Genomic DNA, 51,470 nt, shown 5'->3' on the forward strand with positions numbered 1-51,470 from the left:
CATATAGCGCCACCTTGTGGACATAATATAAAACGACCCTTTAAGGCAAACCTGCAGGTGTTAATTGAATACATTTGAATTTGGGGGTGGAGTTGGGGGTAGATTATATAAGTGGCTGTTTTCCTGGGCTCAGTTTATTTGGTTGTGTGTCTGTGTGTGGCTGGGCTTTAGAAGTCTGTTGCTTTCTGGCTTTTCTGTTTTGCTTTCTGGCTTTTCTGTTTTGCTTTCTGGCTTTTCTGTTTTGCTTTCTGGCTTTTCTGTTTTGCTTTCTGGCTTTTCTGTTTTGCTTTCTGGCTTTTCTGTTTTGCTTTCTGGCTTTGCTTCTCCCCCACCCCTGCTGTCTTTTTACCGCCCCTGCAGGTTGGTGGGTTGACCGGGACATGGAGGAGCTGCTCGCTGGTGTGTGGAAGGCTGCGTTAGAGCATGGCTCTGCGTGGCTGAGGGAGCAGCTGGGCTCTGCACTGGAGCTGGTTCGAGGGTCTTGAAGGCCGGTGAGGAGGACTCGTCCGCCGCGTCGGTTGAGTCCTGGAGAGGAGGAGAGGCCCGGTGAGGATCGTGGTGCGTCCTCCGGAGCCGGACCAGGCCGGAGCACCGGTATTTCCCAGGGAGGCGGCCAGGATTCAGAGTGGAGGAGGCGGCGGCGGCGGAGGAGGAGGCGGCGGACGTCAGGCGACGGTGGGACGTTCCCGAGCTGGTGGAGACCCCGGCCGGAGCCCGGGCAGGGAGCCAGCTCTCTCCCCAGAGGATCCAGCGTCTGGAGCTGCAGGAGAAGGAGCAGTCGTGCTAGACCTCCGGGGCCTAGCGGAGGCCCGGATCAGGTGTCGTCTGGAGCAGAGTCCCTGGATCTGGAGACAGGGAGGAAGAGGAGCCGGATGGACGGCCGGGTGCTGGGAGGCGTGGATCAGCGTCGGCCAGACAAGTACGCGGGGCAGCAGGAGGTGCTGGGCTGTACTCCGCTGTGGGGGGTATTGTTGCAGGTGGGGGTCCCGTGAGGGGTCCCCCTTTTCCATTTGGGTGATAAGGGGGGGGGTTCAGGTAGGGGGTCGGTGGGTATGTCTGTTTCCCCTGTGGGTAGCGTGTTTGGGCCTTGTGGTAGGTCGGGTTCTTCTGCTGATTTAGTGGGGGCTGGGGGTGCTGGGCCAGTGGGTGGTTCTCCCGGGTCTGGTGGGATGTTGGGGGGGTGAGCGGTGCATCTGGCCGTTCTCGGCGGGGGGTAGGTGTCCTCGTTCCCTGTCCCGGCATAGTTGGTTGGTGCGTCCTTCTCGTGATAGGGGGGTTTGCAGTGTTAGGGTCGGGATGTTCAGATGGTGCGGGGTCGTTCTCCTGTGCCCCGGCGGGGGGGGGGGGGGCGGCAGGAGTCTCGGGACAGGGCTACGGGGGTGCAGGCTTGGGGGGGTTGTTTTGTTGAGGCGGCGGGAGAGGACATCGGGTTTGCGGTCTTTGGCAGCACATTCCAGGTGTCTTTCTGTTTCCAGGAGTCAGCGGGATGCTGAGGATCGACGGCAGCCGGCCTTACAGCCTGTGAGCGCGACTTCGGTGGCAGCCACTCCACAGGTTCCCTCGACGTCCGTGCAGGATTCTACGGCCCATCGGTTTGGTGCAGCCTGGGGATCGGTCGGTGAGTGTCTATTGCAGTTGATTAGCGCGTTGCCCGGGGCACCAGTGGGTCGGTTCAGGGTTTGTTGCAGGGGCTTCGGGTTTTTGTGGAGGCTTGTGGGCAAGGGGCCAGTTCGGCCTCTGGGGTTAGGGGTGCGTGGGAGCCAGGGGCTCCGGTGGCAGGTGGTGCTGGGGAGCATTTGGCGGGTGAGGTACCCCCATCAGTAGGGCCAGACGTAGGGGGCGCAGGGGCGTCTGCTGAGGTTGAGGTCGGCTAGGGTGTGGGTGATAAGGGGTCGCTGGCCGGTGCGGTGTCGGATGTGGCGCGGCAGACAGTGTATGTCTCTTGGGTCCATTGGGGGTGCATTTAAAGTCTGACAAGAGGTGGAGGAAAATTCCGAAGACTTTCGGAAATTGGCTGCGGGCTTTTTGTATTTTGGCGAGCGTTATCGGGGAAAACGTGGGGGTAGTCACAGCCTGTCCAAGTGCTTTAAGCGTGTGAGGGTGATTCTGTGGTTATCTGGTTGAGGTCTTCTAAGACGGATGTGTTGGGACGAGGCAAGCCGGTACGGTTGTATGCTTTGCCTTGTGCAGTGCGTGCGGCGTTATTGGGGTGTTCGGCCGGCAAGTGGGGTGTCATTCGTGGTTCATCGGGATTTATCACCAGTATCTCCGTTTCAGTTTTTGCGTGGGATGAGGCTGGGGCTTGATAATTTGGGTTGGCGTTGGCTGAATTTGGGATGCATTTATTCCAGATCGGGGCGGCTATGGAGGCGGCACGTTTGGGGTTGGATGGTGGAGTCATCCAGAGAATCAGTCGGTGGGAGTTGGCTTGTTTTTGGATGTTATCAGGCCGTTGCGGTTGTTGAGTCGATTGTGGTTTGTTTTGGTTGTTTCTTTCCTCTGCTCGTTATGTGTTTTTCGGTTTTGCTTTGCAGGGTCTCGTTTCATCGTTTGGATCATCGGCCACTCTTTTGTGTACTGGGCCCGACGGAGAGACGCGTTTAGGCGCAACGGCCTCCACGCTGGGGATAATATGGGCAGGCCCGGACTGGGACAAAAAATAGGCCCGGACACTTCAGACTGAGCAGCCCATTTTTATGAAAAAACATATATGTACATACATACATAATACTTGGTCATTCAACATGGGAAGCCTGAAGCCACAATTTAGTGCGACTAATCCTTGAAATAAATATTAACGAGTAAATAACGCAATACCTTATCTTTTCCACTAAATGATTTCGGGGCCTTGAATGTTTTGTCCCCTGAAGTCACTACAAATTCAGGAAGGCATTTAATCTCTGGATAAGTAAAAATGAAATGGTTCCTACTGTAAATTAAGTGCCAGGAAACAGAGCCTGTGTTGGTGTGTGGGTTTGGTTATCTGTCACACAGACACCCAGACACACACACCAGGATAGGCTCTGCCACACCAACACCACACACACCAGGACAGTTAAAAAAGAAAAATGGTTCAGCACTCAACTCCCAGGAAGCTGGGTGCTAGCAGGAAAAAAGGGACAGCATAAACCCTCTTGAAGTATACGAATACAAAAAAGAATCCCAGCACTCCAATCGGCTTCCAGCCCTTAGGTTACTTTATTCAGAGAATGCAAAACAAAAAAAAAGCAACATTTTGGCCAAACAGGGCCTTTTGAGCTTGACAAAGGCCCTGTTTGGCCGAAACGTTGCTTTTTTTTTGTTTTTGTTTTGCTTTCTCTGAATAAATAAACCTAAGGATTGTAAGCTGATTGGACAGGCTCTGCCACACCAACACCCAAACACACACACCAAGACAGGCTCACACTGACACACTCATTCGGAGGGCTTCCATGGACGGTTTCACTTTGGTATTGATTTATGTGATGGTCGCTGCCCCCAAAACAGCCTGCCTGTGGCATCTTTGCCCCCTAAAACAGCCTGCTTGTTGCATCTTTGCCCCCCCCCCTACACATCCATATTACACACACATTCATTCACTCCTTCACAAATATTTATTCACTAATTCACAGATAATCATTCACTCCTTCAGATAATCATTCACTCCTTCAGATATTCATTCATACATTGATACTCATTAATTCCCTCATTCATTCATTCACTCACTCCTTCACAGATGCTGATTAATTTACTCACTCACTCAATCTCACATTCTCCTTCATACAGCCTCCCTCACCTGAACTGATGATGTCCACGGAAGTCTGAGCGGAGCGTACAACCTGTTCTACTCCACAGGGGAAGCAGACGTGCAGCAGGGTCATGTGACGATGGCCAGTCCGGGCCTGGATATGGGGGTCTCAGTGTGAGCTTGTGTGGAAGATGAGGCGTTTGTTGGAGCTGGTTTGTTTGGTCGGAGATGATTCCGAGACGCAACTGGCGTCATGCGAGGGATAGTGCAGCTATGGAGCGTAGCCGTGGTAAGGTTAATAAGCTAATGGCGAGTTTTGTGCATTGACGTCGCGAGGTGGTGGTAAGACATGTTGCATTGGAGGAGTTTTGCCCTAGTTTTAGTGGTGATGGGGTACATCTGTCGGACTTGATTTCTTTAACTTGGCTACTACGGAGGGGATAGAAAAGGCCTTGTTTTTTTCTTTAGGGGGGAGTCCATCTGGCTTAAGGTGTCAAGGGGTGGGCTCTTGGCGGCAGCTTGCCAGGTATCCAGGGGGTTAATTTGGTGGTAAGTGAATTGTTGGTAACATCTGGTGGGAGGTTCTTGGCTGTTGGTGCTGGGAACCTCAGGTCAGGGTGGGGGCATCTGGGTATGTCCCTTAAGTGGTATTTGGTTATGGTACCTGGATTACTTGGCAAGCTTGGTATGTGCATTGTGTTTATTGTATATATTTACATGTTTGTGTCTCGAGTCATTGTCCTTGTTAACGCACGTATGTTTATTGTTTCAGGTTTTGGCGTGACAATGACTCAAATAAAATTGGCTGTGGTCTTTTCTCATCCATATTCAATGGTGTGTGGTGTCATTATTGGGGTTAATGGGGGGTTAAGCCTAGCCCGGAGAATCGAAGCTACAACTTCAACTACAACTTGAAATAATAGGCAAGGTGCGCGGTTCCATCCATTCTTACTGTAGGAACAAAGAAAAAGTATCTCTCACACAGCTCACAAAAGTATTTTGTCTTACATATTTAGAGCAAATACTTTTACATAGCGGCATAAAAGTCAGATTTCTTATCGACCCTTTAAACTTTCCATGATTCCTGACCTACACAGGAACTCTCACACATACATACACACCAACACCACAATGTTTATTTGAGCTATCCCTGAACTACAGGGAGAAATGTAAAAGAGGTACAGCTTAGTGAATGAGGCGACAAAGGGACTCTGGGGATGATTACGGGGGACAGGACCTCCCAACGTTACAGTATGGTCAGAACGGGGGAAGAATGCATTAAATCTCAGTCTTCTCCTAGCCAGCGTGGCAAATATTTAATTGTTTTTGGTGTGGGAGCAGAGGGAGTGATTGCATGCTAGGGAGTGTGGAAGGCCCAAGTTTTGTTACAAACATTGCACTGTTACCAGTGTTTAATATATTACTGCACTTGTTTGCACTTGCACATAAACAATCTCTAATTAAAACTATCGGTAGTTTGATACAAGACTTTTTCCTTACTTTTTTGTGGGACGGCAGAGCCAGAGTAATCGTCTGCACGGGGAGCCTGAGCATTCTAAACTTAACCTTCAAACAGGGCTGAACCCAGTGGCGACTCTAGAAACAATATATAGGGGGGGGGCCCCCCACAAGATACCACAGTCAAACGGGGGGGGGGGGGCATTCATAATTTCCAAAAGTAATGTGCTGTGGAATTATACTTTTGTTATTGGGCTAAAATAATACTTTACCATTCAACATGGGAAGCCTGAAGCCACAATTGAGTGTGACTAATCCTTTAAATAAATATTATAACACAATAAATAACTTTTCCACTAAATTATTTCAGGGCCTTTAACGTTTTGTCCCCTGAAGTCACTACAACTTCAGGAGGGCATTTTATCTCTGGATAAATATAAATTAAATAATTCCTACTGTAAGTTAAGTGCCAGGAAACAGATGCACACACACACCCCCCCCCCCACACACCGACACCCAGACACACATACCAACACAGGCTCTGTCACACCGACAACCAAATACACACACACACACACACACACCAGGACAGGCTCTGTCACACCCACATCCAAACACACACCAGGACAGGCTCTGCCACACCAACACCAACACCTATACACACACACCCGAGGACAGGCTCTGCTACACTGATAACCAAAAACACACAAACAGCAGGACACAATCTACGTCACAGATGTCTACATCAGGATGGATTTTTCACAGTGCATTGTTGTTTTTTACCCCCCTTAGTGTTTTTGCCCCTTGTGTATTGATGCCCCTGCAGCCCATATATATTAATATTGGCCCCAGTTGCCGATAGCAGGTATAGATCAACACATTAACACACAAACCAAGCTTTGCATGTATAGATCAACTGAAATTCACTTGTGATCTCAGCACTGCAGGTATATATCAAATAAACAGAATCAGACACACAAATCGTGTATTTGCAGGTATACAATAGTATATGAAATGTAGCATTGCAGGTATAGATCAAATAAATACATGGAAACAGCATTGCAGGTATTAATCAACTGAATAAGACATACAAACACTGTATTTGCAGGTATACATAAATAATGTATGGAAATATATAGATATGGATCTACAGAATAATGCAAAAACCCAGCTTTGCAGGTATAGATCAATTGGAATTCACATAAAAACACGGCATTAAAATGTATATTTAAAACCCCCTAACTTACAGGCATAGATCACAGGTTGCACACCCAAAAACCAGCCCTGGCGTCCACACTGCCCACACAGCAATCACACTCCTATCATACCCAGGCATTTGCTCTGGAAAAAACCTTATAATCGAGTAAATACGGTATATCTTACAATACGATGTGTTTTTACAGTGGAAATGTAAAGATATAGCGCCCCAGATATCTGCCTAGTAGTTAGCAACTTGCATTTTTCAACATTCTACATGGGGTTAAAAAATTTCCCCCATCGTACCAAAATGTTAACAGTTCAGTCGTGTCACATATACCCCCCCTTTATAATATCTTACGATATGGAAAAGCTTACTGTGGCAATTTAAAAATATAGAGCACTAAATTTTAACCCATTGGTTAACAACTGACTTTTTTCTATATCAGAAAAGGGGTGAAAAAATTTCCTTCATTGGACCAATACATTTACACTACATGTACCTCATACACCCCCCCCTCTATAATATCTTACACATAGGGGAAACTCCATATGTACAATACTAATGGAAACGACAGTGAATTCCATGCATGTTTGCATCAATATAGAACAAATAAAAATCATAGATGTCAACATGCAAGAAAAAAAATATTCTTAGCCCTGGTGGAAGAAATATCCTGAGCAAGAACCTTGATTTATATGTAGTTGCGCTTCTTCTCCAGCAGAGGGCGACCTAACACTGCCTGCTTTTGGACATAGAACTGCTTCATTATTATTATTATTAATTATTATTATTGTTATTATTTCTGCAGCACCTCATACAGTCCATACAGTCAAAGGCTGTGACAAATTTAGAATTGACAGACCAAGAGAAACAGATACATTTGAAAAAGAGGGACCGTCATTTCCCTGCATATAAATCACTTTAAAACTGATATTCCTAAAATGGCCCATTGTATAATCTCCAATCACCTTTCCCTTACTTCTGTATTCATTTTCCCTGGATGCATTGTTACAAATTGTATTGTATATACAGAATGATACACTCTGCAATCTGCGCATTTGTATAGCAAAGGCATTTCTGGAGGCAGAGTGGCATTATGGGGGTAAAAAGGCATTTCACAGAGCTCTAGAAATGCCTTATGCCCCCCGTTTAACACTCCCTCCCTCCTCCTCCAAACTTACCGGTGCTTCTGAGTCCCCGGTGCTTAGTCCGGGCAGCGTGTAGAGCGCTACGCGATTCGCGTACACAAGTTCCGCTGCAGCGGAAGTTGTCTTCGGGTAGAGCTCTACACGCTGCCCAGACTAAGCACCGGGGACTCAGATGCACCGGTAAGTTAGGGGGGGGGGGGGGCATAACACAGGAGGATTCAGGTCCCCTGCATCGCTGCGGGGGATCTGGATCTTAGTCTCATAGTCAGACCTATTTGAGGTCTGATTATAAGACGACCCCGATTATAAGACGAGGGGTATTTTTCATAGCATTTGCACTGGAAAAAACCTCGTCTTATAATTGAGCAAATACGGTACTGTTATTATTGTTATTAATAATATTATTACTACTATTAATAATATTATTACTATTAGTATTGGTATGTTCTATGATTATTATTATTAGTATTGCTATTATTGTTATTAATAATATTATTATTATTGTTATCGATACAATCATTTATTTTTAAAAAATGTTGCATCATTGAATATGTTGGTTGACAATGAACCCCATGAATTTTCCGGTACCCCCTGAGGCTGGGGTGAGGATGAACAGACGCCATGTCTGAAACCTTATATAGCACATACTATAGTCCAATCTTATAGCATAAAGTGCAGATATTGCCCCGTTATACATCGTTCACATAATAATGATTATTATTGCCCCTCTCCATGCGGTAGGTGCCCTGTTACAGCTCCTGTAGCTGTCCTCCGACGAATATCACAGTTTATTCACGTATTGTTACTGCGAGGTCTGCCCCCCGCAGGCTGTCAGGATCTCCTGGTAGGAATGGAGGTGGATCTTGCAGGTAGAGGACGGCCCTGATTGATCCACCTGGGTCAGGACTGCTGGGCTGTTCAGTGATTTCCAAAGAGCTGCTTTGATGTTGTCGCTTAATCCACTCTTTCTATTAGGAAATGGAAACCCAAAAGACCCCACAAGTTTGCGTGGGGGGCTGCTGCCAACTTTCTGCCCCCCCGAAAAGTCTGTTTGGGGTGAAGTGGGGAATTACCTGCTCAATCAAGCAGCAGGCCAAGGCCCTGGAATATAATATTGGTTGCAGATCGGCGGAGCTCTGGGGTCTGGATTATTACACCAAAATCTACCCCATGGAGGGATTGTTTGAACTATTACAGTAAGGACACGGAGGGCCGGTGAGTGGCTTGTTTACAAGACACGCATGTGGTTTTATTTATCAATAAATAGTTTTTTTTTAAAAAAATACAAACTGGGACGAAAGGGTTAATGCTGTTGTGATGTAGCATCTGAAATGTTTGCCGCTCGCTTATATGTCTTTAACAATACGATTGTGTTTGCCTGGCGATGGGCCGCACGCTGCTGTGGCACACAGAGGGTTAATATTGTAGCGCTGTTTACTCTTTGTGCAGAGTTTATGTCCATGTTCTGGGGTTTGATTCGCTCGCTGGGCTGCGGCGTGCCGGTTACCCTCTCATGTGTGTAAAGCTGATCGTTCCAAGTTCTTGGTGCTGATACGTTGTATATATTGTGTATATAAGTAATAGTAATAATGCCGTCTGCCATTTTTGTTTGCTATGTGTTATTTAAAGCCTCCCGCACGCCCTTAGATGCCCCTCGGTTCTCTGCCATGTTCTGGACGTTCCGTGTTTAATTGCCCGGATAATTCTGACTTCGTGCAACAAATGTGATATTAATGGCTTTGGGTAGTTGGCTCGGCCACGCGTTACTTTCACTGGATTTGGCTCTTTATATCGTAACCTTATGTCTGCAGATCTGCGTCTTTATATTATAAATTTATATCTGCATTTTTATATTCTAACTTTATATCTGCAGATCTGCGTCTTTATATTATAAAGACCTGCTGCCCGGGCCTGCGCGGGTACCTGCTGCCCGCGGACCTGCTGCCTGTGCGCGTACTCAGTGCCGTGGAACGTCCATATACCCGGTCGTCCGAGGAGCCTACAGCTGCTGCAGAGCTGCTTTGGAAGCTAAGGGGTTGATGGCAGCAATGGGCTACAAGTTTGGGTTCTTAAAGGTTCCTATTGTTCTACCGCATACATGTTGGGTTCTAAAGCATTTATCCTGCTGGCTGTTGAGTTTGTAATTTTGTACCAGACAAACCCTACAGCTGCTGCAGATCTTCTTTGGAAGCTAAGATGTTGATGGCGGCTGTGGACTACAAGTTGGGTTTCTCTGGATCTGCAGCAGTTATGAGCTTTACAAAGAGGATGGTTGATGACGGACAGTTCTGCTTGAGTTTGCATGAGCTCTGAGGTCTTTATGGACACCCCACGTTGACCTCGCCGAGTGGGATTGTAGATTTCATTGCCGTAGATATCATCGGATCTATTTGCACGCAGAGGAAAGATGAGGGTTATCTAAAGCCTGATTTGTGGTCCAAAAGCTGGCAGCCAATCTCAATGTGTAGCCCATTCGGAGAGGTAATAAACTGTGATGCACCTCAATAAATAGTATTTGAGAATAACTCCCCGGGGTATCATACACCAAAGACTGCATTGTACAAATGACATTGTAAGCGGCTTTACGAGTAATTACGTTTGCCACACATTATAGAAACAGATGGGCTATGTCACTCTTCCTCGGAATCTGTCACACTGACAGCCTGCCTCCAGATCTTTCCTTTGATAATTTTAATGGAAAAAATGTTGTGTCCATTAGGTTTCTGCATAGAAATATCTACTAATGTTTCCAAAGGTCACTTGAAGAATAAAAAGGTTACGGGGGGGGGGGGGGGGGGGGGGAATGGTCTTAAGGAAAAAGGTCTCAAATTCACTTTTTCACTTTTTGCCTACGGGCAGAAAAAAAATATATTTTTTTGGATGGGTGTTTTTTTAGGACTCCCCCTCAAATTTTTTATGTCTTTCTGGTTTGAGGATGTGCGATAATATCAGATAATATCACTGATACACGTAAATATAGAGAAAGGGGGACATCCTCCGACCGGCAATTTGTCTGTCATCATTATGACCTTGTTGACCTTCAAGTGGCAAAAAGACCGGCGCTGGCACACCGAGAGTTAACACATCATATATTGTTCCCAATGGAAAGCTCACTGATTTAATTACAGGATGAATCTCAATTCCGCCGTACTTTGTCTTATTCTAGGGTAATTCTGAATGTTCTTCGTGCCCCGTCTCACGCATCGCTTAGTATATCAAAGGCTTGTTTTGGTAAATGAAATGCCCCCCTCCTCTCCCTTCCCATCACATCACATCCTAGCAGACCCCTTGATGTCTCTGCCACACACAGAGAGCAGGCTGAAGGTCTCCTTCTCCACCCATAGGGGGTGCCCTAAACCCACCAACTTGACCAAATCTCTGGCTTTCTGCATCAAGCTGCCGTCAGCTCCAGGAGGATCGCAGATGTTGTTGGGTTTTGATACATTGTATCTTCTCGTTTCCATTGAATCCCCTTTTCCTAGCCTGCTGGGGGTGATGAGGACCCGGCTCAGGGCCTGCCTGCTCTGCATCCTCCTTTCCAGGTCAGCTCTGGTGTCTCTGGCCACCTGGACTGATGAAGGACCTAAAAGACCCAAAGTCTTCTCCGGGTCAGTGCAGGAGAACTGGCCCATAAGGACTAAAGTGAATGGGTTAAACATCCCCCTGAACAGGATCAGCCCCCAGCCTTGGTGCTTCGGGGTAACAGGTCCCGGCTGCATCTGGAGCTGCTCGGGGACAGGGGGTCTCTGTTTGAGGTCTATTTCCACCACAGGTATGCCCAGCTGTCTCTGAAGACCACCCAGGTGCTGGACAGGGAGGAGAACTCCCGGTATGTGTTCAGGCTGGGACTGTGCTGCCAGCGGTGCTCCTCTCCGGGGCATACCGCCAGCGAGCTGGCCGTGCTCACCGTGCACGTGTTGGATTAGAAGGATAATGCCCCCCGGATTGCCCCCGCGAACTGTTCCACAATCAGCCTGGATGAGACGGCGGGGCTGAGGTTCGTGGTGTTCAGATCCACGATCCGGATCAAGGGACTAACGCCGAGCTGGTGTACTTCGCCAAGCCCATCAACGACTACTTCTTCATCGTCCCGAAGACCGGCCAGGTTGTCCTGGTGGGGTCCCTTCTGAACGTCAAGAAGCTCCTTAACCTGACTGTGTATGTCCGGGACCACGGCCAGCCACCGTTGCGCAGCGCCCCCCTCTACAGCTGTGGATTTGCCCCAGGGCCAAGGCGTTTTCGGTGCCCAGTAAAGAGGAGGCTTCTCCAGGCGTCTTCAGGCGGAAGAGGGCATCCCCCGTGCCACAGGCGTTCTATGCCATCTCCATAGCAGAAAACGCCCCCCCCCCCGGGCTCTGCTGTGAGCGCCCTGGAACCTGGAGAACTCAATGTCTCCTCATTCCAGCCCCAGGGACTGTCCCGTTGGGGTGAACTGGGAGACTGGCGCCATGACCCTCTTCAGGACCCTGGACAGAGAGTCCGTTGCCAAACACCGCTGTCTCTTCAGAGTGCTGGACGGCACCGGTAAGGGGTCCATTCGGAACTCTGGGCCAAAGTGCTACATGGCAAACTTCACACTGGTCTCCATGGTGACTGCACTACATTTAACACCCCACTGGTCTCCATGGTGACTGCCCCACATGTAAAATCTTGCTGTGTGTTCTGCTTTTAAACAATTAATAGAGAAATCTGTGGGAGTCTATGGAGCGATCCCTGTTATAACCTGCGGTGATGAGAGCCCACGGATATGTATTGCCATGCTCTCTCTCTCTGTGAAGCTCTGTGAATCTGATTTAGGGGCAATGCAGGGACCTCAAAGCAGAACTCCACGATATTCTGTGATCTGAACAACATCATAAGAAACCGTCTGGATTTAAGGAGTTCCCACAGGCCGGCTTATTGGAGAAACTCGTGAGTGAGGGTCCGGCGTATTGGAGAAACTCGTGAGTGAGGGTCCTGCGTATTGGAGAAACGAGGGATTCCCCAATAATCTCCTCTCCGGTCTCCTTGGAATTGCAGCCGTGTGATCCGGACAGAGCAGACGTCTCCGCGTAATGGCCGTTGGTAACCTTTTTTTCTCATGGTTTTCTCATTTCATATTTCTTCCGCTTGCACAAATTCATTTATCATAAAGTCATGCAATTTTTTTTTCTTTTTTAACCTATTATCATCGATGACATGTCTGTAATTCACTCGATTCTTTGGAGACGAGAGCGCAATACGTTTTAAAGCCGGGCATAGAACGTCTATTACGTCTCTGCCAGGGAGAAGATCACGGTTCGGTCTTTTTTTTTTCATGGCGTAAAATATTATAGCCGGCGTAACAGCTTCACTCCCATAACCTAATGCGTTGTAATAAATTGCGGTTCATCAGGTCTCTCCCAACGAAGGCTCGAGAGTTTGTCCCAATACGATCCATAAATGAAAGGCGACTGCATAGACTGTATTCTATAATGTCTCACAAGTGGTTTGCCGGGGGCGGTCAGGCTGGGATGAGTTTTAGGCACAGAAGACCTATAGGTTTGGTGTTGCACGAGCCTCGGGGTAGGAGGTAGCACTGAATGGTTCTATGGCAGCGTTTCTCTGCGGAGGAACTTGATTATGTACTCCGGGGACTGTTTTCCAGATACAGAACGTTTGTATCGGAGGAAGCGGCTCCCAACACCCTGGTTGCCACCGTACATGCCTTTGATCCAGATGGAGATCATGTAACTTACAACATTTTGGAAGGAAATAGAGAAGGAAACGTTATTATTGACTCCGAGAAAGGTACGTGGAGCTCTCTTTTGTAAAATACCACCGATGCTTTTTACAGATACCTGACGATTTCTTGCATATTCTGCTACCTTAAGAAGAAAATTCAGATAAAATCAAGTTCCTCACCAGAATTCCATCACAGTAACTATAACTTGACATTCCTAAGTAGTTGAGTAGGGGGTATCGCTTACCCTGGGTTAAGGGTTTGTAACAATGGGACTGATTTATCCTCAAACCATTTAACAGGAATAATCCATCTGGGTTCTAACCTGCTTCCAAAGCATCATGGAGCCGAGTATGTTCTATACGTGACCGCCACAGATGACAACGCTTCGGGGGGTCCTCACAGCCTCACCAGCACGACTACGGTCGTCATGAGAGTCGATGACGTCAACCGGAACAAGCCCGTCTTCCATCGGGGGGTACCTCATACATTAAGTCAAACTCCAGAAAACCGCTTAGGAGAATAATCCCTTACTGAACACCAATGAACTAAAGCCGCGTTAGAACTGTGCTTGGCTCCAAGATGCAGCCGGATCCTAACACAAATGTGTGGATTTAACGTTATTTCCGGTGTGCCCAGTACCGTCACCGCGCCGTAGTCCTGGAGAACCAGCCCCCAGGAACGTTTGTGCTGCAGGTGGAGGCGAAAGACGCAGACGTTGGCGTCAACGGTCAAGTGAAGTAAGAGATCGTTCATCGCGAGGGCTCTCTTCCTGTATTCCGCATCCATTCGGACACAGGTGCCACCGCCTCCTATACCTTAAAACCCTTTAAACATTGTATGGAGAGAAGGGCTGCGGCACGTTGACCGAGGACACACTTTCCTCCCCAGTGTATTTGTGTTCTAGGTTTTTTAATATGCTTTTTGCTGGATTGGTGTATACGCTTCTACCCTTCTACCCCAGGGTCAACAGCCAGAGGTGACATCATGGAGCTTCATTTGATTCTGTTAAAACCAGTGGGTCAGATAGGCTCGGCGATGCAGGTTTTAACCATGGTTGTAGGTCATGTTAATCAGCCAAGCTTTTTTTCTCAAAAGCTTATGAGAAAATGTTTTTTACGTGTTATTGCAGGAATTGTCAGTCACATCGCCTCCGTGCTTTCTTTAACACGTTTCCCACGCAGGAGTCCTGACAACCCTTCAGAGCTTTGATCGGGAGAAGCAGAAAGAGTTCCCTGTCACCATCAAAGCCACAGACCAGGCGGCCGAGCCTCTCATAGGGCTGTGCCAGATGAACATACAGATCCAGGACCAAAATAAACAACGACCCCAGCTTTGAGAACAACCGCTACGAATGTAATTGAGCCTCTGTGGGTAGAGTATGAGATGTCTACAAGCACCAAGTCCCCATCATGTTCCTCTGTTCTCCTCTAATTATAGCGTTAAGTGGAATTCTGCGTTAAAAGTCTTCCTAGATCTGCTGGTCCACAAGAGCTTGGCCAGCTCGCCCATGGGGTATTTGGGACCCAAGTGGACAGCAAAGAATGAAAAAAATTTCCATTCTTGTCCCAGATTTCCTGAGAGAAGATGATGCCGTGGGAACCAGCTTCCTCCGCGTTGCGGCCCGTGATGACTATTATGGCGTGAATGGAACGATCACGTACTCAGTGTCTGGAGAGGAACCAGTGGCCTTCAGCATTAACACCTCTACGGGGTGGCTTTATGTTCGTCAGCCAATACCTCGGGTAACGTAGCAAGCGTTTACATGCCGTGTTTAGACATACAACTTACATTTCAACAAGTGAAATTAAAATATCGCGGGGTCGCCTTCTGACCTCAGACCCCTTTATACAATATGATTGCTGGGAATGGTCCACTGTCTTTTTTTCTTGTTTGTTTGTTTTTTTTGATACGTGCCTCTGGGTAGCTCTGCAATTGGAAATTGGTTGGGCGATAGAATGAAAAACCCTCTAGGACAAGTACCATACAACTAATTAACACTTTGAGTACCAGAGTATGTGAGTGGTGCATGAAACTCCTCAACCATCTGTCGCTTAAAGCTTTTAAATCAATTGGGAGAGCATTTTTTTTTTGTCTTTTCTTTGTGCGAGACCTTCAGAATGTGACTGGCCTCTATAAACACACGGTTGGGCAGGTTGCTGAATGCAGAAGGTTTAAGTGAATGTAATTAATTTCTCACGTTCGTGTAATTTTTTGTCCTTTTTTTTCCACCCCATCAGAAATCATTAATAACACTAGAGGTCACCGCCACAGACAGAGGCAATAGAAGCACGCAGGTGGAAGTAGCCGTTCGAATCACAGATGCTCAGAATCAGCCTCCGGTCTGGGGAAAAGAAGGATATGACCTGGTGATTCCAGAAAATACCATTAGAGACACGCCTGTTGTGGTAAGACGTGACCTCTGACCTGGAAACCAGTGGAATTTTTCCACCCGTCGGTGGGAACTGTAAAATGCTTCCAGCCATTGGTTGGGCAACTTACAATGCTTCCAGCCATTGGTAGGAGTCATAGAAGGATTCCGCCCATTGGTGTATGATCTCATTTGAATATGGATTTCTCCCTCATGCCCGGCTACCAGGGATCGTACCCATCTAGACATCTGCTTCCCGTTAGGCCTGATATGAAGCTAGTGAGAGGGAACGGGGTATGGAGACATCACCTCTAAGGAGCCTTAATCACCCTTCTAATGTCTGTCATTTCCGAGTGGACTTCCTGCTGTTGAGGGCTTCTGTTTACTGTATTTTACTGTTAATTACACAATGTTCTGCCATTCCTACAGACCGTTAAAGCTTCCTCACTGCTGGGAGACCCTCGTGTGACGTACAATTTAGAGGAAGGATTGGTCCCGGAGACTAACATGCCCGTTCGTTTCTACCTGACGGTAAATCGAGAAGAAGGCTCTGCCTCCGTTCTTGTAGCTGAACCTTTAGATCATGAAACAACCAGGACTTTTATCCTGAGTATCCAAGCTCAGACCGTTGCTGCTGTGCCATTGGCTGCCTTCACATTAACATTACAGGTAGAATCTCCGGATATTCTGTGCCTGCGCTGCTAGAAGAGCAAATGTGAAGCCGGACTTGTTTATATTGCAGATGTGAATGACAATGTGCCCTTCTTTACGTCGTCCATATATGAGGCCACCGTTAAAGAAGGCCTTGAATTGGGAACATTTGTGCTCCGGGTGTCTGCATCTGACCAAGATCTCGGACTGAATGGAGAGGTGAGTTCATACGTGAAACCTCATCACACGCACACTCTGACTCCTATAGCTCTGTGTTCCTGGGTATACTAAATGCGGTACCAATTTATAAAATCTGCACCCATTGACGCATGTTCTTCAGATATCCCTGGTCCTTCTAGCCATAGCATATATTCCTGTAATTTGCACATGTAAAACAATGTGCTTTATGGCCATACCAATCCGTAGGACAGGGCCATACCAATCCGTAGGACAGGGCCATACCAATCCGTAGGAGAGGGGCATATCAATCTGTAGGAGAGGGGCATACCAATCCGTAGGACAGGGGCATATCAATCTGTAAGACAGGGCCATACCAATCTGTAAAACAGGACCATACCAGTCTGTAAGACAGGGCCATACCAATCTGTAGGGCAGGGGCATACCAAGCTGTAAGACAGGGCCATACCAATCAGCAGGACAGGGTCATACCAATCAGCAGGACAGGGCCATACCAATCAGCAGGACAGGGCCATACCGATCCATGGGACAAGGCCATAACATTTCATAGCATAGTGCCATACCTATCAAGAGGACAGGGGTGCATACCAGTTTATAGCACAGGGCCATTACGATTCATGGGACAGGGCAATACTGATTCATAGGATCAGGCCATACTGGTTCAAAGGACAGGGGTGTATAATAATTCATAGCACAGGACCATACCGATCCATAGGAGAGGGGTGTATACCAGTTCATAGTACAGGGCCATACTGATCCGTGGGACACGGCCATACCAATATCTACACTAGATCAGGGGGTCAGCACGTTAATTAGAGTTACTGATGCCACATAGGGGGGTTTTCTCGCCTGATAACACTGTCTGGTATTAGGGCCAGATTGTTGATTGTCGAGGGGTCACGTGTCAGTTAAAGCCACAAATAAATAATAAAGAGAAATTAAATTGGTTTGCGGCAGAGCAGACAGACCTTCTGCTCATCGGATCGCAGCATTTCCTGCGCACCAGCATTACTGTTACGTTAATAATATATGTAGTCCTGGCAGAACATGTTCAGTAAAAGCTTCCAAGCCTTTGCAACAAAAAGAGCATTAGTGGTTTTCCATCAGTTCCACCTTATATCAGCAAAGTGTTTTCAGGCCAGCCTGCGCTAACTGTGGTCTGATTGTCTTGCTCCAGATCACCTATTCTATTTTAGAAGATCGCAGCGGAGACCATGCTCTGTTCCACATCGATCCCCAGACGGGAGTAATTTACACAGCTGCCGTGTTTGACCGGGAGACCAAGGCCTCGTATCTCCTAAAAGTTATGTCGTCAGATGGATCAGAGTCTGCTCGACCTGGAAAACATGGGCAACCCAATTCTGGTGAGGATAATATGGGGTTTATTTTGGCACAGTGGCCTTACTGCTCAACCGAAATGCAGCATACATCCCAAGATCTATTCCTAAATAGTTGCCCACAACCATCCCCACCCCAAGGTCCTGCCGAGATACCCATAGCCCTCCCTACCCCAAGGTCTGATCCTGCGAAGTTGCCCACAAACCACTCCAATGTATGTTTACAAAGCAGTGCCCATAGCCCATAGCCCATAAAACCTCAATGCCTCATCCTGCTGAGGTGCTCATAGCCCTTCATACCCCAACGTCTGATCCTGCTGAGATGCCCATAGCCCTTCATACCCCAACGTCTGATCCTGCTGAGATGCCCATACCCCTCCATACCCCAAGGTCTGATCCTGCTGAGATATCCATGCCCCTCTTTTACCCCAACATCTGATCCTGCTGAGATACCCCAAAGTCTGATCCTGCTGCAGTGCCAGAGGGATGGTCAATTGTTACGTTGGTAACTCTCAGCCCTGTTACCTCCTCACCTTTTAAATATTTAGGGTTGGGCACACCTTTCAACATGTAAAGAAACCCCGGGATTAACTCATGCAGTTCTGTTCGTATAAAATGACTTTAAGATGCCAGAAGCTTATGCAAATCATGTAACTTTTTGTGTATTTAAATTAAGTTATGCGCAAAAAATGAAATGTATTCTTTTATGCAATGCTAATGAAATTCACTAATATCATGAATTTATAATGGTGTTCAGAAGGATCTACGTCCTAACGCTCCTCTGAAGAGCAGCACGGTTTGCAAATGAGAACAAATTAACCCCAATAAAATGCGTTATTGGGGCGATTGGGCCAGAAATAATTTTTTTTTTTAAAAGAGCCATTGACATGGGGCATCAGTTATACTCGTGTTATCCATTGAAACAAATTCCCGTCCACATTCATCTCATCTTCAAGAGCTTTGGAATAACGCGGCTGTATAAGTTGTTTCCGAGCCGCAGGGTCTGTCCGCGGATTGTCTGCATGTTAGTTTATATTTAACGTGCGGGCGGACAGTTTAAGGAATTGCGGCTGACAGAAGTGCCTCTGTGAAGTATTTTAATCTCCTGCCTCTCGTCTCTGCAGACTCGGCGTACGTGCGCGTTTTCATCAGCGATGTTAATGATAACCAGCCGGCCTTCGCTCAGCGTGCTTACCACGTTAACGTGCAGGAAGACCAGGACGTGGGATCCATTGCTGCCCTTGTCAGTGCCACTGATCCAGACGAAGGTGAAATAAGTGTGACCGAGTTGTAAGAGAGTTACAGAGCTCTGCCCCCAAAGAGTTATAAATGTAGGAATGTGACCAAGGATAGTTCAGCTGGGTCTAGGAATGTGACCAAGGATAGTTCAACTGATACCCCTAGACCAGGGGTTTCCACCCCTAGTTCTCAAAAGAGTAAAGAATGGTAATAAACTGATTTTTTGTACCAAGAAGAAATTGCTAATCTACATAAAGTCCATGTTACGGAAGTTTGGTGAGCAAAGGAATTATCAGTAACTAGTAATATCTCATTCCTGTGCTTATCAGTAATGCGGATCATTCATTTGACTCGACATACAAGTCATTCCGTTTAAAGGGAAGCTGTTTGGTTTGGAAGAAGCTCTTGGAATGTTTGTTTATGTTACAGGGATGAATGCAAAGATCCGCTATCAGATCACAGCTGGGAATAACGGGGGAGCCCTGGATGTAGACCCAGAAACCGGCGCTGTCTTCATTTTCCAGCCACTGAATTACGAGGAGGTGCCGGTCTATAAACTCACTGCGCTGGCGTCGGACGGGAAGTGGGAAGATTATACCACGGTCATGATCAACGTGTTGAACAAAAATGATGAGGCTCCGGTTTTCTCGCAGAACGAGTACCAAGGTCACATAATGGAAGAACTGTCACACTTACCGGTTTTGGTACTGGTACTTTGAACATGTTTCCAGAATTTGTTTGACTTCATCTTCCTTATAACTCTCAGAACAAGGGGGTTAGGGGTATTCTTCAAATGTTCTTGGCCAATAATAACAATACTACTGTGTTTACTCTTTGACGTATGTCAAGGTTTCTGCTGTAGACCCAGATGACCGAGAACAAGGAACCATGAAGTATTCTCTGCATGGAAGCGGAGCAGGTAATGTTTTTACCATAAATGAAAGGACAGGAGGAATATTTGCCCAAAAGCCTCTGGATCGCGAGGAACACGCTCTGGAGGTTTGTGGTTCTTGCCACAGATGAAGAAGGAGATAGCCTCACAGGATTTGCCGATGTGATCATTTATGTAGATGATGTGAATGACCACGTACCGCATTTCATCTGCGAGAGAAACACCTGCAGTGGAGATGTGCTGGAAAACGCTCCTGTCAACGCGTCCGTCATGGAGATGAGTGCAGTTGAACCAAGGGTTCCAATGCTATTCTGACTTACTCCATCGTTAACAATCCACTGGATTTGCTTAACCGAAGCATCTTCGGCATAGACTCCACCACCGGTGTTATTTTTACAGCCCTCGGGAACCTAGACCGTGAAGAGACAGATACTTACTTTCTTCTTATTGAAGTTGAAGATGGCGGAGGAATGAGTTCCACCGGTACGGCAACTATTCATGTTCTAGCTATAAACGATCACGCACCGGTGTTCACCCAGGATACGTGGCATGCTACCGTCTGGGAGACAAGTGAAATCAACTCTAACGTCCTTCAGGTGGTGGCAGTAGATGAAGATGACGGAGAAAACGCTTTATTGTCATTTAGCATCGTTGGAGGAGACCCAGGCCACGCATTCACTATTGAAAGCAACCAAAAGGAGAAACACGCGATAATTAAACTTAATAAGAAGCTGGATTATGAGATCCCTGAGGAACGGAGATTTAACCTTACCATCGAGGTCCGGGACTGTGATTTTTCTTCAGTTTCCCACTGCCTGATCCGAATTAAATGGACAGTTTGTTTATGGCATTCACGCGGAGTCTGATGTCTTCGGTCAGTTTTATGTTGACCAAAGTGGGGCTGTCAAAGTGGTGAAAGCCCTAGACCGGGAGGTGACTTCCCAATACCTCCTGGTCATTGTAGCTTCAGACCGGGGTATCCCAGTTCAAACAGGAAGCGCAACTGTCATTCTAGACCTTCTGGATGTTAACGACAACGGGCCAGCATTGGCTGCTCTGTACAAACCTATTGTTTGGGAAAACATTGTAAGTGAGTAGCCTCAATAGTCTCTTCTCTGCTGTTGTGACCAGTATTGTAGCTATTAATTATATCTTTACGTTCTCTGTCCCAGATGCATTATTTTACATGTTTTGGCTCCAAGTCTTTAATAACCCTTCCTACCCCCCCCGAACATCAGTTTGGTTATACGTACGTTCTCTTGATAAAGAGGCAGGAATAATGTTTGTTTTTAAATTGATTATAGAGACCCACGGCGAATGGTGGCTGTAAGATAAAGGTCGTTCTAGACACGTCATTTTTTGCTAGAAGATTTATAAATATGAATTTTATATTTGTACATAAAATGAATGAATAATTTAAGCATACGAGAGATCGAAACAAAGGAAAAAATAATTAATCTCCTTGTCAAGGACAGACACGCAGGCCCACTCTTATTTTTTATTTTTTTTACATTTTTTAAGTAGGCTAATGACATGTAAAAAATAAGAGTTGATATTTATTAGATCGCTTTAAATCTGCACAATGAGTTTACATCCAAAAATCCCTCCTGGCAAACACCGCCAAGTGAAAGTGAGCAGCAACAGTGAACGAATGATCTTTAGCCAACGTTAATGGCTGTCAGTTATTTTCATTCCGCGGTTAACTGAGCTAAACAGGAGGGACGTATTGGAAATTAGTCCTCGTTAATTCTCCGGCAGGGCATGCTGATCGTATATTGTACAGTTCCTGACAGCAGAATGTAGGACAAATGATAAAAAATACAGATGGGCACGAATGCAGACATACTTATGAATGTCTTACCATTTTTTCTTGTTTAAAACAGCCGGGTGGTCATCAGCAGAGATTGGGAAGGTCGCTGTGCTGGATGAAGATGAATGGGATACAAAACACTATTCCGCCGTCTCTCAAATACCCAGGTGAGTTCCATTGCTCGAATAACACACGCATTTCATGGTCATTAATGCACTTCACTATTGACACGCAATGGGTTATAGGTTGACCATGTCGGCCGGTGGCTGACCAGTTGCTTAAAGAGGTCTCAGAGAAGTTCACGGATATTTATTCATCAATCCAGAGGTAAATTGGAATACTCTATGTCATGACAAGCGTTTGAGATGTCAGACTTTGATCATTCAGGTGGATCACTGCTAAGGCAGGACGATCTTTAGTGGCGGTCTATAAGGTGTATGAAGGAACTGGATGACAAGTCTGGTGTATGAAGGGATGAGCAGATGTGTCTGGTGTATGAGGGAGATAGATGTGTCTGATAAATGACGGAGTGAGAGGACATGTTGTATAAGAGAGGAAGTAGACATGTCTGGTGTATAAGAGAGGGAGAAGACGTGTCTGGTGTATGAGGGAGAGAAAAGATGTGTTTGGTGTATGAGGGAGAGAGAAGACGTGTCTGGTGTATGACGGAGCAAGAAGACGTGTCTGCTGTATGAGGGAGAGAGATGATGTGTCTGGTGTATGAGGAAGCGAGAAGACATCTCTGGTGTATGAGGGAATGGGATGACATGTCTGGTGTATGACGGAGCAAGAAGACATGTCTAGTGTATGAGGGAGAGAGAAGACACGTCTGGTGTATGAGGGAACGGGATGGCACGTCTGGTGTATGAGGGAGTGGGATGACGTGTTGTATAAGAGAGGGAGAAGGGATGTCTGGTGTATGAGGGAGCGAGATTACGTGACTGATGTATGAGGGTGTGAGATTACGAGTCTATTGTATAAGGGAGGGAGAAGACATGTCTGCTGTACGAGGGGGAGAGAAGACGTGTCTGGTGTACGAGGGGGACAGGAGACGTGTCTGGTGTATGAAGGACTGAGAAGCCGTGTCTGGTGTATGAGGGAGAGGGAAGACGTGTCTGGTGTATGAGGGAGAGGGAAGACGTGTCTGGTGTATAAGGGAGAGGGAAGATGTGTCTGGTGTATGAGGGAGCGAGAAGACATGTCTGGTGTATGAGGAAGCAAGAAGAAGTGTGTCTGGTGTATCAGGCAGAGAGAAGACATGTCTGGTGTATGAGGGAGAGAGAAGATGTGTATGACGGAGAGAGAAGGTGTGTCTGGTGTATGAGGGAGAGAGAAGATGTGTCTGGTGTATGAGGGAGAGAGAAGACGTGTCTGATGTATGAGGGTATGAGAAGACATGTCTGATGTATGAGGGAGCAAGATAAAGTCTTTGGTGTACGAGGGAGCGAAAAGACATGTCTGATGTATGATGGAGCAAGAATACATGTCTGATGTATGAGGGAGTGAGCTGAAGTATCTGGTGTATGAGCGAAAGAGAAGACTTGTCTGATGTATGAGGGAGCGAGAAGACGTGTCTGGTTTATGAGGGAGCAAGAAGACATGTCTGGTATATGAGGGAGCAAGATGACATGTCTGTTGTATAAGAAAGGGAGAAGACATAGATGATGTATGAGGTAGCAAGCAGATGTGTCTGGTGGATGAGGGAGAGAGAAGACATCTGGTGTGTGAGGGTGCGACATTATGTGCCTGGTGTATGAGGGTGCGAGATTACGTGCCTATTGTATAAGAGAGGGAGAAAGCATGTCTGCTGTATGAGGTAGAGAAAAGACGTGTCTGGTGTATGAGGGTGAGAGAAGACGTGTATGAGGGGGAGAGAATATGTGTCTGCTGTATGAGGGAGAGGGAAGACGTGTCTCGTGTATGAGGGAGAGGGAAGACGTGTCTCGTGTATGAGGGAGAGGGAAGACGTGTCTCGTGTATGAGGGAGAGAGAAGACGTGTCTGGTGTATGAGGGAGTGAGATGACGTGTCTGGTGTATGAGGGTCAGAGAAGACATGTCTGGTGTATGAGGGAGAGAGAAGACATGTCTGGTGGATGAGGGAGAGAAGAGGACGTAACTGGTGTATGAGGGAGAGACAAAACGTGTCTGGTGTATGAGGGAGAGAAAATACGTGACTGGTGTAAGAGGGAGAGAGAAGACGTGTCTGGTGAATGAGGGAGAAAGAAGACGTGTCTGGTGTAAGAGGGAGAGAGAAGACGTGTCTGGTGAATGAGGGAGAAAGAAGACGTGTCTGGTATATGAGGCAGTGAGAAGACGTGACTGGTATATGAGGGAGAGAGAAGACGTGTCTTGTGTATGAGGGAGAGAGAAGACGTGTCTGGTGTATGAGGGAGTGATCTGAAGTGTCTGGTGTATAAAGGAGAGAGAAGACAAGTCTGGTGTATGAGAGAGGGAGAATTCATGTTTCGTATATGAGGGAGAGAGCAGACGTGTCTGTTGTATGAGGGAGCGAGAAGACGTGTTTGGTTTATGAGGGAGCAAGAAGACATGTCTGGTGTATGAGGGAGCAAGATGACATGTCTGTTGTATAAGAAAGGGAGAAGACATATCTGGCGTATGAGGTAGCAAGCAGATGTGTCTGGTGGATGAGGGAGAGAGAAGACATGTCTGGTATATGAGGGAGCGAGAAGACATGTCTGGTGTATGAGGGAGGGAGAAGACATGTCTGGTGTAAGAGGGAGAGAGAAGACATGTCTAGTATATGAGGGAGAGAGAAGACGTGTCTGGTGTATGAGGGAGAGAGAAGACGTGTCTGGTGTATGAGGGAGTGATCTGAAGTGTCTGGTGTATAAAGGAGAGAGAAGACAAGTCTGGTGTATGAGAGAGGGAGAATTTATGTTTCGTATATGAGGGAGAGAGCAGACGTGTCTGTTGTATGAGGGAGCGAGAAGACGTGTCTGGTTTATGAGTGAGTGAGAAGACGTGTCTGGTTTATGAGGGAGCGAGAAGACGTGTCTGGTTTATGAGGGAGCGAGAAGACATGTCTGGTGTATGAGGGAGCAAGATGACATGTCTGTTGTATATGAAAGGGAGAAGACATATCTGGCGTATGAGGTAGCAAGCAGATGTGTCTGGTGTATGAGGGAGGGAGAAGACATGTCTGGTGTATGAGGGAGGGAGAAGACATGTCTGCTGTATGAGGGAGAGAGAAGACATGTCTGGTTTATAAGGGAGAGAGAAGACGTGACTGGTTTATGAGGGAGCAAGGAGACATGTCTGGTATATGAGGGAGCAAGGAGAAATGTCTGGTATATGAGGGAGCAAGGAGACATGTCTGGTATATGAGGGAACCGGATGACGTGTTTGTTGTAAAGGGGGGGTGAAGAGATGTCTGGTGTATGGGGGAAGCAAGAAGATGTATCTGGTGCATGAGGAAGCGGGAAGGTGTGTCTGTTGTATTAGAGAGGAAGAAGTCCTCTGGTGTATGTACATGTCTGGTGTATGAGGGTGCGAGATTACGTACCTGGTGTATGAGGGTGCAAGATTACGTGCCTATTGTATAAGAGAGGAAGAAGACATGTCTGCTGTATGAGGGAGAGGGTTGAAGTGTCTGGTGTATGAGGGAGAGAGAAGACGTATCTGGTGTATGAGGGTGAGAACAGATGTGTCTGGTATATGAGGGAGAGAGAAGACGTGTCTGGTGTATCAGGGAGCGAGGAAACGTGTCTGGTATATGAGGGAGCGAGGAGACATGTCTGGTATATGAGGGAGCAATCAGACGTGAATGAGGGAACGAGATGACGTGTTTGTTGTATAAAAGAGGGTGAAAAGATGACTGGTGTATGAGGGAAACGAGAAGATGTATCCGGTGTATGATGGAACGGGATGGCGTGTCTGTTGTATTAGAGAGGAAGAAGACATGTCTGGTGTATGAGGGAGTGAGAAGACACGTCTGGTGTATGAGGTAGAGAGAAGACGTGTGTGGTGTATGAGGGAGAGAGAAGACATGTCTGGTGGATGAGGGAGTGAGAAGAAGTTTCTGGTGTATGAGGGAGAGAAGAGGACGTAACTGGTGTATGAGGGAGAAAGAAGACATGTCTGGTGTATGAGGGAGTGATCTGAAGTGTCTGGTGTATAAAGGAGAGAGATGCCTGGTGTATGAGAGAGGGAGAATTCATGTTAGGTATATGAGGGAGAGAGCAGACGTGTCTGTTGTATGAGGGAGAGAGAAGACGTGTCTGTTGTATGAGGGAGAGAGAAGACGTGTCTGGTGTTTGAGGGGGAGAGAAGACATGTATGGTGTATTAGGGAGCGAGATGACGTGTCTGGTGTATGAGGGTAAGAGAAGACGTGTTTAGTGTATGAGGGTGAGAGAAGACGTGTCTGGTGTATGAGGGAGAGAGAAGACGTGTCTGGTGTATGAGGGAGTGATCTCAAGTGTCTGGTGTATGAGGGAGAGAGAAGACAAGTCTGGTGTATGAGAGAATGTATGTTACGTATATGAGGGAGAGAGCAGACGTGTCTGTTGTATGAGGGAGCGAGAAGACGTGTCTGGTTTATGAGGGAGCAAGAAGACATGTCTGGTGTATGAGGGAGCAAGATGACATGTCTGTTGTATAAGAAAGGGAGAAGACATATCTGGCGTATGAGGTAGCAAGCAGATGTGTCTGGTGGATGAGGGAGGGAGAAGACATGTCTGGTGTAAGAGGGAGAGAGAAGACGTGTCTGGTATATGAGGGAGAGAGAAGACGTGTCTGCTATATGAGGGAGAGAGAAGACGTGTCTGGTGTAAGAGGGAGAGAGAAGACGTGTCTGGTATATGAGGGAGAGAGAAGACGTGTCTGGTGTAAGAGGGAGAGAGAAGACGTGTCTGGTATATGAGGGAGAGAGAAGACGTGTCTGGTGTATGATGGAGAGAGAAGACGTGTCTGGTGGATGAGGGAGTGATCTGAAGTATCTGGTGTATAAAGGAGAGAGAAGACAAGTCTGGTGTATGAGAGAGGGAGAATTTATGTTTCGTATATGAGGGAGAGAGCAGACGTGTCTGTTGTATGAGGGAGCGAGAAGACGTGTCTGGTTTATGAGGGAGCGAGAAGACGTGTCTGGTTTATGAGGGAGCGAGAAGACATGTCTGGTGTATAAGGGACAGAGAAGACGTGACTGGTGTATGAGGGAGATAGAAGACATGTCTGGTGCATGAGGGAGCAGGATGATATGTCTGTATTATAAGAGAAGGAGAAGACATGTCTGGTTAATGAGGGAGAGAGAAGATGTGTCTGGTTAATAAGGGAGAGAGAAGACGTGTCTGGTTAATGAGGGAGACAGAAGATGTGTCTGGTGTAGGAGGGACTGAGATGCCATGTCTGGCGTATGAGGGAGAGAGAAGACGTGTCTGGTGTATCAGAGAGTAAAGAGACATGTCTGGTATATGAGGAAGCGATCAGACGTGAATGAGGGAGTGACATGACGTGTTTGTTGCATAAGAGACGGAGAAGACATCTCTGGTGTATGAGGGAGCGGGATGAAGTGTTTGTTGTGTAAGAGAGGTTGAAGAGATGTCTGGTGTCTGAGGGAAGCGAGAAGATGTATCTGGTCCATGAGGGAGCAGGATGGCGTGTCTATTGTATAAGAGAGGGAGAAGACATGTCTGTTGTATGAGTGAGAGAGTTGAAGTGTCTGGTGTATACGGGAGAGAAGACGTGTCTGGTGTATGAAGGAGAGAGAAGACATGTTCGGTGTATGAGAGAGGGAGAATACATGTCTGGCGTATGCGGGAGAGAGAAGACATGTCTGGTGTATGAGGGAGAGTGAAGATGTGTCTGGTATATGAGGGAGAGTGAAGACATGTCTGGTGTATGAGGTAGAGAGAAGACGTGTCTCGTTTGTGAGGGAGAGAGAAGACGTGTCTGGTGTATGAGGGAGAGAATAGACGTGTCTGTTGTATAAGAGAAAGAGTAGACATGTCTGGTGTATGAGGGAGAGAGAAGACGTGTCTGGTGTATGAGGGAGAGAGAAGACATGCCTGATGTATGAGAGAGAAAAGATTTGTCTGGTGTATGAGGCAGTGAGAAGACATGTCTGGAGTAAGAGGGAGCGGGATGACGTATTTGTTGCATAAGAGAGGGAGAAGACATGTCTGGTGGATGAGGGAGAGAGAAGATGTGTCTGGTGTATGACGGAGTGACGAGACATGTCTGTTGTATAAGAGAGAGAGGAGACATGTCTGGTGGATGAGGGAGAGAGAAGATGTGTCTGGTGTATGAAGGAGAGAGAAGACATGTCTGGTGTATGAGTGAGCGAGCAGACTTGTCTGGTGTATGAGGGAGAGAGAAGATGTGTCTGGTGTATGAGGGATCGAGGTGACGTGTCTGGTGTACGAGGGAGTGAGTAGACATGTCTGGTATATTTTTGTTGTATAAGAGAGGGAGGAAACATGTCTGGTGTATGAGGGAGTGAGAAGACATGTCTGGGGGAGCTAGAAGATGTGTGTGGGGTATGAGGGAGCGGGATGGCGTGTCTGTTGTGTTAAAGAGGAAGAAGACATGTCTGCTGTATGATGGAGACAGAAGACGTGTCTGGTGTTTGGGGGGAGAGAAGGCATGTCTGGTGTATGAGGGAAAGAGAAGACGTGTCTGGTGTATGAGGGAGAGGGAAGACGTGTCTTGTGCATGAGGGAGAGGGAAGAAGTGTCTCGTGTATGAGGGAGAGGGAAGACGTGTCTCGTGTATGAGGGAGAGAGAAGACATGTCTAATGTATGAGGGAGAGAGAAGACGTGTATGAGGCAGCGAGATGACGTGTCTGTTGCATTAGAGTGGAAGAAGACATGTCTGGTGTATGAGGGGGCGAGATGACGTGTCTGGTGTATGAGGGATCGAGGTGACATGTCTGTTGTATGAGAGAGGGAGAAGACATGTCTGGTGGATGAGGGAGTGAGAAGACATGTCTGGTGTATAAGAAAGGAAAAAGACATGTCTGATGTTTGAGGAAGTGAACTGAAGTGTCTGGTGTATGAGGGAACGAGAAGACGTGTCTGGTGTATGACGGAGATTAAAGATGTGTCTGGTGTATGAGGGAGCGAGATGACATGTCTGTTGTATAAGAAAGGGAAAAGACATATCTGGTGTATGAGGTAGCGAGCAGACGTGTCTGGTTTCTGAGGAAGAGAGAAGACGTGTCTGGTGTATGAGGGACTGAGAAGCCGTGTCTGGTGTATGAGGGAGAGAGAAGTGGTGTCTGGTGTATGAGGGAGTGATCAGAAGTGTCTGGTTAATGAAGGAGAGAGAAGACGTGTCTGGTTAATGAGGGAGATGGAAGACATGGCTGGTTAATGAGGGAGACAGAAGACGTGTCTGGTGTATGAGGAACTGAGAAGCTTTGTCTGGTGTATGAGGGAGCGAGAAGACAAGAATGATGTATGAGGGAGCAAGAAGACATGTCTGATGTATGAGGGAGCTGGCTGAAGTGTCTGATGTATGAGGGAGCAGGCTGAAGTGTCTGATGTATGAGGGAGCGAGCTGAAGTGTCTGGTATGTGAGGGAGCAAGATGACATGCCTGTATGAGTGAGTGAGGAGACATGTCTGGATTATGAGGGAATGGGAAGATATGTCTGGTGTATGAGGGAGTGAGAAGACATCTCTGGTGTATGAGGGAGAGAGATGATGTGTCTGGTGTATGAGGGAGTGAGAAGACATGTCTGATTCATTAGGGAGGAAGACAGCATCTCTGGTGTGTGAGGGAGTAAGAAGAGATGTCTGATATATGAGGGAGAAACACAACGTCTCTGGTGTACGTGGGAGCGAGACAACGTGTCTGGTGTATGAGGAAGTTAGAAGATGTGTCTGCTGAAGGAGGAAGATAGAAGACACGTCTGGTGTATGAGTGAAGGAGAAGACGTGTCTGGTGTATGAGAGAGAGAGAGACGACGTGTCTGGTGTATGAGGGAGTGAGGAGATGTGCCTGGTGTATAAGAGAGGGCGAATACATGTCTGATATATGAGGGAGCAAGAAGACGTCTGGTGTATGTTGGAGCTTGATGACTTGTCTGTTATGTACGTGAACAACCATATGTGTCAGGTGTATGAGGGGGCCAGAAGATGTGTCTGGTGTATGAGGGAGTGATGAGATGTGTGGTGTATGAGGGAGCGAGAAGAGATGTCTGATGTATGAGGAAGAGAGAAGATGTGTCTTGTGTATGAGGGAGCAAGAAGACATGTCTGGTGTATGAGGGAGCGAGATGACGTGTCTTGTGGATGAGGGAGAGAGAAGACGTGTATGAGTGAGTGAGGAGACATGTCTGGGTTTTGAGGGAGTGAGAAGACATGTCTGATTTATGAGGGAGGAAGACGACGTCTCTGGTATATGAGGGAGAGAGAAGACGTGTATGAGGGAGAGAGAAGACGTGTCTGGTGTATGAGGGAGAGAGAAGACGTGTCTGGTGTATGAGGGAGAGAGAAGACATGCCTGATGTATGAGAAAGAGAAAAGATTTGTCTGGTGTATGAGGCAGTGAGAAGACATGTCTGGAGTAAGAGTGAGCGGGATGATGTATTTGTTGCATAAGAGAGGGAGAACACATGTCTGGTGGATGAGGGAGAGAGAAGACGTGTCTGGTTTATGAGGGAGCGGGATGACATGTCTGGTATCTGAGGGAGAGCTGATGTGTCTGTTGTATGAGGGATTGAGAAGACGTGTCTGGTGTATGAGGGAGATAGATTTGTCTGATGTATGACGGAGTGACGAGACATGTCTGTTGTATAAGGGAGAGAGAAGATGTGTCTGATGTATGAAGGAGAGAGAAGACATGTCTGGTGTATGAAGGAGAGAGAAGACATGTCTGGTGTATGAAGGAGAGAGAAGACATGTCTGGTGTATGAGTGAGCGAGCAGACTTGTCTGGTGTATGAGGGAGAGAGAAGATGTGTCTGGTGTATGAGGGATTGAGGTGACGTGTCTGGTGTACGAGGGAGTGAGGAGACATGTCTGGTATATGAGGGACCAAGAATACATGTCTGATGTATCAAGGAGAGAGCTGAAGTGTGTGGTGTACGAGGGAGCAAGAAGACATGTCTGGGGTATGAGGGACCGGGATGACATGTCTGGTATCTGAGGGAGAGCTGATGTGTCTGGTGTATAAAGGAGAGAGAAGACATGTCTGGTGTATGAGGGAGAGAGAAGACGTGTCTGGTGTATGAGGGAGATAGGTGTGTTTGGTGTATGAGGGAGATAGGTGTGTTAGTTGTATAAGAAAAGGAGAAGGCATGTCTGATGTATAAGAATGAGAAGCAATGTCTGGTGTAATGACGGAGCCAGCTGACGTGTCTCGTGTACGAGGAAGATAACTGAAGTGTCTGTTCTATTAAGGAGAGTGACACCAGACACGTCTTCTCTCCCCCTCATACACAGACACGTCTGGTGTATGAGGGAGCAAGAAGGCATGTGTGATGTATGAGGGGAGCGATCTGAAGTATCTGGTGTATAAAGCAGAGAGAAGACATGAGTGGTCTGTGAGGTATTGAGCAGACGTTTCTGGTGTATGAGGGAGATAGATGTGTCTGATGTATGACGGCGTGAGAAGACATGTCTGTTGTATAAGAGAGGGAGGAGACGTTTCTGGTGTATGAGGGAGAGAGAAGACTTGTCTGGTGTATAAGTTAGAGAATTACCATGTCTGGTGTATAAAAGAACGAGAATACTTGTCTGGTGTATGAGGGATAGAGTTGGAGTGTCTGGTTTATAAAAAAGATAGAAGACATGCCTGATGTATGAGAAAGAAGTAAGATTTGTCTGGTGTATGAGGCAGTGAGAAGACATGTCTGGGGTAAGAGGGAGCGGGATGACATATTTGTTGAATAAGAGAGGGAGAAGACATGTCTGGTGGATGAGGGAGTGAGAAGACATGTCTGCTGTATGAAGGAGTGAGAAGATATGTCTGGTGTATGAGGGAGCTAGAAGATGTGTGTGGGGTATGAGGGAGCGGGATGGCGTGTCTGTTGTGTTAAAGAGGAAGAAGACATGTCTGCTGTATGATGGAGACAGAAGACGTGTCTGGTGTTTGGGGGGAGAGAAGGCATGTCTGGTGTATGAGGGAAAGAGAAGACGTGTCTGGTGTATGAGGGAGAGGGAAGACATGTCTCGTGCATGAGGGAGAGGGAAGAAGTGTCTCGTGTATGAGGGAGAGGGAAGACATGTCTCATGTATGAGGGAGAGAGAAGACGTGTCTGTTGTATTAGAGTGGAAGAAGACATGTCTGGTGTATGAGGGAGCGAGATGACGTGTCTGGTGTATGAGGGATCGAGGTGACATGTCTGTTGTATGAGAGAGGGAGAAGACATGTCTGGTGGATGAGGGAGTGAGAAAACATGTCTGGTGTATAAGAGAGCAAGAAGATGTGTCTGGTGTAAGAGGGAGCGAAAAGACATGTCTGATGTTTGAGGAAGTGAACTGAAGTGTCTGGTGTAGGAGGAAACGAGAAGACGTGTCTTGTGTATGACGGAGATAAAAGATGTGTCTGGTGTCTGAGGGAGCGAGATGACATGTCTGTTGTATAAGAAAGGGAAAAGACATATCTGGTGTATGAGGTAGCGAGCAGAAGTGTCTGGGACTGAGAAGCCGTGTCTGGTGTATGAGGGAGAGAGAAGTGGTGTCTGGTGTATGAGGGAGTGATCAGAAGTGTCTGGTTAATGAAGGAGAGAGAAGACGTGTCTGGTTAATGAGGGAGATGGAAGACATGGCTGGTTAATGAGGGAGACAGAAGACGAGTCTGGTGTATGAGGAACTGAGAAGCTTTGTCTGGTGGATGAGGGAGCGAGAAGACAAGAATGATGTATGAGGGAGCAAGAAGACATGTCTGATGTATGAGGGAGCTGGCTAAAGTGTCTGATGTATGAGGGAGCAAGCTGAAGTGTCTGGTATATGAGGGAGCAAGATGACATGTCTGTATGAGTGAGTGAGGAGACATGTCTGGATTATGAGGGAATGAGAAGACATGTCTGGTGTATGAGGGAGTGAGAAGACATCTCTGGTGTATGAGGGAGAGAGATGATGTGTCTGGTGTATGAGGGAGTGAGAAGACATGTCTGATTCATTAGGGAGGAAGACAACATCTCTGGTGTGTGAGGGAGTAAGACATGTCTGATATATGAGGGAGAAACACAACGTCTCTGGTGTATGTGGGAGCGAGACAACGTGTCTGGTGTATGAGGGAGTGAGGAGATGTGTCTGGTGTATGAGAGAGAGAGAGACGACGTGTCTGGTGTATGAGGGAGTGAGAAAACGTCTGGTGTATAAGAGAGCAAGAAGATGTGTCTGGTGTAAGAGGGAGCGAAAAGACATGTCTGATGTTTGAGGAAGTGAACTGAAGTGTCTGGTGTAGGAGGAAATGAGAAGACGTGTCTTGTGTATGACGGCGATAAAAGATGTGTCTGTTGTCTGAGGGAGCGAGATGACATGTCTGTTGTATAAGAAAGGGAAAAGACATATCTGGTGTATGAGGTAGCGAGCAGACGTGTCTGGGACTGAGGGACTGAGAAGCCGTGTCTGGTGTATGAGGGAGAGAGAAGTGGTGTCTGGTGTATGAGGGAGTGATCAGAAGTGTCTGGTTAATGAAGGAGAGAGAAGACGTGTCTGGTTAATGAGGGAGATGGAAGACATGGCTGGTTAATGAGGGAGACAGAAGATGTGTCTGGTGTATGAGGAACTGAGAAGCTTTGTCTGGTGGATGAGGGAGCGAGAAGACAAGAATGATGTATGAGGGAGCAAGAAGACATGTCTGATGTATGAGGGAGCTGGCTGAAGTGTCTGATGTATGAGGGAGCAAGCTGAAGTGTCTGGTATATGAGGGAGCAAGATGACATGTCTGTATGAGTGAGTGAGGAGACATGTCTGGATTATGAGGGAATGAGAAGACATGTCTGGTGTAGGAGGGAGTGAGAAGACATCTCTGGTGTATGAGGGAGAGAGATGATGTGTCTGGTGTGTGAGGGAGTGAGAAGACATGTCTGATATATGAGGGAGAAAGACAACATCTCTGGTGTGTGAGGGAGTAAGAAGACATGTCTGATATATGAGGGAGAAACACAACTTCCTGGTGTATGAGGAAGTTAGAAGATGTGTCTGCTGAAGGAGGAAGATAGAAGACACGTCTGGTGTGTGAGTGAAGGAGAAGACGTGTCTGGTGTATGAAGAAGAGAGAAGATGTGTCTGGTGTATGAGAGAGACACGACGTGTCTGGTGTATGAGGGAGTGAGGAGATGTGTCTGGTGTATGCGAGAGGGAGAATACATGTCAGGTGTATGAGGGAGTGAGAAGACGTGTCTGTTGTATTAGAGAGGGCGAATACATGTCTGATATATGAGGGAGCAAGAAGACGTCTGGTGTATGTTGGAGCTTTATGACTTGTCTGTTATGTACGTGAACAACCATATGTGTCAGGTGTATGAGGGAGCAAGAAGACGTGTCTGGTGTATGAGGGAGTGATGAGATGTGTGGTGTATGAGGGAGCGAGAACAGATGTCTGATGTATGAGGAAGAGAGAAGATGTGTCTTGTGTATGAGGGAGCAAGAAGACATGTCTGGTGTATGAGGGAGCGAGATGACGTGTCTTGTGGATGAGGGAGAGAGAAGACGTGTATGAGTGAGTGAGGAGACATGTCTGGGTTAAGAGGGAGTGAGAAGACATGTCTGATTTATGAGGGAGGAAGACGACGTGTCTGGTATATGAGGGAGAGAGAAGACGTGTCTGGTGTATGAGGGAGAGAGAAGACGTGTCTGGTGTATGAGGGAGAGAGAAGACGTGTCTGGTGTATGAGGGAGTTAGAAGGCGTGTCTGAGGAAGATAACATTGCATTGACAGTTTGTTTTCTGTAGGTATTTTTGGTTGAACCAAAACACCGGGACAATCCTAATGACCGAGAGACATCCGCAGGGAACGCACGACCTCAATATTACGGTTTCTGATGGTGTGGCCAGATACCTTCTCTACTATCAAAATTTATGTACAAGAGATTGGAAGTGACGCCTTCCGCAGCTCGGTGTCTCTGAGACTCACAAGTAAGTAATAAGTCGTGCGGAGGGGTCTCAGGTAGATTCTTGTAGGACTCCGCTGGGATGTTTGATGGGAAGACTGCCTGGTTTGACCATCATAGACTTTGCACTAGATAAAGAAGTGATGTACAGGTCACCATAGCTACATATATATGTAGCCATTTCCCTGGACTCCTGTACATTGTACCATAAAGACATTAAAATGATGTAGTATCCCTGCATAGGGATAGAAGGAAAGGGTGGGACAGGAACGCTCTTGGCATTAAGTGACCCTTGTACTACTGAGTGCGTAACCCCAATTCCCTTCCCTGCTCCTATCTGGGTAAATACGTTACTATCTCTGCTTCTCAGTCACAACTTTTTAACCCGCATTTTAGGCATTACAGCAGAGGAATTCATAGAGATGGATGAGTTTGGAGTCAGCAGACGTGACCAGCTCCAGGCCGTCCTGGCAGACATGGCAGCTGCCCATCCCAGCCATATCCACATCTTCAGTGTGGTGAATGCAGAGGATAACGCGACCGACGTGACATTTTCAGTATGCGGAGCTGCCTCCTTGCCACAAATCCGAGATCTTACGGAGCTTATTGACAGCCCAGAGAGAGAAGGTATGGACAGAGTGTTTATGGCGTAATTACTGAGTAAGAATAACGTTGGCTGTCTCTTAAAATTAATGATATTACAAAACGCAGAATATTTATCATTCTCATGATATCTAGATGTATCCTGTTTGTCTTTCATAGTTTTGTGGAAATAATTCCCTTGGTTTTGAATCTCTGAGGGTACAGCAGGGGGTTTATTACTTTATAACAAAAGTAAAGATCTAAGACCAATGCGTTTTAATCATCTTTATCTGCATTTGTTGTGGGAGGGAGCTGGTCCTGGGGTGCCTAATGGCAACAGAACTGTGATGATGTCTAGATAAGTTTTTGGTGCCGTTTTAACTGAGTTTTTTTGTATTCTTCTCAATGACAGATCCGATCAGTTCTGAAGGAAAGGAATTTCCAAGTATCCATTGATTTCTGTTCACGGATGGGCTGTTTGCAGGATGGCGGGTGCACAATCCATAGTGCAGTCAGCAGATCCCCGCCTCTCGTGGATGGAGGTAGCGCATCTTTAGTCTCAATTCCCCAAGTTGGAAACATGTCTTGCAGATGTCCGGTACAGAAACACTTTTACCAGAACTGTTATTCTCTGCCCCAAAACCCTTGCCTGAATGGTCGACTCTCACCGGTTACAGGTAGGCAGATTTTCTGGACCATGTTCCTGTGTGACTTATCCCTTACATCACCAACTTCAGACAGTCTACCATTGAAGCCAAAATATTTCCATTTGTCTTTCTAGGTGTCGCTGTTTCACGTCGTTCCTTGGGCCACGCCGCCAGCAGACTCAGAACATTTCACGGTAACGGCTATGCATGGATCCATCCATTGCTGGAGTTCGTAAGAGACAGCACAGATGGATTATGACACCGTGGAGCGTCAAGAGACAGTAAGAACTTCATCCCAGTTGGTGAGTATCGAGAGGGTGTAGCGAGGAGGAGCAGTATCAGCGAGAGAGCAGAGGTAGAGCACCTTCTTTCCCTTATATATTTATGAATGGTTATTAGTTATTGTATACCCCCTGTTTAATTGTGAGTTTCTTTATAAGTAAGATGATCTTATGGTTCTTTCTGTGCTTTAATTGATTCAAACTGAGCAGAAATAGAGAACTAAACTACTTTTATTGAAAATCTACACAGTACAATACAGAGTCGAGTCAAATCACAAATACAATGCAAAGAGTAACAAGTAAATCACAAGTCAAAAAGTAACAAGTACCATGCAATGAGTAACAAATCACAACATGTGGTTACTAATCACAATGCAAAGAATCACAATTACAGTGCAATGAGTTACAGATCACAAGGCATAGAGTTACAAATACAATTATGAAGTCATGAGAAACATGAAGTAAAAGTAATAAATCTATATTGACAATAATCACAGTTGAATTACAGTCTTAGTCTGCTCCGGGTCCAGCCGCACTGCTGTTAATGTGGTTTTGTTTCCATTCCCAAAAAGATTACAAGCAGCCGTCTCCTTCTCATCTTCAGACAAGACCTGACCACGCTGAGGCTTAGCTTTCCAGAGCAGGAGAACATGACAGACAGAACGGCATCGGATAGACCTGCGCCTAAAAGATAAAGTAAGTTAATTATCACATCGTGAGCCAGACATGTAATTAATGCAGCCACAGGAAAGCTTAAATATTCTCCTTTTCTCACAGAAGTAGAATAAAGGTGAATCTTTGAGAGCAGACACAGAGCTGCATTATACTCAACTAACTGACCCTCAGCTAATGCTACATGGAACATATAACCAAGACAAGTCACGCCAAATACACAACGATTCTAATCGCACGCAGTCACATTTACTTAAAGGAAAAGGTCAACGTCGGGCAGTCAGAGAAGATGAAATACTGACTTCATTTACTTCGGTGCAGGGAGTCAGCCTGACTCTGGATCGCTGCCACACTGCTTTGATAAATGAGACAGAGGGGGATCGGAGGAAAGCTACTTACAGAGGATCGAACGAGTTATGAAGTCCACGGAGTCATCATGCAGGACAGAAGGTACGGAGCACATGGATGGCTTGGGCTGGAGATCAGGGCTGACTTTACTGCAGTCACAGAGGATAAACCGGGATTAATGCCTAGCGGCTGCTCCCCTGGGTTTGTAATCTGCATGGATGAAGAGAAAGGAAGTGTTGAAGAGTCATGACAATTTTTATGCAGGTTGAATATTATCTGCAGTAGTAAAGCCCCACACCACGTGTTACTGTGACCCGTGTCTGATATGCATGCCATTCTCTGCAGGTTTTGGGAGTCAGATACCGTTCTGCAGCTCGGAGGCGTTAAGCAGTCATCTACTCGCTCCCACAATCTCCTTCCGCACAAACCCTTTAAAGGCCGTCTCCGCAATGTCGTTCTTAATAAACAGGTAATGACTTTCTATCACGCAGAGTATCGCTTACCTCTTACTGCAGACGGCTGCTCTGTAGTGGACATGGGATCTGTGGATGCATCCGGTAAATCAGCTTCGGTACTTTGGGGGTCTCTGAGCAGAGGGACACGATATGACCAGGTGGGTTAGCAGGATAGTCCCAGCTGGTATCATGTAGGACAGAGGTTGGTAATGATTCCTATAAGACACGAATACATTAGAAAGTTTTTTGATTAGTAATGTGTATTAACATTCAGCAGCAGACGGGGGGGCTCCTTCTGGTTGGACGCGGTAGAAATTGACAACTTGAATTCAACAAGCATCTCGACAAATGCGATGAAGAGCAATAAAACACAACTCGCAGATATGCAGCCAGAGTGTGTGAGGAGCCAGCTCAATAGACATTCTAAGGGTAACAAAGGTTAACTGAACCGTAAGAACGTAACAGGTAGGTCCGTATCAAAGCTTTCCGCCGAGTTATCTGAGCTACTTTGTGATGACCTGCAGAATGATATCTAATAATTTTCTTTATGGGGTGTGTGTTTCCTTTAACACAGGTGTATGATCTAGCAGCCCCGCTGGAGGCCGTTAATAGCTCCCCAGGCTGTGCAAGGAAGGGTACAGCTTGCTCATCACCTGCACCCTGTGACTCTCCTTGCGCCAGTGACCCCTGGACCCCCAGCTGTGATTGCCCACCCGCTCACCAGGACTGCGGAAAAGGTACAGGCTTGGCTTACAGCGATGCGCTCACGGGTTATAACTACAAGAACATTAAAAAGAGACCCAAACCTGAATTAATGATTCCACCACCTCGCTGATCAGAATGTCTCACACTATAAAATGTGTTTTATATTAAGCCATTTAGATGAAGTACTATTTTTCATGCCAATATTTATGTTATATTAAAGAGACTCACCTGAACTGGGACATCTTTGTGAATGCCCAGAGTATAGTGTAGATTATTGGGAAATGGGGAGTTGCGGTGCAATCAAGTAATCCATTCGAATGTTTGTGCCCAAAGCTCTGCCAGAAAGGACTCTTCATACATCACATCTGAATGCTCTGCCACCGCCTGGTGCTCTGCTGGGCGATCATTTCTGTATCATAGTGAATAGCGTAATCCGCATTATATACTCATCCTTTTGCAGATGTCCACAAAACGTCTTCCATCCTGGAGGCCACATCCGGTACCTGCTCCCTCATTCTCTCCATCCGCAGCGGACACATTTTCAACGTCATTCTGCGTTTGTCTTCTAAGGACCAGAACAAATCTATCCACCTGCAGGTACCAAACACAGCATTAAGTCCATACCTTGACACACATCATGCTGCACGTTGGGTAGAGTCACATCCACATCTGAAGCTCCCGATTCAGAGCAGCCTGTAGATGGGACAGCTTTAGGGTCATTGTATTTCAGCGTTCGCTGCAAGAGCCCAGAGTGCTCCACTGTTAGGTGGTCTGGGTCCGCAGCCTGTAGATCATAGCGGAGCTTCAGCACCCGATGGTTCAGCATGACCCGGGGATCTAACGGCACCGTTTGTTTTGTTGAGGTGAGGCATGGGCTTCTAACGGTCTCCTACAATCTCAGAGAGTGGAACAAAGTTGGCTTGGAAAGGATGCAGAATGAGTTCACACTTCGCTTTAATGGAGGAGGGGAGCACAGACGACAGCAGCTCACGGGACCTACAAAGAAATTAAAGTCGTTCCGAGATGCGAGACTCTGGGAAGCATCAACCAATCGGGTTATCAAGGTAAAAATCAAAATTGTTAGATAGTAAGAGTTCACGCTTTCACAACAATGGGCTTTAATAAAACTGTAAAAGCATTTCTAGTGCATGTAAGATTAGAAGCCATCTGTAAATCCATGGGGTATAAAGACTCTCCCTGCCCGTCATTACCTGGAATACACCATACGATGCTGAATTCCCATCATGTGCTGATCTCCAATTCCTTCTTTGTAATCAGGATGCATAAAGAACCAGAGACTGAACGGCTACCGCATGCCCATGGAGAACACGACGGCCTCGCCGGTGTCCGTTATAAGCCGGGAAGGAGTGCCCGAAGGCTGCGTCTCCAACGTCTGTAGCAGCGGCCCCTGCAGCCACGGCTTTGTCTGCGTTGATCTATGGATGAACCATGAATGCAGGTATCACCCAACGCGTGCTGGGGTCACAAGACTTCGGAGGAGATTAGAGCTTTGGGGTCCTACCTTGTGGTTTCTAAGCATTCCCAGTTAAGCTGAACTCCATACACTGCATTCACTCCACTCGATTGTTAAACCACCACTCCCATGTGTCGAGGGATAATGAGAATCGTTGTCCTGTATGAAAGAGGAAGAAACATTTTGAAACACTTTACATGATTTAGTTTTACTGGCTTAAAATGTATCTGATCTTCCACTGTTATGGTAGATTTAACCCCTTCTCTCCCTGTAACTCCACAGGTGCCCCCCAGGATACCTGCTTACAGAGAACAGCACAGAGGCTCACTGAGTCTACACGGTATGTGCCAGCCACCCCTGCAAACACAGCACGTGCCACGCTCACCAGCCGAGTCCACCTGCCTCTGCACAGAGGGGTACGTCAGGAGCGGATGTCACGTCTACAGCCCTGGACTCTGGTTCAGCAATCCTTAGATCATCTTGATTTGCCTCCTGACAATCATAGGTAAACTTTTACACATTGTCTCCCTCAGTAGCTCCCATGTAACCCGGGAGGGGGGGCTCAGCGGATCGGTCATTCATTAACCCATGGGCGTTGGTTTATACAGCGCTGGAATTCCTACCAAGGGTGGCTCCGGACAAGATAAGATTGGTAGCAACCTTGTTATTCATGATGGATCAAGAAAAAGCATTAAAATATAAAAAATATTCAGTACCTTGCATGCTTCAAGAGGATAATTCTTGTGTCTCCATTCGCAGCGCTGATCGCCGTGTCGTTGTGGTCTCAGTGCAAGAGGAGGAAGACCATAAACCAAGGAGTTTCACGTATCTGGGCATAGCCAGGACCTTGAGGACACCAGAAAAAACATCTTCCATTACAACGAAGAAGGCGGCAGCAACGAAGACCACGTGAGTAAAGAGTTTGTGGGATACAATGTTACATTTTTTATATGTAGTTTGTACTTCGGTCCACTCACCAACTAATACCAACCATGGACAATTGCAGGCCGATAACAGGTGGGAGCTGCTGCTGATCCTGGAATTCTGATACAATCCGTACTCCATACGCCTTAAGCCACTTCATACACAGCTGAAAAGTTAAAGGGATAAAGGCCTTGTGTAACGAGATGGAATGTTTTAATTACCCAAATCACACTCCAAATACATTTATGGGGGGGGATATGTAGGCAAGCACAGATTTGGTGCATGACGGGTTAAATTGGCTGAATGCTTGTTTGGCAACTTGCTGAGACGAACGAACCAATCAGTTCGTTCGCACCCCTATCAAAGCTTTAACGACTCCATTTAACGAGCTCCACCCCGGACTGTGATTCGATTTCTTAACGAGGGCCCAATAAGGATACAGGATTTATTTCATTTTAACATTACAGGGATCGCTCGGCCCATCCACGTGACCCCCCCTGTTCATGCCTTACCGCCGGCATGCATTCACCTGTGCCAAAGCCCCAGCTCCCTCTTTTGTTTTCACCCTTTAAAAGTTTGAAATAAACTCAGTAAAACGATTATTTGTTTTATATAGCGCCATCATATTTAGTAGCGCTGTACAATGGCTAGACAGGGTATAAGTAGTATGTAACATAATTTGACTTAAAACACAGGTGAGGAGGGCCCGCTTGTGTTAATAGGGGGCAAACCCTGCATTTTCAAAGTATATTTGACAAACACATTATTTCAAATAAAAAATACATATATAGAAAACCACTTCTAACAGGATTATGGCCCTTGAGAGCTCCTGTATACTGCGAAAGAGCATCTAAAAGTATGAAATTAACCATTTAAGTGTAACCAAACTACTGAAAAACTTACGTAAAACAAAGAAATTACTTTCACAGTATTAGGTAACAAACACGCAAATAAACTTGTACAAAAAAACTATGCATACCCCGACCATGCGAGACACTCTGTGACTGAAAGAAACGATCTCTGCTTCTGGGGGGTAGATCTAGAGGGCTGCATTCATTTCAAAATCACAGAATTCACAAACCTTTGCCGGTCAATCTCCAAGCTCAAGACCAGAGAATCAGCTCCACAGGACCAACACGCAGCGCCAAGAAACACAAAGTTCTGGCAAGGAAATTGGAGAAACGCCCGGGTTAAATAGACTTTTGATTGATTGAGGAAATTAGGTACAGGTGTGAGTCAGGAGCAGGCAGACATCTTATGTCCATGGAGAGGTAAATAGTACAAAATATAGCAAACTATATGTAGATATAGCTTGTTTCATGGCAAAACAGCAAAAAGTCTAGTTGTCTTGTGGCGTAATGGTGATTCTATTCCTGGTAAATATATATTATTATAGCAGCTGCGCGTATATCTAAGTCTTCAGAGTAGGTGAATTTGAGTTTATCTATTATGGACGAATGCACTTGGGATGTAGAAATAGTGAGGCAAACTATAGCATTGGGAATGGTAAGGTAAGCAGACAATGTAGTAAAGCGTTGGAAAAAGCAAGCAGGGTGCTGGGTTGTATAACAAGAGGCGTTGGTAGCAGGAAGAGTTTCTGCCTTGTATTGTAAATTATAAATCATCCAAAATGTTATACAAGGAAACATGCTTCTCTACGTATATATTTTGTGCTGTTTCAATAGCATGAGCATCCTGCCATCGTGTACTATTCACCATACATCAATGGGCCCATCAGGAAATACTACTTTACAGAAAGGGTAGTGAATAAATGGAATCACCTTACAGCAGAAGTGGTAGATGTTAATACAGTGAAGACATTTAAGCAAGCATGGGATAGGCATAAGGCTAAGCTAGATATAGGATGAGGCCAGATACTAAGGAAAGGATTCAGAGGTTGGGCAGACTGGATGGGCCAAATGAGCTCGTCCCTAAAAAATACTTATACTCAAACTCACAAAACATAACATACACCGAGACAGATGCTCTAATGAGATTAGAACCTGTAACTTTCTGCACGGCGAGTAACGCAACTTACCTGCGTGCCACACTTCCAATAAATGGATCTGCTTATCCGTAATACAAATACTCAAATTCGCCCAATCTGAAAACATAATTTTACGTACAGGGCTCAACAGGATTAGAACCAGGACCAACCTGCATGGGAAGTAACAAACAGTGCCGCTGCGCCACCCTTGCAACAGACAAAGCTGCTTGTCCGTAATACAAATACTCAAATACCCCCCCCCCCCCCCCGAAACCATAATTCTACACACTAAGCAGTTAGACACACTAAGCAATAGGTAGTGCACCTTTTAGATTGTGTGCATTATGTTAGATGGTATAAGTATTGGTGCATCACACGCAGGCGTCATATGTTCATGGCGACGAAGAACCTTCAATCATCCGATGGTGTAATGGTTAGGTGCCCTGCCTGCCATATGTTGCGGTCCCGGTTCGATTCCCTGTAGCTCCGTGGGGAGCATCCAGCCATGCGGTGGTTTGAAGGTTCGGTGTGTTGCGTACTCGATGCTGCAGTCCCAGTCTGGTTTCGCTTGAAGGTTCGGTGTGTTGCCTATGAGATGATGCGCTGATAGCTTGCTTCCGTGTGGCTCGGTACAGCTGCTGACAATGTCTCTGTGCGTACAGTGGTCTTACCCTGAAAAAAAACCGTGCGCTGCCGTATTACTATTATTTTTTTTAGCATTTATAGAAAAAAGCATAAAAGGTGTTGTGTACTACCGACTGGCTCTAACCCCCAATCATCCTGACCCGCACATACGCACTTTCACACACCACCGAACATACTCATACGTCTTACACACCGCACCGAACATACCCATACGCCTTACACACCGCACCGACCATACCGCACCGCAACCACTCGCCAGGCCTCACGGGGATTAGAACCAGAAACCAAACCGCTTGGTAAGTAAGTACACTTGACACCTGCGCCACCCTTGTGGCAGACCGAATTTGCTCGTCCGTAATACTTATACTCAAATTCACAGAGTCTAAAAACATAACTTAATGTCTCTAGTCGCAGGACTTCCTGGGACTCGAACCAGGAACTCACGGCACAGTGTGTGATACACAGATCACACGCGCCACCTTCGAGATGGAGAAGAGCTGCTCATCCCTAATACAAATACACAAATTCACCCACTGGAAAAACATAATATTACAAATATCCACACTTACACGCAGGCCGCACATGGATTAGAACCAGGAGCCTCGCGCATGGTGAGCGATACACCTAACGCACGTGCCACGCACACAGCTGGGTGGCTCCTCTCGTCCCATCCACATATACTCAAATTTACCTACTCCAAAAAACATAAAATCATACGTTATACAGGAATCACAGAGATTAGAACCAGGGGCCAGGAGCACGGTGATGAACACAGCTAAGACATGCGCCACCAGTACCATAGTGCAAAAGGGCCTTGTCTGTTATACAAATACTCAGATTCACCGACTCCGAAAACATAACATTAGTTTATGTACAGGATACATGGAGAATAGAACCTGCATCCACTTGTATGGGGGGGGGGGGGGGGGTAACGCACCAAACACCTAGACCACCATCTCAACTGGGTCAGGAGGTTTGCCAGTTCCACAAATACTCTCATGTACCCGCTCTAAAAGATTAAGAAAAAGATCATACAGCAGACCGGCGGGTGAGAACCAGCAGCCAACCACACGTTAGGCAATCCACTTAACCATCACACCATTCCACCACACGAGATGGGCGCCCACCGGCTCCACATATACTAATATCTCCCGACTCTAAAAACATTAGAAATAAATCGGCCATGAAGCAAAGTGGATTAGAAGCACTATATAGTTACCTACGGGAGCGAAGCGGGTTTGAACCATAAACCAGTCGCACTGCAGGCGATACACCTAACCGTTACGCCACACCACGACATGGCGTCGGCCGCCCACCTGCTCTACATTTACTCATACGGACCCCCTCTAAAAACATAAGAAGAACATGCAGACGCGCTACACACGTAGATCCAGCTTTCATGGAGATTAGAACCAAAATACTTTTATATGGTTAGTAATGCATACGACGTCTGCCTGCTCCACATATAATCATATGCACCAAGTATAAAATGATACAAATACACAGATCCACTATAACAATCAAGACAACCGCACCACACATTCACAGGGACTAAAATTATCATTCACAACATGAATAACGCACCCAACCTTTACGCCACCGCATGAACGGGAGCTCGCCGGCTGCCTGATACACATACATGCACCAAATATAAAATAAGTCACACACGCACGCACTATAACACTCACTATAACACAGCCACACTATACACAGCGAGTTCACCTGTTGTATTACAAGTAATACACGCAGCCACTACACCACACCATGGCATGATAAACATATACTTAGATTCACACGCTCTAAAAACATTTAAAAAAAACACATTCACCAGACGTTTGTTTACTGAGATCACGGGGTTGGAGCCAACAAAGCGCTGCATGGTAGATAATGCACCAAACACCTAACCTACCACTGCGGCTGGTTATGACTTGACTGATTGTCCCCCAAATACTCTTATGTACCCCGCTCTAAACACTTAAGAAAAAAAACATTCAAGCCAACATCAAGTTACTGACAGGAGTTAAGGGGGTTAGAGCCAACAACAAGAGAAACGGTAGGTGACGCACCTAACCGTTACACCACGAAGCAGCACAGCTCCTGATCTTCCCCTGCCCCACATATACTCATATATACCCCTCTAAACACATTAAAAGAAAACACGCGGACATGCTGCACACATCAACACGGGTTTCACGGAGATTAGAACCGGTAGCGTGTTGGGTGGTGGGTAACGCACCTAATATCTACACCACCGGCGCAAATTGATCTTTGCTGGCTGCTGTTTCCACAGCACAATACTGTCATGTACCCGCTCTAAAAGATTACAAATAAGCTCATACAGCAGACCGACGGGTGAGAACCAGCAGCCAGCCACACGTTACACAATTCACTTAACCATCACGCCATTCCATTACAGGAGATGGGCACCCACCGGCTCCACATATACTAATATCTCCCGACTCTAAAAACATTAGAAATAAATTAGCCACGAAGCGAAGGGGGTTAGAAGCACTACACAGTTACCTACGGGAGCAAAGTGGGTTTGAACCAGAAACCAGTCACAGTTTAGGCGATACACCTAACCGTTACACCACACCACGACATGGCGTCGGCCGCCCACCTGCTCTGCATTTACTCATACGGACCCCCTCTAAAAACATAAGAAGAACATGCAGACGCGCTACACACGTAGATCCAGCTTTCATGGAGTTTAGAACCAAAATACTTTTATATGGTTAGCAATGCATACGATGTCTGCCTGCTCCACATATAATCATATGCACCAAGTATAAAATGATACAAATACACAGATCCACTATAACGATTAGACTTGGGCACCAGGGAGCTCTTCGTGTTCGTCTTCAGGGGGGAAAAAATCTTCGTAACCCCTGCTACGCAGCCGGGAGAAAACGAAGATGAAACGAGCACGAAGAATGTCCACGAATATTCGCCCGAAAAGAAGACAGGAACGGGCGAATATTCGCGGACATTCTTCGTGCTCGTTTCATCTTCGTTTTCTCCCGGCTGCGTAGCAGGGGTTAATACGGGGTTAAGAACACATCGGAGCCGCAGCAGCAGATGCGTTCGCGCCGTGAAGGTACGTGTGTGCGACTCTATTGGTCGCCGGAAGGGGGCTGGTCTGGCATCAACAAATGAATTATTTAATTTTATTTTAAAGTTATATTTATTGTTTACTTTATTATATTTATTTAATGTTGTAGTGCTACCCTACCCAGCTATACCTACCTACGTGCACTAGTATACCTAGTTTAGCTAAATTTGATGGGACAGGACTGGAAAAAAGCAGGACTGTCCACAAAAATGTTGGGTGTGTTGGCAGGTATGCGAATGGAAAAATGTGGGACAAGAACTAAAAAATCGCTTAGGGTTAATGTACGGTTATGTTTAAGATTATTAGCAGTGCACTGTTTTGGTTAAAGATGTATTATGTCTAAATAATAATTAAATTTTAATGGGTGTTTATTAGGGGTTTATTGAATTTTATTTTAAAGTTATATTTATTATTATTTACTTTATTATATTTATTTAATGTTGTAGTGCTACCCTACCCAGCTATACCTATGTGCACTAGCATACCTAGTTTAGCTAAATTTGATGGGACAGGACTGGAAAAAAGCAGGACTGTCCCTGAAAAAGTTGGGTCTGTTGGCAGGTATGTGGATGGAAAAATGTTATAGGGTGAAGTGTGAGTTAGAGTTAGAGGTTGGTTTATGGTCATAAATCTCTACTGTGTAATACATGTGGATACCCAAAAGGGATGACGGGGAAACCTTCAGCACCCAGGATCCTTATTGCTAACTCCGCAATGTAAAACAATAAAGATTTCAAGTGTCCTTTAGTCTCTTAGTATCAACAAAACACTGTACGCGCGTATAGAGCGATAAAGTGATTATTATTCATTACTGATATATATAGCACCATCATATTCTGTAGCGCTGTACAATTGGCAGGTGTATCACCTAACAAGGTACTCTCTGTTTAATAAAGAGAGGGCTGGAAGGAGAAGTGCATTTCGCTGTTTATTAGGAAGGGTCCAATCCCGGGGGTTTCCTCCAACAAGAAAGGTTGAGCTGGCCCTGTATAATGTATAACTCAACAGGCGAGGAGACTTTGGAAAAATCTCATAGATTTAACTATACATTATACAGACAGGATCTTCCTGCAGCAAAAGCACACCAGGGATGAGCATTTATAGTGTATTAAAATCTATTACAGAGCCACCCAGCTTTGAATATGAATATATATTGCCCTCAGCACAGAAATCCTAAAGGCAGCTCTGTGCCGCCATATACCTGCAGCCTACAGCATCATACAACAGATAAGTAGCTTAGCAGAACATATTTTGTGTACATGCGTGTGTTCATGCGTGTGTACATGCGTGTGTACATGCACCAGGCTATACAGTTAACATATAGCGCCATCTTGTGGACATAATATAAAACGACCCTTTAAGGCAAACCTGCGGGTGTTAATTGAATGACAGCTGACCCCAATCAAAGTTGGGTTCCGCCCCCTGTTTGAAGGTTAAGTTTAGAATGTTCAGGCTCCCTGTGCAGACGATTACTCTGGCTCTGCCGCCCCACACAAAAGTAAGGAAAACATCTTGTAACAAACAACTACCGATAGTTTAATTAGAGATTGTTTATGTGCAAGTGCAAACAAGTACAGTAATATATTAAACACTGGTAACAGTGCAATGTTTGTAACAAAACTTGGGCCTTCCACACTCCCTAGCATGCAATCACCCCCTCTGCTCCCACAGCTCAAAATAAAATATTTGCCACACTGGCTAAGTGAAGACTGAGAGAGTTAATGCAGTCTTCCATCGTTCTGACCATACTGTAACTTTGGGAGGTCCTCTCCCCCATAATCATCCCCAGAGTCCCTTTGTCCCCTCATTCACTAAGTTGCACCTCTCTTTTTCCTCCCTCCTTACGGTTCAGGGATAGCTCAAATAAACATTGCGGTGTTGGTGTGTGTGGATGTGTTTGAGTGGCTGTGTAAGTCAGGAATCATGTCGATAAGACACCTGACTTTTATGCTGCTACATAAAAATATTTGCTCTAAAAATATAAGACAAAACACTTTTGTGAGCTGTGTACAGGTTAGAGTGTCTGTGTTCATATTTACACAACCACACGGCACAAGAACCCTTAGGTAGGGAACCAGAAACCTTGTCCTTTGTAGGCATCCCACCGAACCACAACGCCACAACGCTGTTATGTGCTTTGTCTCCCCATTTGGCGTATAAAGCCTGCCTGTTCCTGAGGAAATGTGCGTAGGGGCGGCAGGCGAGTGTAATATATCTGTGGGGTGTCGAAGTTTCCAACTACCTGGTGGTGCAAAGGTTAGGTGTAAATCCTCCGATACAGAAGGTTACTGGTTCGTTCCCACAGCTTGACTTATGTAAATATATATAAGTTTTAGAACGAGTGCATGTGAGTATAAGAGGACTACGGAAAGCTGAAATTCTTGGCCGTGCGGGTGGCACAATGGCCAGGTGTCTTATGCACCATACAAAAGGTTGCTGGTTCAATTCCCATGAGCCCTAACAGTAGCGGTGTCTGTGGTGGTGGTGTTGTCCTTAGGTTGAGCGTGTGAGCCGGTGTGGTTGTGTATGAGTATGTTTGTGTTTGTGTGTGATGGTGTGTTTGTGTATGTCAGGACTCATGGGAAATGAATCATGAGATAAGGCACCTGTTTTTATGGCGTTATCTAAAGATATTTTGTGCTGAAAAAAAAAAAATATAGGTGCGTACAGCTAATTATATATTTACACAGCTGCTTAATTCAAACACAACCATGAGGAATCAAACCAGCAACCCCACGCATCATAGGCAGCTCACTTAACCATCACGCCACAAGGTTCTGACAAATAATCATTCTCCGCGTGGATATATAATGCCTGCCTGTGTAATGATCACGGAGGCAGTATATAAATGTGAAACAGAAAAATGTGGTTGAGCGTCGTGTGGTGTAATGGTAAACTATCCATCTTCCATCCAAAGGGTTGCTGGTTCTAATCCAAGCGTGTCGAAAAGCTTTATTAGTAAGAGATTATCCTTTTTTTATTTATATTACAAAAAACCTTGCATTTAATAAATGGATTGCAAAGAGACGGGTGAATTTGTGATTAGGAAGTAAAGTTCATATTCTGGAAATATAATGGATGGTAGACGTTGCTTACAGTCAGGATGTGTATTTTTTTTACACTGTGATGTGAGGGATGTCGATGTTGAGGCATCTAATAGTCAATGAGCACCCAATGTCGACTGGCTCCTTTAGTAAAGTTTCCGAGAGAGCGCAAGGGTCCCTTCTGCCTGCCTGTGTTAAACATAGAAAGTGACGGCAGATAAGAAGCATTCGGCCCATCCAGTCTGCCCAACCTCTGAATCCTTTCCTTAGTATCTGGCCTCATCCTATATCTAGCTTAGCCTTATGCCTACCCCATGCTTGCTTAAATGTCTTCACTGTATTAACATCTACCACTTCTGCTGTAAGGTGATTCCATTTATTCACTACCCTTTCTGTAAAGTAGTATTTCCTGATGGGCCCATTGATGTATGGTGAATAGTACACGATGGCAGGATGCTCATGCTATTGAAACAGCACAAAATATATACGTAGAGAAGCATGTTTCCTTGTATAACATTTTGGATGATTTATAATTTATAATACAAGGCAGAAACTCTTCCTGCTACCAACGCCTCTTGTTATACAACCCAGCACCCTGCTTGCTTTTTCCAACGCTTTACTGCATTGTCTGCTTACCTTTAAGTCATCAGTAATTATTACTCTAAATCCCTCTCGTCTGCTGTCACTGGCAGAACGGCATTCCCAATGCTATAGTTTGCCTCACTATTTCTACATCCCAAGTGCATTCGTCCATAATATATAAACTCAAATTCACCTACTCTGAAGACTTAGATATACGCGCAGCTGCTATAATAATATATATTTACCAGGAATAGAATCACCATTACGCCACAAGACAACTAGACTTTTTGCTGTTTTGCCATGAAACAAGCTATATCTACATATAGTTTGCTATATTTTGTACTATTTACCTCTCCATGGACATAAGATGGCTGCCTGCTCCTGACTCACACCTGTACCTAATTTCCTCAATCAAAAGTCTATTTAACCCGGGCGTTTCTCCAGTCTTCTTACCAGAACTTTGTGTTTCTTGGCGCTGCGTGTTGGTCCTGTGGAGCTGATTCTCTGGTCTTGAGCTTGGAGATTGACCGGCAAAGGTTTGTGAATTCTGTGATTTTGAACTGAATGCAGCCCTCTAGATCTACCCCCCAGAAGCAGAGATCGTTTCTTTAAGTCGCAGAGTGTCTCACAGTCGGGGTATGCATAGTTTTTTTGTACAAGTTTATTTGCGTGTTTGTTACCTAATACTGTGAAAGTAATTTCTTTGTTTTACGTAAGTTTTTCAGTAGTTTGGTTACACGTAAATGGTTAATTTCATACTTTTAGATGCTCTTTCGCAGTATACAGGAGCTCTCAAGGGCCATAATCCTGTTAGAAGTGGTTTTCTATATATATATTTTTTATTTGAAATGTGTTTGTCAAATACTTTGAAAATGCAGGGTTTGCCCCCTATTAACACAAGCGGGCCCTCCTCACCTGTGTTTTAAGTCAAATTATGTTACATACTACTTATACCCTGTCTAGCCATTGTACAGCGCTACTAAATATGATGGCGCTATATAAAACAAATATTGGGGCTGGAACTTACCACGTGCAGCAAAAATGGCCTCATGAAGTTTTGGGTTGGTCTCCAATTGTTTCCATGGTTTGTTTAAATCGCCGGCCTTTAACAATGTTTTACTACAAATTGTGGACAAAGAGCCAAATAATCGTTTTACTGAGTTTATTTCAAACTTTAAAGGGTGAAAACAGAAGAGGGAGCTGGGGCTTTGGCACAGGTGAATGCATGCCGGCGGTAAGGCATGAACAGGGGGGGG

General features: G+C 46.0%; 1 pseudogene; it reads left to right on the plus strand.

Moving 5' to 3' along the window:
- Positions 1–1,296: 1,296 nt before the first annotated feature.
- LOC149299072 (neural-cadherin-like) lies at positions 1,297–40,251 on the plus strand (annotated as a pseudogene).
- The last annotated feature ends 11,219 nt before the right edge of the window (positions 40,252–51,470 follow it).

Source organism: Sceloporus occidentalis, unplaced genomic scaffold (assembly GCF_023333645.1).
Source record: "Sceloporus occidentalis isolate IW3139 unplaced genomic scaffold, rSceOcc1.0.p SCAF_29, whole genome shotgun sequence".
Lineage (NCBI taxonomy): Eukaryota > Metazoa > Chordata > Lepidosauria > Squamata > Phrynosomatidae > Sceloporus > Sceloporus occidentalis.